Source organism: Ovis aries, chromosome 15 (genome assembly GCF_016772045.2).
Source record: "Ovis aries strain OAR_USU_Benz2616 breed Rambouillet chromosome 15, ARS-UI_Ramb_v3.0, whole genome shotgun sequence".
In the NCBI taxonomy this organism is placed as follows: Eukaryota; Metazoa; Chordata; class Mammalia; order Artiodactyla; family Bovidae; genus Ovis; species Ovis aries.
Genome location: NC_056068.1, coordinates 76153671 through 76210844, shown reverse-complemented (window position 1 = coordinate 76210844; position 57174 = coordinate 76153671). Strand labels below are relative to the sequence as shown.

The 57174-nt window shown below is 54.4% G+C and overlaps 3 protein-coding genes across 11 annotated transcripts; 2 read left to right on the top strand and 1 right to left on the bottom strand.

Annotated features, from left to right (window-relative positions):
* The first annotated feature begins 8288 nt into the window (after positions 1-8288).
* On the top strand, positions 8289-24576 carry RAPSN (receptor associated protein of the synapse). 6 transcript variants are annotated; one of them, XM_027979757.3, is made up of 8 exons: positions 8289-8624; positions 9193-9531; positions 16484-16642; positions 17118-17216; positions 17294-17416; positions 17980-18033; positions 19333-19532; positions 21343-24576. In XM_027979757.3, exons 1-8 carry the CDS (start codon positions 8433-8435, stop codon positions 21371-21373), a joined length of 1197 nt encoding a protein of 398 aa, XP_027835558.2. In that variant the 5' UTR covers positions 8289-8432; the 3' UTR covers positions 21374-24576. The 6 variants fall into 6 exon arrangements, with proteins under 6 accessions (XP_027835558.2, XP_027835555.2, XP_027835557.2 ...); XM_027979754.2 differs by lacking the exon at positions 21343-24576 and adding an exon at positions 19997-20232; XM_027979756.2 differs by lacking the exon at positions 21343-24576 and adding an exon at positions 19916-20232.
* Positions 24577-27389: 2813 nt separating this feature from the next.
* PSMC3 (proteasome 26S subunit, ATPase 3) lies at positions 27390-33346 on the top strand. The gene is made up of 12 exons (XM_004016454.6): positions 27390-27662; positions 27918-28001; positions 28627-28752; positions 29298-29402; positions 29508-29570; positions 29811-29948; positions 30335-30478; positions 30599-30747; positions 31609-31705; positions 31910-32055; positions 32823-32904; positions 33187-33346. Exons 1-12 carry the CDS (start codon positions 27585-27587, stop codon positions 33295-33297), a joined length of 1323 nt encoding a protein of 440 aa, XP_004016503.2. The 5' UTR covers positions 27390-27584; the 3' UTR covers positions 33298-33346.
* A 1967-nt stretch (positions 33347-35313) lies between these two features.
* Positions 35314-43624, bottom strand: SLC39A13 (solute carrier family 39 member 13). 4 transcript variants are annotated; one of them, XM_027978976.3, is made up of 10 exons: positions 43571-43624; positions 41678-41986; positions 39405-39518; positions 39053-39177; positions 38298-38402; positions 38098-38187; positions 37355-37405; positions 36906-37038; positions 36630-36729; positions 35314-36537 (listed from the first exon to the last, which is right to left on the bottom strand). In XM_027978976.3, exons 2-10 carry the CDS (start codon positions 41976-41978, stop codon positions 36462-36464), a joined length of 1095 nt encoding a protein of 364 aa, XP_027834777.1. In that variant the 5' UTR covers positions 41979-41986; positions 43571-43624; the 3' UTR covers positions 35314-36461.
* Positions 43625-57174: the final 13550 nt, after the last annotated feature.

Below are 57174 nucleotides of genomic sequence, written 5' to 3'. Positions count from 1 at the left end.
GAAACCCTGTACTCCTAAGCCATCAGTCACCTTCCACCCCACCCCCACCCCCCATTCCCATTTCCAGCCCCTCAGTCCAGTTCAGTTCTGTTCTGCTCAGTCGCTCAGTCATGTCTGACTCTTTGCGACCCCATGGACTGCAGCACACCAGGCTTCCTGTCCATCACCAACTCCCAGAGTCCACTCCAACTCATGTCCATTGAGTTGGTGATGCCATCCAACCATCTCATCCTCTGTCATCCCCTTCTCCTCCCGCCTTCAGTCTTTCCCAGCATCCGGCTCTTCTCCAATGAGTTGGTTCTTCTCATCAGGTGGCCAAAGTATTGGGAGTTTGAGCTTCAGCATCAGACCTCCCAATGAATATTCAGAACTGATTTCCTTTTGGATGGACTGGTTGGATCTCCTTCTGGATTTGTCATATAAATGCAGTCCCGCGGCACATGCCTTTCCTGTTTGGCCTTCACTCTGCCTACTTACTTCCTGAGGCATCTTTTCCTTTCCGCACTAGCCTGGGTCCGCCTGCTCCTGCTGTTTCTAGCCCTTCTGAGCTCGTCTCCTATTGTGTCTGTGGCGCCCGGTGCCTTCCACTTCTCCCAGCTCCTCCTGCCTGACCCAGAGTCTCTTAGACCTGCCCTGCCTGCATCGTCCACTATGATTACCTGTTAGCCAACAGAGCTACTAGTTAAGAATGAAGACTTCCTTTCTGGACTTCGCTGGCTAAGACTCCATGCTCCCAATGCAGGGGGCCCAGGTTTGCTCCCTGGTCAGGGTTCTAGATCCCCCATGCCACAACCAAGAGTGCTCACGCCGCAGCTAAAGAGTCCACACGCTGCAACTAAGGCGTGGCACAGCCAGGTAGAGACGTATCGTTTTAAAAATAAATTAATTCCACCTTTAGAATGGAGCTTCATGAAGGCAGGGACCGGGTGCAGTGGCGTTCTTCACTGGAGCCCTGTTGTATTGTCTGGTCGCTCAGTCGGGTCCGACTTGCGACCCCATGGACTGTAGCCCTGCCAGGCTCCTCTGTCCGTGGGGTTTCCGAGGCAAGAATACTGGAGTAGGTCGCCATTTCCTTCTCCAGGCCACCTTCTAGACCCAGGGATCAAACCCCGGCCTCCTATATTGCAGGCGGATTCTTTACCACTGAGCCACATGGGAAGTCTCACTGGAGCCCTAGGGGCTGGTAGATAATAAGCATCCAGGGGACATTTAATGGATAAGTAAATACATATCCAACATGAAGAAATAAATATCCAAAGGTGACGGTTGCTTCTGTCAAGAGCTTCCAGGTGTGCTTCTATATTACGTTAGATTTTTATTTAGACATCCATCCATTCCAGAAAAAAGGGAGGAACATTTCACACCCGCTTATAAGCCACTAGCTACCAGCTAGTACCCGAATTCTCTGCAGGTCCTCTAGAGACACTTGGCAGGAGTGCTGCTAATACAGCTTCCTGCTTCTTGAGGAGATTGGTGTACCACCTGTTCCCTGGGCCCCTCTGCTGCTGGAGCGCCCCTTTGGCAGCCAGGGAAGGCCCTTGGCAGTGGGGAACCTGTGTGTGGCCCACCAGCCCGGAGAGTGTCACCAGCCTAGTCATCCCTGCAGTGGAAAGAGCGCCCTGAGCCTGGGGCAAACATGACTGGCCTTTTTAAAGGTTATAAGGGTTGAGGGGTTTTTGTTGTGGTGGTTGTTTTAAATGCAAAATGTATATAGAAGAAGGTTTAGTGTGTGGTGGGAAAAGCTTATGTGTGTTTAGAAGCCTCTTCCACCAAATGAGATCCAAATCCCAGGTGGCGCCCGTGGTAAAGAACCTGCCTGCCAGTGCAGGAGACTTCAGACACATGAGATCAATCCCTGGGTGGGGGAGATCCCCTGGAGGAGGAAATGGCACCCCACTCCAGTATTCTCACCTGGAGAATCCCATGGACAGAGGAGCCTGGAGGCTACAGTCCATGGGGTTGCAGGGTCGGCCGCGACTGAGCATGCGCACATTGCTGTCCCGTAGCTCATTGATGACTGTCAAACAGATGGGGGAAGTACGCTTCCAGAATTTCTCTCTATACAAAGATGTGTGCATACGTAATTTTTGTTAATAAAAATGAGATCATGCCTTAATGTACAGAATGTTCTGCCGTCTGCATTTTTTTTTTCAGTTACTGTTCCATGGGCACCCTTCCATCTGGTATCTACAATTTTCACTTTTTAGAGGCTTCATAGCATTTCATGGTTTCTCAATGACTTTCCTATTGAATGCAGGTTATCTCTAAGTTGTTCACTATTGTAAACTGAAGAGCCAATTCAAGGGAAGTTCAGGGGGTCCTTTAGAGGGCTGTTTGTGCCACGTCTTGTTTTCAAAGCCAAGTTCTTCCTTTATCATCTTGTTTGGTTTTCACAGAAACCTTCCCATAAAGGTAAATCCCCATTCACAAACAGGAAAACGAAGTTTGTTGAGAGGGACAGACATCTCAAGGATACCAGTAACCATGGCAGAAGGGGCCTGGGACTGTCACCTCCAGTTACATTTGTGCAGGGGCTGTAAAGTCAGGGGCCTGCAGGGGCCAAGCCGGTGATTCAAGCCTGCAAGAGGAGGCCAGTCTAAGATGGTAAGTGATGCTTGGCTTCAGTGTCGAGGCATGAACAGCAGGAAGTGGGGGCTGCGGGTAAAGGGAACATTGTTGGTCTCTTGACTTTAGACACCGACCCCTTGAGCCCAGACACTGACCCTTTGACCGGTTGACTGTGGACTCACAAGCCCAGGGATCACTTGAGCTTCCAGTCTTCAGAAGAAACAGGAAGTGCAGATTCTTACATGAACTCTCCCAGGTAGCAAATGTAGCCACCTTATGTGGGAATCTTCAGCAGGCCAGATTGTGAGTCCCACTTCAGGCCCAAATTTCATTTTCTGCTTTCAATTATCAACCAGGGCACTAAAAGGTAGGCCATGTAGCTGGTACCCGACACAGCAGACACTGGAACAACAAACCCCCAGGCCCTTGCTGTCCCATCACCCTGTGAGGGCAAGTGGCCCAGACAGAGACTCATTTTGTGACTTGCTCTCCTGGATCAGCCTTTGTTGCTGGGCTTTGTGAGTAAGGCTTGATTCTGTTCACCTTCTCCTTAGCCTTTTTTTTTTTTTTTTAAGAGCAGTTTTTAAAAAAATACTTATTTTTTTATTTATTTGGCTGCTGGGTCTTAGTTGCTGAATGCAGGATCTTTGATATTCATTGTGGCATGGGGGATCTTCAGTTACGACATGTAGGATCTAGTTCTCAACCAGGGATTGAACTTGGTCCCCCTGCATTGCGAGCTCAGAGTCTTAGACCCTGGACCACCAGGAAGTCCCTCCTTAGCCTTGTTTGTATACATTTCTCCTGGCCAACCAGGTCAGAGCCTGGACAGGGTTCCCAGTGGGCTTGGTGTGTCTGGCGAAAATCACTAAGCTTCCTGAACATGGCTATCTACGTCCCCTTCACTTTTCTCCCTCTCTCCTGGAACAGTGTCATGGTCAAGAGTAAGACCCCTGGAGTCACACTGCTTGGGTTCCACTGCCTGCTCTGTCTTGAGGTCGAGGTGTGGCCTTGGGCAGGTCACTTCACCCTTGGGTGCCACCCAGTTATCTGTAAGCTGGAAGAAGTGCTCAGCTTGGGCAATGGAAGCCTCCTTTTGATCTCCTCTAACTTTGCCAGGGGCTGAGCGAATGCTAGTACAAAAACCACCCCCTTGCCCTAAAGGAGCTGCTGCTGCTGCTAAGTCCCTTCAGTCATGTCCGACTCTCTGCGACCCCATAGACAGCAGCCCACCAGGCTCCCCCGTCTCTGGGATTCTCCAGGTAAGAGCACTGGAGTGGGTTACCATTTCCTTCTCCAATGCATGAAAGTGAAAAGTGAAAGTGAAGTCGCTCAGTCGTGTCCGACTCTTCGCAACCCCATGAACTGCAGCCTACGAGGCTCCTCCGTCCATGGGATTTTCCAGGCAAGAGTGCTGGAGTGGGGTGCCATTGCCTTCTCTGAAAGGAGCATGACCCTGACCTAACTATGTTTGGAAGTCAGCAAATGGCTCACTTGGGAGCAGAGAAAACTTGGTCAGGTTTTTGAGTTTTGAGATCATTTGAGTTCCGAGGTACCTGGAAGGCTGTGGTTCCAGATTCCTCTGGGATACTGAGGCAGAGTGCCCATTTGCTTCCTGCCAAAGACTCAAGGCAGACTCGGGGCGCTGGACTGTATCTCAACCACAAGTGGGAGAGAACCTGCTGGCTCTTCAGCACTTTCCCTGTGGGTTCAGCTTCCTTCCCCTCTGGAGATCAACCCAGGACCCACCTGTCCCAAGACAGTACTCTGTGCCAGTGGCTCCCAGCTCTCCCCCTTTGCCCAGCATCCTGTGTGCCAGGTTCGAGAGCACGTCCCCCAGGACTTCCCTGGTGGTCCAGCAACTAAGAAGCCTCCCGCCAGGGCAGGGGACATCAGAGAAACTAAGCCCGTGCACCCAGAGCCCACGCTCTGCAACAAGAGAAGCCACAGCACGGAGAAGCCGGCCCACCGCGGTGGAGAGCAGCCCCCGCTGCGCCATAACTAGAGAAAGCCTGAGCACACCAACAAAGACCCACACGGCCCCAAATAGACTTGACTAATTCATTAGACGGGCTTCCCTGGTGGCTCAGACGGTAAAGACTCTGCCTGTAATGTGGGAGACCCAGCTTTGGTCCCTGGGTTGGGAAGGTCCCCACGAGAAGGGAATGGCTACCCCACTCCAGTATTCTTGCCTGGAGAATCCCATGGAAAGAGAAGCCTGGTGGGCTAAAGTCGGGGTCACAAGGATTCTGACCTGACTGACCAGTTAAATAAATTTGAAAATTGAATTTAAATTAAAAAAAAAAAAAGGCAGCACTTCCCCTGGGACAGCCCAATGTCTTTGTCTAGTCCCAAGGGCCTATTCCTCTATCCCCTTGACGTATGACCCTGGGGCATGGAACACCCACCCCCCCATGCCCAGACTGTCCCACTCTGGACCTGTTTTCCTTGCAGCAAACAGGAGGCAGTGATCTCTGCCTCTGCTCAGCTTCCCCAGGATGAAGGAAGCATGGCAGGTTAGCTGTAAGCCTGGAGCAGCTACTTTAAATTTCAAAATTAAGCTTTCATTCCTCCCTGTTTTTTCCCATTCATTCATTTAACATATGTATTGAGTGGCCACTGCATGCCAGGTTTTGCTCTGGAGACAGGTCAGTGAAAAATGAGATAAAGTTCCTGCCCACACATTTGAGAGGGGCAAACAGATACTAAGCCAATACCCTCATCAATGAATATAAAATTATAGAGATACATCTTGTATCAGAATGGAATTTAATTCTCTGTGAGTATCGTGAGCTGGTCCATCCCAAATGGGCCTTAACTGGGCAGTAGGGAGGAGAAAAGGGACCGTGAGGGGCAAAGGCCCTGGGGCACTCAGATTCCTTACAAGTTGAACACAGAGTTACCTATGACCCAGCAATTCCGCTCTTAGGTGTATACTCAAGAGATACGAAAACTTGTCCACATGAAAACTTGTACATGGATGTTTAAAGCATCATTATTCATAATCGGAAAGGGAAACAACCCAATGTCTATTAACTAATGAGTGGATAAGCGAAATGGCATAAATTCACAGTGAATACTGAAAGTGAAAGTCGCTCAGCCGTGTCCGACTCCGAGACCCCATAGACTATACATTCCATGGAATTCTCCAGGCCAGAAAACTGGAGTGGGAAGCCTTTCCCTTCTCCAGGGGATCTTCCCAAGCCAGGGATCGAACCCAGCTCTCCCACACTGCAGGCGGATTCTTCACCAGCTGAGCCATGAGGGAAGCCCCAGAATACCATTCAGCCAAGAAAAGGAATGAAGCACGACTCACGCTACAATATTGAAAACACTGGGCTGAAAGGAGCCAGTCATGAGGGGCCGCATGCTGTACGAGTCCATTTATATGAGATGTCCAGAACAGACGAGTCCGCAGCAAGTAGGTTGCGGTTGCAAGGTGTGTCCGTTTGCTCAGGCTCCCGTAACGCTGTGCCACAGACGGGGGTGGGGGGGGTGCTTAAACAACAGAAATGTATTGTCTCACAGATCTGGAGGCCAGAAGTCAGAGAGCAGGTGTCAAACCGGTTAGTTTCATTCCGAGGCCCCTCTCCTTGGCTTCTCAATGGTCCTCTTTCTCCCTCTCTGTGTGTCTATGTCCTAATCTCTTCTTACGACGCTAGTCATATGGGATCAGCGCCCTCTCTAGTGACCTTGTTTTACCTCTTTAAAGATGAATTCCTGGCAGCCCCGTGATTAGGACTCTGAGCTCTCACTCCTGAGGGCCCAGGATCAATCCTTGGTCAGGGAATTAAACTCCCACAAGCCAGGCAATATGGCCAAAAAGAGATGGTGTCTCCAAATAGGTCACATTCTGAAGTCTGCAGTCAATATCACATATGAGCAGGGTGACTGCTGATGAGCACAGGGCTTCTTTCCAGGGTGATGAAAATCTTCTGGTGTTAGTGCTAGATCAGTGTTCAACTTTGTGCATACAGGCACACCTCAGAGATACCGCGGGTCTGGTTCCAGACCACCACAATAAAGCGAACATCACCATAAAACGTCATACGAGTATTTACGTTTCCCGTTGCATACAAAAGTTATGTCTGTGCCATATTGCAGTCTATTAAGCATCATGTCTACAAAAACAATGTTCAGACCTAAACTGAAAAATACCTTATTGCCGAAAATGTAACCATCGATATCAAAGATCACTGATCACAGGACATCCCTGGTGGTCCAGTGGTTAAGACTCCATGCTCCTAATGCAGTGGGCTCAGCTTCAGTCTCCGGTCGGGGAACTAAGATCCCACATGTCCCACACACAATATGGCCAAAAGGCTAACAAAACAAAATGAAACCAAAAAAAAGATGTTAAGCCAAGAGCACTGATTACACGTCACCGTAAGAAACGTAATGAAAGAGCTCCAAATGCTATGGGAACTGCCAAAATGCAAACGCAGAGACGCGAAGTGAGCTTGTGCTCTTGGAAAAATGGTGCCAGTAGACTTGCTCGATGCTGAGTTGCCGCAAACCTCCCATTTGTAAAAGACAAGCATCTGGGAACTGCAAGAAAATGAGGGATGCTTGAATGCGAAAAGCCACTGTCCACTCTGAAAGGACGACTTTGCCCTGGGGCAGGAGGGAGCCTGGTTTGCAGATTGCAAAGAGAAGGATGCAGTGAGACGAGCTGTTAATTTTGGCAGAGCCCTCTCTCAACCCCGGGAGACTTCACGGGTCTGCCTGCTCCCTCTATAAGGCCTTGCCCTTCTCCACGGTGTCTGGCATTCAAGCTCATTATAAGGCACTCTTTCAAACTGGGATTGGAATTTTGTATTTTTTGTTTGTTTTTGTTTTTTTTTTAGGTGAAGTAGAAAAGAATAGCTTTATTGCTTCGCCAGGCAAAGAGAGCCATGGAGGACTAAAGCTCAGAACTGTGCGTCCCTGGAACTGGATATTTTTTTAAACCTTCAAAAACCAATTTCTACTCCTTGTAGACAATTTGCCATGGAGCAGACGAATGCTGCTTGAGATAACCTCTTGCTTATTGTCACGTGGTGCTTCCCATGTGTCAGGCACTGTTCCAAGTCCCAGCCAGCTACTAAGGCGTATAGTTCCAACAGTCCAGTGAAGTGGGAACCAGTGCTCTCCTCCCCAAAGGCATGCTGCCCATAGAACTAATAAACGGCAAAGGCAGCATTCGAAAGTTGGCAGCCTGGTCCAGGGCCCACGCTGTTACCCATCATAGGTGAGGGTTTATTAGCTTATGACAGTTCCATTTTACAGATGAGGAAACTGAGGCCGAGAGGTAAGCAACTTGTTGGCTGGGCTGAGCTGTGGGTGAGGACTCATTGGGATAGGGTGGGCCTGTGTGCAGCTATGTGGCTTCCATGGCCAGTCCCTCTCAGAAGCAGAGCTGGGGAGGGTGGCTCTGGGGATGGTGGTGAGGCGGCAGAGGAGGGCTCAGAGCTGGGCATCCACTCCAGCCTCCTGGCCGCCCGTGTGCCCAGCTTCATCCCTGCTTACTCCAACTCTCAGGCTGCAGGGAGAGCCTGCCCTGCCAGGGGGGCTCATGGGGCTGGGGTCAGAGGTGCTAAAGAGATGCCCGAGGGGGTGCCTTGGGCAGGAGGGGGCGGGCACCTTCCTCCCAGCTCTGCAACGGCCCGCGTGACCTTGTGGCTGACATTCCTTGGCGGCCACGTGGCCCCAACTGGCAGGGACAGCTGCGCACAGGGGCCAGACAGGCTTTGTTCCCAGGGTGGCGTCTGCTCTCCATTCGGGCCCCGCGCCTGTTCGGGGCTGGGTGGGCAGTGGGCACCAGGAGTAGGGGGGTGGTCCCATGAGAGCCTAGAGGCTCAGGGCCACCGGGTGTCTCTGGGAGGATGGGGCAGGACCAGACGAAGCAGCAGATCGAGAAGGGGCTCCAGCTGTACCAGTCTAACCAGACGGAGAAGGCGCTGCAGTTGTGGATGAAGGTTCTGGAGAAGAGCTCAGACCTCGTGGGGCGCTTCCGCGTGCTCGGCTGCCTCGTCACGGCCCACTCGGAGATGGGCCGCTACAAGGAGATGCTCAAGGTGGGAGCGCGCGGCCAGGCTGGGCAGGTGGGGCCCGGCGGGGCTTCTCCCAGGCTTCCTGGCCCCCTCCCGCCTCCTCAGACTCGCCCGTATCCCCCAGGCTGGCGGCCAGGGCCTAAGGCCCCGAATCCTCCGCATCTCAGGCCCTGGGTCTTGGATGCTCCGTCTTGGCTTTGGATTTGGGCCCGTGGCCTTGAGCTTTGGTGTCTGAGGTTCTCAGCCTCGCGGTTTGAGGCACTCAAGGCCAGGTCTCAGACTCGAGGCTCCAGTCCTCTCCTGTGGGGTTCTGAGTCTAAGCCTGCGGAGGGGGGCACTGGCTCCAGGTTTGAGGCTGGGGGGCTGGGCGGGTGGTGGAGACTGCAGACCAGTTCCGGGATGAAGTTGAAAGTGGGGGGGGTCTGGGTTTGGGAGGTGAAGGCTACCGGGTTGCAGCTTCCAGTCTGGCTGGGGAGCCTAGCCCATATCTGAGGCTTGGGGTGGGTGCTCCGGGTCTGAGGCTCCGGGCTGGGGGTGGGGGGGCTTGGAGGGGCACAGGCTGAGCGCCCCAGCCCACCCCCGCGGCGGGCAGTTTGCTGTGGTCCAGATTGACACCGCCCGGGAGCTGGAGGACGCCAACTTCCTCCTGGAGAGCTACCTGAACCTGGCGCGCAGCAACGAGAAGCTGTGTGAGTTCCACAAGACCATCTCCTACTGCAAGACCTGCCTCGGCCTGCCTGGCACCAGGGCGGCTGCCCAGCTCGGAGGCCAGGTCAGCCTGAGCATGGGCAATGCCTTCCTGGGCCTCAGTCTCTTCCAGAAGGCCCTGGAGAGCTTCGAGAAGGCCCTGCGGTATGCCCACAACAACGATGACGCCATGCTCGAGTGCCGCGTCTGCTGCAGCCTGGGCAGCTTTTACGCTCAGGTCAAGGTGCGCCCCGGGGCCCCCGAGGGAGGGCGGTGGAGGCCCCGGCTCCCAGAGAGCCTCCTAGGAGCCGTGCTCCCTGTTGCCTCACCGTGTTCAGTCCTCCCATATAAGTAGGGACAAGGCAGATGGGAGTCTGAGAAGAGAAAGACTTAGCCAGGAGGAACAGAGATGGCCAGGCTTCCCAGGTGGCGCTAGTGGTAAAGAACCCACCTGTCAATGCAGGAGACATAAGAGATGCAGGTTCGATCCCTGGGTCAGGAAGATCCCCCTGGAGGAGGGCATGGCAACCCACTCCAGTCTTCTTGCCTGGAGAATCCCAGGGACAGAGGAGGCTGATGAGCCACAGTCCACTGGGTCGCAGAGTCAGACACAAGTGAGGTGACCTAGCGTGCAGAGATGTGGCCAGGCAGGGCAGAGTCAAAATTCCAGCTTCAATCTGTCTGACTTCCTGGGGGAGTGGGAAGCTCCCATGTGAGGACAGGCCTCAAATCTGTACTACTGTGTGTTTGCTGTGTGATCTTAGGCAAGTCGCTTCTCTCCAAGCCCATGAAATGAGGGCAAATGGAACCCGCTTTATAACATGGTTTTAAGGATCATTCTTCAAACACATATTGAGCATCTATTGTACCCCAGGCACTGTTGGTCAGGATACAGCAGGGAAAATAACAGCCAAGTGCCTGGGCTCATGAAGCTTGCTTTCTAGCTGGGGGAGGAAGCTGAATAAATATAATCAGCAAAGCCAAGTATACAGCGTGGTGGAAAGTGCTTAGGAAAAAGGGGGGCAGGGAAAGGGGGTCGGAAGTGCTGAGGAGGGGGCGTTGCAAGTTCAAACAGGGTGGTAGGGGTGATGTCTGATGACTTGGAGAAGAGAGGGTGGGCCATGCAGAAATCTGGCAAAAGAATGAAAAAGGGAGTGGTGAAAGCATAGCTCTGCTCTGGGGGGAGCTTACCTTGCCTACTCCAGGAAGGGTGGAGGCCAGCGTGGCTGTCGCAGGTGTGTGAGAAAAGGTGGGTGGTGGTGGGGTCCTGGGGGTTAGGGGAAAGGGAGATAGCAGAGAGAAGAAACTGATAGAGCCAACCACCTCAGGCTTCAGGCCCTGAGCCTTTGCTCTCCTTCCTGCAGACATCCAGGCTGCGCTCGGCCCTTGGGGCATGTCAGCGCCTGGCACAAAATAATGCCTAGTAAACCTTGCGAAAGTCAAAGTGTGAAAGTGTGGGTCGCTCAGTCGTGTCTGACTCTTTGAGACCCCATGGACTGTAGCCCACCAGGCTCCTCTGTCCATGGAATTCTCCAGGCAAGAATCCTGGAGTGGGTTGCCATTCTCTTCCCCAGGGGATCTTCCCAACCCAGGGTTCGAACCCACATCTCTTAAGTTTTCTGCATGGGTAGGCGGGTTCTTTACCACTAGCTCCACCTGGGAAAGCAGTTGGGTGTGAGGAAATAAGAGTCGTCCATGGATTGATGGATCATCCTTCATCTGAGGATTTTGTTTGCAGCAATAAGACATCTGGAGAAGCCATTCTGTGAGATCAAACAGGGTTGGAGAGACATACGTGTTTTAAAACCTTTTTTTTATTATGAAAAAAATTAACCATACAGGAATGCATAGAGGATGGTATAATGAATCACCATATACTGGCTACTTATATTTAACAATTAATATTTTTCCATGTTTGATTTACATATTTTTCACTGAAGTGTTGTGATATAAAATTATCTCACATTATATCCCGTACATTATGGGACTTCCTTGGTGGTCCAGTGGCTAAGACTCTACGCTCCCAGTGCAGGGAGCTGGGGTTCGATCCCTGGTCAGGGAACTGGATCCCGTAGGCTGCAACTAAGAGTTTGCATGCTGCAACTAAAGATCTGGAGCAGCCAGATAAATAATTTTTTTTAATTATAGACATCACAAAATTTTACCCCGAAGTAGTTCAGTAAGCATTTCTGAGGAATAAGAAGACTATTTTCTGATATAAGGACACTTTATTATATAACCACAGTGCTATTCTGACACATACCATGGTGAACAATTATCTCTTAAATTTCTCTGTTTATCCTGAAAATACGCCTTAACTCTCAGCTTGTTTGAACTGGAACACAAGCAAGAACCACACACTGCAGTGATTACTATGTCACTTTCAATAGAAAGTTAATACACTACTCTTTATTCTCCATGATTTACTGAAGAAGCCAAATTAATTAATATTCCATCTCATTGTCTCATTGCTTCCTCAAGGAGTCACATAAGCTGTTTCTTTGTCTCCCTTACTCCCTATGAACGAGAATTTTAAAAATGACTTGGTAAGATCTAGGTCACGCATTTTTTAATTTTTTTTTTTTTTTTTTTTTACTGTGGAGCCTTTATTGAATTCATTACAATATTGTTTATGTCTTGGGTTTTTGGCCACAAAGCATGTGGGATCTTAGCTGCCCAACCAAGGGTTGAACCTGCACCCCCTGCTTTGGAAGGGGAAGTCTTAACTGCTGGACCGCCAGGGAAGTCCTGAGGGTCATGCATTTCTGGTGAGAACCTGTACAAGCAGGACTGCGTGCTTCATAAGACACCATATTGAAGTCTGAGCAAGTGACCACCTGATCCCACCGTTTTCAGCTTTGCCTTCTTCCTTGCAGGACCAGCAGCTTAATTTGTGGGGTGACACTTTGTGAATATTCAGTTCAGCAACAGTATTTTCCATAATGGTTTGAGCATTTTTTGATGTCTGTTGCCTGAATCAATTCTGTCAACTCTCATGAAATGGTGACTTCCAAGTTCTATGATGCCTTCTACAATTATTAGCTGGGATTTTCCTATAAGGAAGAACTTTCCCTCATCAATTAGAGCTAGCTGATTACTCTGAAAAACAGTTCCTAAAGGAAAGGTAGATAAATCCTTTGTCCCTCTCCTTTAATTGCCATGTTTCAGGATAACGAGTTGATGTGATAGTTGACTCCAGCGATCACACTTGTTTTGCTTCCTCTTTTTGGTATTTCATCATGAAATCTTGGACTTAAAAAAATATTCAGTAGTCTACAGTCAGTTGCAGTCATTGTTCCTTTTGATCCTCATGTTATCTTAATTTTAGTCAGTGGAATTCTCTTCAGCATGACCCCTATGTCCTTTTGACGAGACTTCCTTTAGACTTTGAAAGAAAGCATTCTTGTTTTCTGGCACAACAATCTGTCCCATGGTATTGTGGAGAGTCGGCCCTTGGTATTCTCAGGGGATTTGTTCCAGGATCCCCGAGGACACCAAAATCAAGGAATGCTCAAGTCTCTTATATAATATGGTGTAGTATTTGCATTGGAGAAGGCAATGGCGACCCACTCCAGTACTCTTGCCTGGAAAATCCCATGGACGGAGGAGCCTGGTAGCTGCAGTCCATGGGGTCGCTAGGAGTCGGATGCGACTGAGCAACTTCCCTTTCACTTTCCACTTTCATGCACTGGAGAAGGAAATGGCAACCCATTCCAGTGTTCTTGCCTGGAGAATCCCAGGGACAGAGGAGCCTGGTGGGCTGCCATCTATGGAGTCGCACAGAGTCGGACACGACTGACGTGACTTAGCAGCAGCAGCAGTAGCAGTATTTGCGTAGAACCTGCATATATGGCTGCAGTGGGTCTTAGCTGTGGCATGTGGGATCTAGCTCCCTGCCTAGGGAGTCTAGAGTCTTACCCACTGGACCACCAGGGAAGTCCCCCCTCCTATATCCTTTAAATCATCTCTTGTTGTTTTAGTTGCCAAGTCGACAGGCCCACGGACTGTAGCCTGCCAGGCTCCTCTGTCCGTGGAATTCTCCAGGCAAGAATACAGGAGTGGGTTGCCATTTCCTTCTCCAGGGGATCTTCCCCAGCCAGGGATCGAACCTGCGTCATTGGCAGGCAGATTCTTTTCCACTGAGCCACCAAGGAAGCCCAGATTATTTATAAAACCTAATACACTGTAAATGCTAGGTTAATAGTCATGTGCCTGGCAACTGCAAGCTTTGCTTTTTTGGAACTTTCTGGATATTTTTCCCCCAATATTTTCAAGCTTTGGATGTGGAACCCTTGGGTACTGAGGCCCACTGTATTTCCTGCTCCAGACCAGTAAAGACCGGATGTGGGCTCTCAGGATGCTCATTGCCACTGGCTTGTTATTGCTACTAAATCTCCATGGTTTCGAGGACAATTGGACTTTATACTGAAATCTTCAACTCAAGCCTAATGTTTCAGGATTTCCTTTATTTCAAACTTGATTCTTTTTTTCTCTTAGGCTGAAAATCTTGGTTTCTAACAACATAATTAAATATTTACTTTATCTTACAAAGTACACAAAATAATTTCAAGACAGTATACCACTATTGCTGAAAAAAAGTGACAAATGAGGTTTAAGACTTCTCTGCTCTTCTTTTGTCTTTATAATATATCCCACTATGGTTGAACTGTTCAAGTGTATGTTTTAAGGTCATTTGAAATAACACTTGTTCTGTATGGTTATATTAATAACAGCGTATATAATATATTATGGCAATTATGAAATCATCATAATATATTATACCTTAATTATAATTATATTATAATTATAAATTATATTATAATTATCTAATAATTATATTATAATAATATTATAATTATATTCTGTAGAATATATAATATATATAATATATAATATAAATATTTATAAATATAGATATATAAATATACAATACAATTAATACATATAATATATTTACTATATAATTAATATGTTATAATTATAATTCTTATATTACTATAATATAATAAATTGTTATAATATATGATATGATATGATATAATTATATATAATAAAATTATATATAATTGTGTTATAGTTATATTGTATAAAATTATATTCATATAATTATATATTTAATTATGTATTATAATTATAATTACATTATAATATATTATATAATGTTATATTTATATTATATTACATTATAATTATATTTATATAATCTTATATTATATTCATATTATTATATTATATATATTATGATAATTATATTATGCAGTTCAGTTCGGTTGTTCAGTCGTGTCTGACTCTTTAGCAACCCCATGAATCGCAGCAAGCCAGGCCTCCCTGTCCATCCCCAACTCCCGGAGTTCACTCAAACTCATGTCCATTGAGTCGGTGATGCCATCCAGACGTCTCATCCTCTGTCGTCCCCTTCTCCTCCTGCCCCCAATCCCTCCCAGCATCAGAGTCTTTTCCAATGAGTCAACTCTTCTCATGAGGTGGCCAAAGTATTGGAGTTTCAGCTTTAGCATCAACCCTTCCAATGAACACCCAGGACTGATCTCCTTTAGAATGGGCTTATTGGATCTCCTTGTAGTCCAAGGGGCTCTCAGAGTCTTCTCCAACACCACATTTCAAAAGCATCAATTCTTCGGCGCTCAGCTTTCTTCACAGTCCAACTCTCACATTCATACTATATTATTATAAGAGTAATATATTATATTTATATTATAATTATATAATATATTTATATTATAATCATCATATTTAATTATATTATAATTGTATTATAATTACAGTCATATTATAATTAAGTTATATTTATATTGTAATATAATATAGTTGTATTACATTTATTTATAATTATAGTTATATTACATTATAATTATATAATATAATTATAATATTATATAGTTAATTACATATAATCAATATATAAGTATATAGTATAATTAAAATTATATTATATAATTATATAATATACAATATACTATATAAATATATTATATGTAATATATTAATATAATACATATAATATATTTAATATATAATTAATATAATTTAAAATATATAATATATTACAGGTATAATGATATTATTAATTATATATTAATTATAATTAAAATAATTGTAATTTTATATAATAATATACAGTTAAGGTTATTTGTTTCCATTTTCTAATCTTAGGTTTTTTAAAATTAAATTTCCTATTTTTAAGTCTGTAAAACATTTACATGGCTTCGAATTTAAAAGTACATAGTACATATTAAGTTTATTAGAAACAGGTCTATATTGGGGTTGCCGAGAGTTCTCTTTGGGTCATATTAGCTTGTTTGATATCAAATGAAAATTCCAGTCGCTTTTCTACAAAAAAGAACAGGGAATCGGGGTTGTAGTTGAATGGGACGTGAAGTCAAAGGTGGCTGTTTGATTTTTAGTTTTGTTTTTCACGTGAGGTAAGACATGCCAGACTGTGTTTTTACGGAGATGGGATGACTCAGTAGAGAGATGGGGAGGGTTCCAGAGCCTCCCGGAGGCGGTTTATTTGCTTTGAGGGAGCAGGGAGGGGCAGGAGCCGGGCAGTGTGGAGACAGGGCCGGTGGGCTTGACCGAGCAGGCGGGTGAGGGAGCGCGTCCCGACTTCCCTCTGTTTCCTGACGGAGTGTGTGGTGAGGTCATGTGCTCATAACTGGCAGGCTGAGAAGACGTCCGGAGTCTGAGGAGAAGGGAAGCGGGAGAGGATGATTTCTTTGCCCCAGGGAGTCTGTCCCATGTTCTCGGAGCTGACTCTGCTGGCAATCCAGCCTTCAGTGATGACCGGCCGCCAGCGGGAGGTCAGGGTGGGCGCGGACGGCCCGCCGCCACACTTCTGTGCATCTCTGCAGGCCAGGGGCCCAACCGGGACTGGCTGAGAGGAGAAGCCAGTTGCCTTTCTTGCTTCTCATTCTCATTCATTCATTCAGCAAATACTTTCTGAGCCAGGAACTGTGCTAGGCTCTTGGCATACGTCGGAAAACCAGATGAAAATTGTTACATTCATGAGCCCAGCCCTTTGCACGGCTGTTCCTCCTGCGTGGATCACGGTTTTCCTGGGCACCAGGATAAGTGAATGAATCAATGAGCGAGCACGCGGTGGAGCGCCCCACTCAGGGGCAGCTCCCGCCACTCAGCATGCGCCCTCCCAGCCCGGCCCCTCCCTTTGTTCCCTGCAGGACTACGAGAAAGCCCTGTTCTTCCCCTGCAAGGCTGCGGAGCTCGTCAGCGACTACGGCAAAGGCTGGAGCCTCAAGTACCGGGCCATGAGCCAGTATCACATGGCTGTAGCGTATCGCCTGCTGGGCCACCTGGGCAGCGCCATGGAGTGCTGTGAGGTGGGGCGCGGGCGGAGGAGGGCGGGGCCCGGGCCCGGGGCTTCCTCCTGCCTGCCCAGCCCGCTGAGGCCCCCCAAGGCTGGCTCCTAGCCTCCCTTTCTACTGCTGAGCCCCTGGAGGATGTGCTTGCTCCCCTTACCCAGTCTGCCCCAAATCTCATTCCCTTATAGGCTGTTCCCAGCGGAGGGGGCTTTCCTTTGCCCCCCGCCCAATACCCACTCTGTGGGACACTTTTAAGTTGGAAGCCAGCCAGTCTGGAGTTCCACCGACCTATCCCGCTTAATAACCTGGGGACCTCGGTCAAGCCACTTCCGCTCTCAGAGACTCAGTCTCCAGGGCTGTCTGTCCTCAGTGGTTCAGTACACGGGGACTCTGCACCAGGAAAGGGGTACCGGGCTCAGAGGGGCCCACGGGGCGAGGATACCTGTAGGGTGGGGGGCAGACGCGCAGGCCTGAGGGACCGGCTCCATCACAGGAGTCTATGAAGATCGCGCTGCAGCACGGGGACCGTCCGCTGCAGGCTCTCTGCCTGCTCTGCTTTGCTGACATTCACCGGAGCCGTGGGGACCTGCAGGTGAGGTCATCGGGACGCCGGGGACGGCGGTGCGGGCCAGGCCGGGCCTGATCCCACCCCCCAACCCGGCTGCGCAGACAGCCTTCCCCAGGTACGACTCTGCCATGAGCATCATGACCGAGATCGGGAACCGCCTGGGGCAGGTGCAGGTGTTGCTGGGCGTGGCCAAGTGCTGGGTGGCCAGGAAGGCGCTGGACAAGGTGAGGGGACTCCTGTCCTGCGGCCCCCAGCTCTCCCCAGCGCCTCCACACGTCAGCCAAGGGTGTGTGGATCTGCTTCCCGACTGGGCTTTTTCAGACCCCTTGTCCAGTATCAGCCTCACCCCAGGTCTGTGAGGCCAGGGCATCCCAGGTCAGTTTCCAGGCTCAGAACAGGGTGTGACTTGCCCAATCATCCAGCTCCTAAAGGGCCAGACCTGGGGTTGGAACTCGAGATACTTGAACTGCCTCCTATGATTTCACATGGAGTGGAAACCCAGGGCAGTATTCTTGCCTGGAAAATTTCACGGGCAGAGGAGTCTGGCAGGCAACAAGCGGTTGCAAAGGGTTGGACACGACTGAGCAACGGAGCCTGATTTCATAACCCCATCGTGAGATAGGAGTGTTCTTCCCATTCTGTATCCAAGTAAACTGAGGCAGCTCAGGCCAGTGTACCCCAGCCTCTTCCTCTCCCCAGCCCCGCCCCTCCCTGCCCTTCCTTCCCTACAAGCCGAGGCCTCCATCCGATGGCCCTGCCTGCAGCCCTGGTCTGTCTCCCCTTCCAGGCCCTGGGTGCCATTGAGAGAGCCCAAGACCTGGCCGAGGAGGTGGGGAACAAGGTCAGACCTGATTCCATCTGCTGGGTCTGGAGTCAAGAGCCCAAGGTGGGATCTAGGGTGGCTGGGTGGCTGGGTGGGGAGACCCCCCCCACCAGCCTGCTCGTGCCTGAGTCCTTCCCGATCTCCAGGAGGTGCCCCAGTCACCCCCTGACCCTGGCTGTTTCTCCTCCACTCAGAGCGCAATTGGAGGGTCGGGCAGGGTGAGAGTTCCGTAGCTCGGGGGACATCAGAATTCCTCAGAGGATTCTTTCTCTCTTTTTGGAAAGCTTCTTGCTTTCTGGCTGTGCTGGGTCTTCGTTTCTGCTTGGGCTCTTCTCTGGTTGTGGCTCACAGGCTTCTCCCCGCCAAAGTGGCTTCCCTTGTTGTGGAGCACAGGCTCCAGGGCCCCTGGGCTTCAGAAGGTTTGGCCACCCGGGCTCTGGAGCACGTGCTCAGTACGTGTGGTGCACAGGCTTAGCTGCTCCATGGCACGAGGGATCTTCCCGGATCAGGGATCAAACCTGCACTCCCTGCACTGGCAAGCCAATTCTTCACCACTGTGCCACCAGGGAAGCCTCCCTCAGAGGTTTCTTGATGGTCATTAAGACTCTGCCACTGATAGGGAGGTGGGCACCCCAGGGCTCTTCTAGCTGTGGGTTCCAGGACTCACTGGCTTCCTGCAAGGTGGGTAGAGCAAGCCCCCTTTTACAGATGAGGAAAGTGAGGCTCAGAGAGGTGCTCAAGGTCCCACACCTGGTAACTGACCTGTGTTAACTCCACAGCCTGTGTTCTTCCCACAGTCTATGCAGCCTCTTCAAATTTCATCATCCTATCCAAACCTTTTGAAAATAGCCTCAGAGTCTTCTAGAAGATGCACCTTTCTCAGAGGTCAGGGCATAGTCTTGTTAAAATGCCAAATATACCTGCCTTGGCTGGACAACAGCTGCTCTGGCTTACCCAAATATCATCAGAAATGCTGATGAGCTGCTGTGGGTATGCAATGAACAGAAACAGGAAAGCAAATTAATGAGTAGGGCGTCGAGACAGCAGATCTGGTCAATAAAAATCCTTCAGAAACATGAGGTCCCCAGTCACTTCTAGGAGTAAGGATCACTGATTTCACCGACCCCCTCATTCTGCATGAAGGGAAGCTAAGGCCCGGAGAGGGCCAGACATTTTTCCTAGGGCCCTCAGCAAGGCAGGAGCGTGGCAGGACAGGGACCCCGTGTACTGAGCGCCCTGTAGTCCCGGGAGGACAGATGGCGTCTTGGGACAGCTGCTCACCGGCACTGACCTGGTCTCGTCCGCCCCCCACTGCAGCTGGCCCAGCTGAAGCTGCACTGCCTGAGCGAGAGCATCTACCGCAGCAAAGGGCTGCAGCGGGAGCTGCGCGCCCACGTCGTGCGTTTCCACGAGTGCGTGGAGGAGACCGAGCTCTACTGCGGCCTGTGCGGCGAGTCCATCGGCGAGAAGAACAGCCGTCTGCAGGCCCTGCCCTGCTCCCATATCTTCCACCTCAGGTGAGTGCCCTGCCGGCGGGCCCTCGGGGGCTCCCTGGGGCCTAATCACACTTAGGCGGTGCTTTTGGGGCCTCCCGGGTGCCTGCTCCAAGAGTTTCCTGTCTAATCACTCATCAAACCCTCCCAGCGGCCCTGTTTTTCTCCCCAAAGAGACCACAGAGAGAGAATTCTCGAAGGTCATGGGAGAGCGGCGCCCAGGGCCAGAGGTGCCCCCGTCACCCATGCCTGACCCCTGGCCCAGGCTCTGGCCTGCTGGCCTCCCCAGGCACAGGGCCAGCAGGGCTGCCTGCCGCGGGGAGGGAAAGAGGGAGCCAGGTCCAGGGTGGGTGGCCAGGCCTGCCGAGCGGACTGCGCCCTTTGCACCAACCTCCCACCCACCCAAGGTGCCTGCAGAACAACAGGACACAAAGCTGCCCCAACTGCCGCCGCTCGTCCATGAAGCCTGGCTTCGTGTGACCCCACAGGTCGTGGACCTCACCTCGCCTCCCCTGCTCCTTCTCTGCCCTCACGCTGGAGGGCCCTGACCAGCTGAGCCCCTGCCATGCCTGTTTACTCCTGGGGCAGGGGCTGGGGGGGCGCCTCCTGCGGCCTCGGTCAAGGCCCAGGGCCTGCCCACCGCAGTTCTGCCAGCCCCAGCTGCCCTCCCCCCTGCCTCTCTGGACTTTGCTCTTTCTAGAAAAATAAAACCGTTTGTACCTCGTCCCAGTGATTCGGATGTTCCCTGCCCACGGACTGCCCAAGGGTGGGGGAGAACAGCGGGCTTCCTCAGACACCCCCATCTCTCTGCACACATGGACGAGCGCCTCCACTGCCCTCCCGGCTTCTCGGGCTGCCGTGGGAGCTGGAGGCAAGATCCTGCTGGTGAGCAGCACCTTTAAGTGCTGACATGCGGGGCTGGGCAACAGGATGTGGCACAGAGTAAACACAGCAAACCAGTCACATAGAAAGTCTGCCAGAGGACTCCCCTGGGGGCCCAGTGGATAAGAATCTGCCTGCCAATGCAGGGGACATGGGTTCCATTTCTGGTCCGGGGAGATTCCACATGCCACAGGGCAACTAGGTCGGTTCATCAAAACTGCTGGGCCTGCGCTCTACAAGAGAGTACAGGAGAGTACCCCCAGTCGCTGCAACTGGAGAAAGCCCGCACGCAGCAATGAAGGGCCAGGGCAGCCAATAAATGGACAGAATAAATGTTTATTTTTAATTGAAGGATAATTGCTTTACAATATTGTGTTGGTTTCTGCCATACACAACACGAATCAGCCATAGGTATGCATACATCCCCTCTCTAAAACACAAGACTTCTAGTCAGCTCAGGCTGCCATAACACAATACCACACACCGGGTGGCTAAAATCATCGGAATGTATTTCCTTGCAGTTTTGGAGATTGGAAGTGCAAAATCAAGGAGCCAGCAGGGTTGGTCCCTGGTGAGGCCCCTCTTCCTGGCCTGCAGATAGCCCTTTCTCAGTGTCCTTGCATGGCGTGTTCTTTGTGCTTATATGTAGAGAGGAGAGAGTGAGATTTCCCTCTCTTTAATCCCATCATGAGGGTCCCACTCTCATGATCTAATCGAACGCTAATTACTTCCCAAGTGTCCCATCTCCCAATCCGTCACACTGAGGGTTAGAGCTTCAACGTATGAATTTGGAGGCAGGGATACAAAATTCAGTGCATAGTAATGATTAATTAAACCAAAATCCATACTGATGTTAATAAATAAGTGAACAAATTAAAATCTTAATAAAAAAAGAATGAGATATTTGCATAGTTTCAAAGTGCTTCCTCACAAAATACTTGTTAATTTCAAGGGGGAAACCTCACCGTGGAGAAGGTTTGTAGAACCAGATTAATCACTGAGAGAGATCGACATCTCCAGTAATGAAACAAAACGAAATCAGCTGCTACCTGCATGAACGGAGTGAGAAACTCAGTGTCTCTTCTGTGATGCCCCAGCAAAGATGAATCACGTGAATGTAATCATGAGGACACACCAGGTAAATGCAAATGTAGAAATACTCTGCAGGACTTCCTTTGCAGTCCAGTGGAGAAGAACCCACCTGCCAATGCAGGGGACATGGATTCGATCCCTGGACTGGAAGATTCCACATCCTGTGGAGCAACTAAAGGCCCCCCCGCATATAGGACTGCTGAGCCCACAAGCTGCAACTACTGAAGCCTGGGAGCTCTGGAGCCTGTTCCCTGCAGCAAGAGGCTGCAGTGAGAAGCCATGCACCGCAACTAGAGAGGAGCCCCCGCCCACTGCAACCAGAGAAAGCCCGTGAGTGACAGTGAAGACCTGCCACGACTAAAGAACAAACACATTAATTAATTTCTTAAAAGACTGTTAACGTCAGTGAACCGTGAACTTCCTGATGTTCAAGCTGGTTTTAGAAAAGGCGGAGGAACCAGCGATCAAATTGCCAAGATCCACTGGATCATGGAAAAAGCAAGAGAGTGCCAGAGAAACATCTATTTCTGCTTTATTGACTATGCCAAAGCCTTTAACTGTGTGGATCACAATAAACTGTGGAAAATTCTGAGAGAGATGGGAATACCAGACCACCTGACCTGCCTCTTGAGAAACCTATATCAGGTCAGGAAGCAACAGTTAGAACTGGACAACCTGACCTGCCTCTTGAGAAACCTATATCAGGTCAGGAAGCAACAGTTAGAACTGGACATGGAACAACAGACTGGTTCCAAATAGGAAAAGGAGTACATCAAGGCTATATATTGTCACCCTGCTTATTGAACTTCTATGCAGAGTACATCATGAGAAACGCTGGGCTGGAAGAAACACAAGCTGGAATCAAGATTGCCGGGAGAAATATCAATCACCTCAGATATGGAGATGACACCACCCTTATGGCAGAAAGTGAAGAGGAGCTAAAAAGCCTCTTGATGAAAGTGAAAGAGGAGAGCGAAAAAGTTGGCCTAAAGCTCAACATTCAGAAAACGAAGATCATGGCATCTGGTCCCATCACTTCATGGGAAATAGATGGGGAAACAGTGGAAACAGTGTCAGACTTCATTTCTGGGGGCTCCAAAATCACTGCAGATGGTGACTGCAGCCGTGAAATTCAAAGATGCTTACTCCTTGGAAGAAAAGTTATGACCAACCTAGATAGTATATTAAAAAGCAGAGACATTACTTTGCCTAAAAAGGTCCATCTAGTCAAGGCTATGGTTTTCCATTGGTCATGTATGGATGTGAGAGTTGGACTGTGAAGAAGGCTGAGCACAGAAGAATTGATGCCTTTGAACTGTGGTGTTGGAGAAGATTCTTGAGAGTCCCTTGGACTGTAAGGAGATCCAACCAGTCCATTCTGAAGGAGATCAGCCCTGGGAATTCTTTGGAAGGAATGATGCTAAAGCTGAAACTCCAATACTTTGGCCACCTCATGCGAAGAGTTGACTCATTGGAAAAGACGTTGATGCTGGGAGGGATTGGGAGCAGGAGGAGAAGGGGACGACTGAGGATGAGATGGCTGGATGGCATCACTGACTCGATGGATGTGAGTCTGAGTGAACTCGGAGTTGGTGATGAACAGGGAGGCCTGGCGTGCTGCGATTCATGGGGTTGCAAAGAGTTGGACACGACTGAGCAACTGAACTGAACGCCAGATTTTTTTTATTTTTGGAAAGAAATATTCTAAAAAGTAACTGTAATCTTCTAAAGTGTCAAGGTCATGAAGCAAGGGAAAGACTGAGAAACAATCCCAGATTGAAAGAAACTAAAGCCCTACAACTAAATACAATGCCTGATTCTGATCTTGATTCTGGACTGAATCCAAGTCTGAATGCAGTCTGTCCTTTAATGCTGTGAAGAACATTATTGGGACAAGTGATGAAATTTGAATGGAGTCTAAGGGTTAGATGGTAGAAACATATCAAGGTTAACCTACTGGTACTGAAGTTGTATTGTGATTAAGTAGGAAAATGTCCTTGTTTGTAAATTCCCACCAAAGTATATGAGGTGATGTGGTATTTAATCAATAATATTCTCTCAAAAGATGCAAGAAAAAAATTATTTACACTGTATTTGCAACTTTTCTTTAGGTTTTAGATTTTCAAAATAAAAATATATAATTAAAAAAAAAAAGACTAGGACAGGGTAAGCGGTTGAGGAGCATGGGAGCAGAAAAAGCCCAGGAGGTGCAGGCTGAAACATTAAAAGGCTGTGAGAGTGGGTCTGGGTGAGAAGGAGGCATTTAAGCAAAGACTTGAAGGAGCAAAGGTAAGGGAGTGAAGCAAGAAAATATCCTGGAAAGAACATTTCAGGACAGCAGAACAGAGTCCAAGGTAGGAATTGGCCCGGCCTGATCTCGAAGCCACAAGGAGCCATGTAACTGTGAGCAGGGGGAAAGGAGTGGGAGGCGAGGTCCTGGAGAAAATCGTGGGGGAGGAAAAAAGTGGTGCCAGTGGTAAACGACCCGCCTGCCAAGACAGGAGATGTAAGAGATGTGGGTTCCATCCCTGGGTCGGGAAGGTCCCCTGGAGGACAGCGTGGCACCCACTCCATCATTCTTGCCTGGAGAGTCCTGTGGGCAGAGGCGCCTGGCGGGCCACAGTTCATAGGGTTGCACAGAGTTTGGACACAACTGAAGCGACTTAGCACGCAAGCACGAAAACCCCCGCAGGAGCTGGGAGGCTGTTTCAGGGAGCTTGGCTTTTACTCCCAAGTCTCGCAGCTGCTGCAGGGTTTTGAGCAGAGGAGTGACATGATCTAACGAGGCTTTAAAATAATTCCTTTGGTTGCTGTGTTGAGAACAGAGGACACAAGACAACTGGCCAGGATGCTTCAAAAATGTTGATGTCATGAAAGACCAAAAAAGATTGGGAGGTTGTTCTAAACAGAAGGAGACTGTAGGGACCTGACAAATGACTGCCACGTGTGACTTTTAACTTGATATTGGATTTTTTTTTTAAAGGCTCTAAGGCATGTTTTGGAGATAATTGAAGAAATTGTATGGACTGTATATTAGATTTTATTGCCTCAATATTAAATTCTTTAGGTATGACAATATACTATGCGAAATGTATTGGAGTTCCATTATTAAAATGTCTTTACTCTTAGGAGACACAAGTTGAAATATTAGAGGTGAAGTAACATGATGTCTGCAATGTACTTTGAAATGGTTCAGAGAAACACACAGACGGCAAAAGAAAATACAAATCAATTAGTGAATCTAGGTGAAAGGTACATAGGTATTCATTGAGCTCCAAATGAAATATTCTTTCATTTTTTAAATATATTTCACAGTTTTCAAACTAACAGATTTTAAGAAGTATTTTAGTAGGGGTCCCCAGAGGGACAGATCCAACAGGAGACATACATGTATGTAAAGAGATTTATTATACGGAGATCAGCTCATACAATTACAGAGGTGGGAAACCTCCATGGTGGGTAGGGTAAACTGGCAAACTGGAAACCCAGGAATGTTGCTGGTTTGGTTTCAGTCTTAATCAGAAGGCCTGAGATCCCATGGAGCTGCTGGCATACATTTTAGTCTGAAAGCCAACAGGCACAAGACCCTGTTCAGTTCAGTTCAGTTGCTCAGTCGTGTCTGACTCTTTGCAACCCCATGGACTGCAGCATGCCAGGTCTCCCTGTCCATCACCAATTCCCGGAGTTTACCCAAACTCATGTCCATTGAGTAGGTGGTGCTATTCAACCATCTCACCCTTCTCCTCCTGCCTTCAATCTTTCCCAGCATCAGGGTCTTTTCAAATGAGTCAGTTCTTTGAATCACGTGGCCAAAGTATTGGAGCTTCCGCCTCAGCATCAGTCCTTCCAACAAATATTCAGAACTGATTTCCATTAGGATGGACTGGGTGGATCTCCTTGCAGTCCAAGGGACTCTCAAGAGTCTCCTCCAACACCACAGTTCAAAAGCATCAATTCTTCAGCGCTCAGCTTTCTTTATAGTCCAACTCTCACATCCATACATGACTACTGGAAAAACCATAGCTTTGACTAGACAGACCTTTGTTGGCAAAGTAATGTCTCTGCTTTTTAATAAGCTGTCTAGGCTGGATCATCAAAAAAGCAAGAGAGTTCCAGAAAAACATCTATTTCTGCTTTATTGACTATGCCAAAGCCTTTGACTGTGTGGATCACAATAAACTGTGGAAAATTCTGAAAGAGATGGGAATACCAGACCACCTGACCTGCCTCTTGAGAAACCTATATCAGGTCAGGAAGCAACAGTTAGAACTGGACATGGAACAACAGACTGGTTCCAAACAGGAAAAGGAGTACATCAAGGCTGTATATTGTCACCCTGCTTATTGAACTTCTATGCAAAGTACATCATGAGAAACGCTGGGCTGGAAGAAACACAAGCTGGAATCAAGATTGCCGGGAGAAATATCAATCACCTCAGATATGCAGATGACACCACCCTTATGGCAGAAAGTGAAGAGGAGCTAAAAGCCTCTTGATGAAAGTGAAAGAGGAGAGCGAAAAAGTTGGCCTAAAGCTCAACATTCAGAAAACGAAGATCATGGCATCTGGTCCCATCACTTCATGGGAAATAGATGGGAAACAGTGGAAACAGTGTCAGACTTTATTTTTGGGGGCTCCAAAATCACTGCAGATGGTGACTGCAGCCATGAAATTAAAAGACACTTACTCCTTGGAAGAAAAGTTATGACCAACCTAGACAGCATATTAAAAAGCAGAGACATTACTTTGCCTAAAAAGGTCCGTCTAGTTAAGGCTATTGTTTTTCCAGTGGTCATGTATGGATGTGGGAGTTGGGCTGTGAAGAAAGCTGAGCACCAAAGTATTGATGCTTTTGAACTGTGGTGTTGGAGAAGACTCTTGAGAGTCCCTTGGACTGCAAGGAGATCCAACCAGTCCATTCTGACGGAGACAAGTCCTGGGTATTCATTGGAGGGACTGATGCTGAGGCTGAAACTCCAATACTTTGGCCACCTCATGTGAAGTGTTGACTCATTGGAAAAGACCCTGATGCTGGGAGGGATTAGGGGTAGGAGAAGGGGACAACAGAGGATGAGATGGCTGGATGGCATCACCAACTCGATGCACATGAGTTTGGGTGAACTCTGGGAGTTGGTGATGGACAGGGAGGCCTGACGTGCTGTGATGATTCATGGGGTTGCAAAGGGTCAGACACGACTGAGCAACTGAACTGAGGTTGGTCATAACTTTTCTTCTAAGGAGCAAGGTTAAGAACTGATATTGCAGTGTAAGTCCCAAGCCTGGATCCCTATTCTTGGGTTTCCCTTGTGGCTCTGTCAGTAAAGAATCCGCCTGCTGGGTGGGTAGACCTGGGCTTGATCCCTGGGTTGGGAAGATCCCCTGGAGGAGGAAATGGCAACTCACTCCAGTATTCTTGCCTGGAGAATCCCCATGGACGGAGGAGCCTGGCGGGCTGCAGTGCACGGTGTCATAAAGAGTCGGACATGATTGAGCGACTAAGCACAGCACCCAAGCCTGGAAGAAACCCAGCTCAAGACAGTCAGGAAGAAGGAGTTCCCTCTATCTCTGAGGGTATTCAGCCTTTTGGACCTATTCAGGCCTTGAACTGATTGGATGAGGCCCACTTATTTTGGGGAATCCCCTAATTCCTAACTAGGCCAATTCTGCAGTTGAAAGACCTACCCCCTCCACCCCGCCTCCTTCAAAAGCGCCCTATGACCCGCCTGATTAGGACTACATTTCCCAAGGGCCCCGGGGACACCGGGTCGTGTCTCCCTCCCCTTTCTGTTTCTTCTCCCCGCCAGGTCCCGCCCCTCTGGGCGTGCCAGCCAATGGCGCATCCTCCTCTCGGGGCGGCACTAACAGGACGAGGGCGGGAACGTTTCAGCAGCCGCGGGGGCGGGCCCTGTGGCCTGCGCTTCATCTTTTGAATCCGGGCAGCAGATTCGCCGCCGCAACGCGGCCCAAGCTAACTTTTTTCACGAGTCAGGACTCGTTGACGGAGTCTCACTAGTCAAGAGCAGACGTAAAGAGAGGCAATATTGTCATATTAATCTCTCCCCGCGGCTGCCGCGCGGTGCAGTCTTCAGGCTGCTCTCGCAGATGGTGAATCTGCTGCCGAAACTCGAGAGGCCGGTGACTCGGCAGGAGAAGATGGCGACCGTGTGGGACGAGGCTGAGGTGCGCGCTGGGGAAGCTGGCGGTTCTGGAGCCCGGGCCACGGGGAGACCCCGCTGGCGGGAGGGGAGGCGGTGGCTGCGGGGGTCAAGGTCGAGCCCGGTCCCGGGATTGGGGCCGCTTGGTATGCAGTCGCGACTCCGTTCTGGTTTTTTTTTTTTTGCGGATAGTGGGTTAATTGAGGCAAAGAGTTGGCTAACTCACAGTGCTGAGTTAACTGCCTTGAATTTAAGAAAAAAAATTTTATTTTTTTCACAGCAAGATGGAATCGGGGAGGAAGTTCTCAAGATGTCCACAGAAGAGATCATCCAGCGCACACGGCTGCTGGACAGTGAAATCAAGGTGGGCAGTGAAGCCCCTCTCCCTGCCCGCGTCCCCCCGCACACGGCAGGCCCTGGTGCTCTCACGTCGTCCCCAGCCTCCCTCCGAGAGTGTGGGGACCGCGGTTTCCTCCTCAGACCAGAAAAAGAGAAAACTAAGTTTTAAAAGGGAGGGGGAGAGGGCCGGGGTGGGAGAGCAGGCCTGAGAGAAGGAATTGGCTGACTGCTGTTCCCAGCTTGGTCTTTCCAGTATTCCTCTTGAGAGTCTGTCTTTTAAGAAACCCCCACTTTACAGATGAGCAAACTGAGGCTAAAAGAGGTGTTTTTGTTGTTGTTGTTTTGTGTTTTACTGTGGTGAGATATGGAGCCTGTAATGAAAGGCAGAACCTGAAGCCCGTGTGTGCTCAACTCAAAGTCTGGCTTTTTCCCTTTAGTACAACTGCTTACCCTGGAGGTTTCCCGACGGGCCTCCTGTTTCGACCTTTGCTGGTTGTGGACAGTCAGGCTGAGCATTCAGAGAGCCTTTGAGCTGAGTGAAGGGGTGCAGGAGGGTTCCTCTGGCCGCCTGGATAAGGTGCTCCAATTAAGTGGCCCTCAGATAAGCTGAGGTAAGGCTGAATATTTCCTTCCATTCACCCTCATCCCAGATCATGAAGAGTGAAGTGTTGCGAGTCACCCACGAACTCCAGGCCATGAAGGACAAGATCAAAGAGAACAGCGAGAAGATCAAAGTGAACAAGACCCTGCCGTACCTGGTCTCCAACGTCATCGAGGTGTGTGTGTATGTGGAGGGGAAGAGGGGTCAGTGGGGCTTGGAGGCAGCCTGCCATTGGGGAAAGGGTGGGTGGGCCTCTTGAGGCCTAAATTGCATGTAGGATCTAAACCTCTTAGGTTCTCCTCCCCACTGTAAGTTTTCAGGGGAATATACAGGCCTGAAAAGGCATTGGAAGCTTTGTGTTTCTTTTTCTACTGGGTATTTTTCCTCGGGGGATAGATGAGCTCTGTGCAGGGAAGCAGCACCTGAGCAGAGATCACACTAATCTTCCGATTTATTAACCGTACCTTTGCTGGGCTCGGGGCTAGGCTGAGGAGTGAGGTAGGGATGGTGAGCCCTGGGAGTGTTGAGGTTGTCTAGGCCCCAGAAGTGCTGGGCTCTGCAGAGTACAGGGGGGGCTGGGCTCAGGGCTAGGCTGAGGAGTGAGGTAGGGATGGTGAGCCCTGGGAGTGTTGAGGTTGTCTAGGCCCCAGAAGTGCTGGGCTCTGCAGAGTACAGGGGGGCTGAGCAAGGCCTCTCGATCTGAGCGTCTTCCTCTCCCAGCTCCTAGATGTTGATCCCAACGACCAAGAGGAAGATGGTGCAAACATCGATCTAGACTCCCAGAGGAAGGGCAAGTGTGCGGTCATCAAAACCTCCACACGGCAGGTGGGGCTGGCTCAAGAGGGGAGTGCCGAGGCTTGGGGGGTGGGACAGGACTCGGGGACCTGCCTGAGGGCAGCGACTGAGGCTGCACCTGGAATCCTTCTGCAGACCTATTTCCTGCCTGTGATTGGCTTGGTGGATGCCGAAAAGCTGAAGCCGGGAGACTTGGTGGTGAGTGGTGTCCCTGAGCCCAGGCGGGCCTTTTCCAGCCAGGTTTCTCCCACTGCTGAGCCGAGCCCCTGGCCCCGGCTTAGGTCACTGTGGGTCCTGAACGTTTGCAGAGCTGCCTGCCCTTTGACTCTTGTGTTGCCCAGTCCTGTGGCTCTCCTTTCACTCTGGACACCTGTCCCCCAGTCACTTAGGTAGGCCTTGCGCTGGGACAGAGCTGAGGCTTTCATGCTGTGTCCCCAGGGTGTGAACAAAGACTCCTATCTGATCCTGGAGACCCTGCCCACCGAGTACGACTCGCGGGTGAAGGCCATGGAGGTGGACGAGAGACCCACGGAGCAGTACAGTGACATCGGGGGCCTGGATAAGCAGATCCAGGAGGTGAGGGAGTCCCGGCGCCTCGGTGGCCCAGCGCTGCTCCTCCCGTGCCTCTTACCCTCGTAGCCTCTAGGGAGGCAGGGAAGTGGCCATGCAACAGTTTGGAAGACTGAGCTCTGGAGGGTTTGAACAACTTGCTCAGGATCTCAGACGGTTAGGGCCAGAGCCAGGACCGGAGCTCAGGCTCCGGTTCTTAGACCGTCCTTCTGCCCCGTCCTGCTGTTCTGGGAGTCCACCGCCAACCTTGGTGGGAGTGAGCGTTCTGTGTCCTCTGGATGTGGGGCAAGGAGACGGCCGTGTCCCTGAGTTGAGTGGGAGGGCTACAGATAGGGTTAGGCGGTGGGAGCCCACAGGGTTCCCTGTCCTCACCCAGGTCTTCTTCCTGGCAGCTAGTGGAGGCCATTGTCCTGCCAATGAACCACAAGGAGAAGTTTGAGAACTTAGGGATCCAGCCCCCAAAGGGCGTGCTGATGTACGGGCCCCCAGGTACGGGGAAGACCCTGCTGGCCCGGGCCTGTGCTGCACAGACCAAGGTGAGTGCCTTGGGAAGGATGAGGGGAGATGGGCAGGAGCTGAAACTCAGCCGGGTGGGCTTGAGTTGAAGGGGCCTCTTGTCGCGCCTTTGGCCTGATTCTGTCACCCCCCCACCCCAGGCCACCTTCCTGAAGCTGGCTGGCCCCCAGCTGGTGCAGATGTTCATCGGGGACGGTGCCAAGCTCGTCCGGGACGCCTTTGCGCTGGCCAAGGAGAAAGCGCCGTCCATCATCTTCATTGATGAGCTGGACGCCATCGGCACCAAGCGGTGAGGGGTGCGGGGTCCCACCAGTTTGGGTCTGGATTCCCGCTCTCGCACTCTGCTTGCCCCGGGATGCTGGCAGCTCTGTCCGTGTGCTTGGACTTCCTAATGCTCTTCTGACTAGCCTCCCTGCTTCGTTTCTTTTCCCCCACCATCCTTTCTCCTCACAGGTGCCAGCAGGTTTCCCTCAGAGCTTCACTCACCGGCTCCCCCAGCCCCTCACGCAAGCAGAGCCTGCTTTCCCCTGCCAGGCCTCCCTGCTGCTCCATGGCATAATCGCTGGGCTTGCCACGGCCTGCAGGGCCCCTGTGTTGGTGCCCCGGCTCCCCTCCAGCCTCACCCTGTCCCTGCCCTCACCTCCCCGCCGCCCCTGGCTTCCTCCAGGCGGCCCCCGTTTGCAGGCCCACTCGTTGGCAGAGATTCGCCACCTGCTCTTTTCTCTCTGGAATGTGCTTTTCCTTTTTCCCTGATCTCCACTGGTCGGTTGCCCAGTGATGTGTTTTCAGCCTTCAGATCTCAGCCTGAGAGACATTTCCTCAGGGACAGCTGCCTGGGCCCCCTGTTGTACGCCAAGTCTGGGCCAGATCCTGTATTCCTTCTGAATTTTAGCTCAGTTTGTGATGGCACCTTCATTAGGGGTGCAGGCCAGGCAGCGGGTTTTGCTCACTGCTCTGTCCTCAGTTTGGCACCTGAGCCCAGGAGCTCTCACCTCTGACACCATTTCTGTGCTGGTCCCTGGGCTGGGGACCCCCAGGCTGAGCGGGACTCCTCTCAGCCCCGGGATGGGTTGGGTTGGGCTTCCGGTGGTGGAACAGGGGAGGGTGCCCCCCGAGCTGTGGCCTCACCAGTGTCTCCTTTGGGGCCCAGCTTCGACAGTGAGAAGGCCGGGGACCGGGAGGTGCAGAGGACCATGCTGGAGCTGCTGAACCAGCTGGACGGCTTCCAGCCCAACACCCAAGTGAAGGTGAGTGTTGTCTTCACAGGGGAAGGAGGGGCGCTGAGGTCCGGGATCTCCTGTCGTTTCACTGGCGCGGCTCAAGTTAGAGGCGGTCTTGAGTATCCGGTGCCGTCTCACCTGACCCAGGCCGCCTCCTTGCCTGTCGGGGCCGTGCCTGTCGCCAGTCTCTGAAGCTCCCTCTTGATTCAAGCGGCCACGTCTCCTCCTCAGGTCATCGCGGCCACCAACAGAGTGGACATCTTGGATCCCGCCCTGCTCCGCTCAGGCCGCCTGGACCGCAAGATCGAGTTCCCCATGCCCAACGAGGAGGCCCGGGCCAGAATCATGCAGATCCACTCCCGGAAGATGAACGTCAGGTGGGAAAAGTCCCGAGCGAGGCGCTGAGACCTCAGGGGTGGCAGAGCCGTCCCAGTCCTCTTCGTACTGAGCCTCCCCAGGCTTCCCCTCTCCCTCCACCTCCCGTTCACACAGCGCCGTCCCCACGGCGCCCTCCGTTTCTCCCAGGTGCCTGACCTGACACACAGCCTTACTGGGGCCCGGGATCCTTAGCGTTCACCTGCACACACACCCCTGCCCCCGGGATCGGAAGGCGAGCTGGCCCAGGCCGTTTCCTGGCCTCCCCCGCTGCCAGGGGCCAGGCAGACCTGGGTTCAGATCTGTGTGACCGTCCGCAGGTGGCATAAGCCTTGGTTTTCTTCCTGGGACTTGGGGGTGAGAGCTGAAATCTCCTGAGGTTGTGATAATGTCAGGTGCAGTGCTTGGCTCAGGAGGGGAGTCGGTGCAGTGCTGCGCTGGTGCAGGCCCCGTGCCGCCTGAGAGACAGTCGGATGGCTGTCTTCTGTCTCCACGACCTTCTGCTCCCCCCAGACTGGATCCTGGGGTCCAGGTGCATGTCGAAGGCTGGAGACACGAGAAATGACTTGGTCTAACCTACTCTGACCTCCCTCCCTCATGCCTCCCCGCTGCCCTGTGCAGAGGGACGGAGGGACGAGGCCCAGTGGGGAAGGGACTCGCCTGTGATCCGGGCGTGTCGACCTCGCTGCCTGAGGGAGCGTGTAGGGGACAGCTGCTCTTCCTGCCCCCCTCCCCGTAAGTCACTGAGTCTCGCCCCACCTCCCCACAGTCCTGATGTGAACTACGAGGAACTGGCCCGCTGTACGGATGACTTCAATGGGGCCCAGTGCAAGGCAGTGTGTGTGGAGGCGGTGAGTGTGGGCCGCGGAGGGTGGGCGCTTCATACCACCTCCCTGCTTAGGCTGGTGGAGGCGGCCGAGGGTGGGGCTGAGAAGGTGGAGGCCTCCGGGAGCTGGGCTGGGGCGTGGGGAGGGGCCCAAGAGCCTGTCTGTTCTGGGGCGTGGGGAGGGGCCCAGAGCCTGTCTGTCTGTCTGGGGGCTGGGGCGTGGGGAGGGACCCGAGAGCCTGTGTGTCTGTCCTGGGGGCTGGGGCATGGGAAGGGACCCAGAGCCTGTCCGTCTGTCTGGGCGCAGGGCATGATTGCGCTGCGCAGAGGCGCCACGGAGCTCACCCACGAGGACTACATGGAGGGCATCCTGGAAGTGCAGGCCAAGAAGAAGGCCAACCTGCAGTACTACGCCTAGGGGCCTCCTGCTGGCAAACCTGCGCAATAAAGGATGCTTCTGTTCCTGCTGCCTGTCTGTCTCGCCTTCCCTGGGCCTTGGGTAGAGGAGTAGGGTTGTATGCTGGAGGCCCTTCCCTGGGTGCTGCTGCTGGAAACCTGAGCGAGCCATGGGCCTCAGACCAGTTGTCAGGGCAGGGCCCCCTGGCAGGGATGGGTGTGCGCCCCAGCTGCTCCCTGGGGTCTCCTGGCCTCCAGACCCCTCTGACTGCACACTCCCCACCCCACCTCTCAGTCTGAGCTTCTGAAAATTCTTGTTAACTTGCAGCTCACCTGAGGGGCCCACATAGAAGCCAAACTAGTGTTTCCCTTCCTTTTGAATCTTGGTGCTCTGGCCCTCGACCTTGCTTCCTGGTAAAGCCAGGCCCTGGGCCTTGGCTCCCTGGTTCCTGGCTGCCAAGCCTTCTGTTTGTCTCCACGTCCTGGTTCGCTGTTGGCCCATTTCCTCCCGCTGAAAAATGAGCTTCAAGCAGACCCACTGAGAGCCCTTCTAGGCCTAACCCCGCTCACGCTGTGTCCTCTCCCTCCCCTGGTCCTGCCCCCAGCCCCGTCCCTGTGACGCCCCACGTCCTGTCAGAGCCCTTTACCATCTTGCTGGTCATCTGCCTGCCACCCTTCCAGCTCTGCCGCCTGAAACCTAACTGGGTGGTTCACCGCTGGCTGAGGGCTCGGCCTGGGCCACATGCTTTGCGGATCTTATGCATAATTGTATCTAGTTAATTTCAGCCACCAGTAGGGCAGCCCTATTTTATGGATGCATCTGAGCAGCGGGGCCAAGACCACACAACTCTTAGATGGCATAGCCAGGATTCAAACCTAGGAGTGAGCACAAAGCCTACTGTGTTGTCGTTAGCAGGTTTGACTCCCTCCCGCCCCCTCAAACAGCCTGTTAAAACAGCAACCCTTCGAGAACACCCCTTCGGCTCTCACTTGCCCCCTGGCAAGAGCCCCTTACCCTCTTTTTCCATCCCCTCTGAGAGGCCGTGTCCACAATCCCAGAACTGCTGCCAGTCCGGAGGCCCCTCCCTCTCCCACTGCCGCCAGCCTGAGTCAGGGGGCACCCCCGCTGCGCGCTCCTTGGTGATCGGTCCCACTGACTTCCACCCCCCCACACACCATTCCAGAGCAGCCCCAGCACAGCCTCATGGGGCTCTGTCCCTCTCCTGGGCGTCCCCACCTGAGCGAGGCCTCAGGCTTCTCACCCCTGACCGCGGAGCCCCCATCTGTAAATGGTACCTGGCTGCCTCCCTCAGCGGGCTGAGTGCACTGACATCCCGCGCCTGCTGAGGGCTGGTGGGGGCCCTCCATTCATCAGGCCTGGGCCCACCAGGCCCTGGCTGTCTCGAACAGGTAGACCAGGTCCCTTTTCACTGAAGATGGTGAGTCAGAGCCAGGCCTTCCCCGCCACGGAGCCAGCCGACCTGGGCGTCACACCCTGAACCAGACTCTCTGCTCCCCCCACCACCTGCAAAAGGTGGGAGAGGAAGCGGGCTCCCCATCCGCCTTCTCCCAGGAAGCAGCTCCTGATGCTGGCTTTACTCAGCCTGTTCACTGGAGGGGAGGGTGTGGTTTAGAATAAAGATCTCATTTTTTTCTTTTTAACAAAAAATAATTTCATGGAGGCCAAACCTGGAGACGACTTTGTGGGTGGAGCTCCCTCCCGTGGTGAAGTTGCTTAGGCCAGGCTGGGAAGAAGCCCTTGGTTCGCAGGTCTGCGAGAACACCAGCCTTGGGGGTGACGTGGGCTACAATAGCCTAGAACCAGGCTTGTTTTATTGACATAAGCTAACAACAGAACAAGCCAGAGAAATGTGGAATGTTTATACCCTGTTCGGAGAAGCAGCTCAAGAGAGTGCAAAGATGAGCAGAAGGGCTGAAGGTGGGGATGACAGGCTGGGCAACCTGCAGGAGCCGTGCGCAGAGCAGCCAACCTGGCGGGGACACGAGGTGCCCGGCTTTCGTGTGCAGAACAGAGGCAGCCAGTTCGTGTATATTTATTTGCATCTCATCTATACAACAAGTTATTTACAGATACAAACGGAACCACAGCAAAACTGCTATAAAACCGATCAGCCCCTCCTGACGGCAACTCCTCCCGACGCCCACGGCCAAGCGGCGGGGCTGGAGCCTGGCTGTGGAGCAGGCCAGCTGAGTACCTGGGCCTCGGCCAAGGGAAATAGCTGGGGATTATGGCTTCAGCATTCTCCCGGAGCACATTCCTGAGTGCTGACAACGTGGAGCCCTCACCGCCCCCACCCAGCCCCACCCGCGGTGGCTGGGGAAGGGGGCCTGTGTCAGGGGCGGGCAGCCACCGTTCCCTGTCTTCCTGTCCCCAGAGTGTCTGCCAGACCCCAGGCTGGCAGGAGCACCCAAGTGGATGGGGAGGACACTGGCCTGGGGCTGCTTGCTGCCCTGCTGGCTGCTGTTTGGCAGCTGGAGGTGGCAAGAGCTGCTGGTGCTGCCAGGGAGCATTCGCAGCGGGGGAACAGGAGCCGGCCCAGGGCTGATGGGGAACAGGTCTTAGAAAGCATCTCCCAGCTCCGCGCTGGGTGGAGTAGGACCATCAGCGCTGAGTGGAGCTGGGGGCGAAGCAGCCGCCTCTCCTCTCTTTGGCCTCGGAGCTGGTGAAGGGAGGATAGGGCCACGGCCGAGAAAAGGTGCCCAGCCTTGGTCCCTGGCTGCTCGGAGCTGGGTGCATGCGCCCAGGGGCTTACCCCCAAGGCCCAGGGGCCCCGAGGCCTCAGCGGGGGACAGCCTTGGGGCTCGCTGCAGGCCTGGTTCCTGGGGCGGCTCGCTCCTCCCAGCATCCTGCGCAGACGCCTCTGCTTGGGATTGGCGCTCCCTGCCTCACTGCTGACTCCGGAGGTGCAAGCCCACGGGGTGGCAGGGGAGACGACCAGTGGGCGGGCCCCGGGCATCAGGGATCACAGTGTCGGCCTCGCACACACCTCTGGCCACATGTGCACGACACACACACACACACACCACCCTCGTGTTGGGTTGGCGGCGCACTCGCTCTCTGACACACGCATATTCGCTCACACACACACACACACACACACACACACGGTCACAGAGTGAATCCGAGTCTCTTATTGCTGTGCAGGGGTGGGGCGCCGGGGACAGTCACTCCACGAAGACCGAGAACAGCACCATTACCACGATGCCCGCACAGAGCAGAAGCACCTGCTGCAGGGAGTGCCTGCGGGCGAGAGGGCCGGGGCTCAGAGGGCCGCACGGGCCGACAGGCAGCGGGCAGGGGCCTGCCAACGGCAGTGCCGGTGGGCAGCTCACCATGGGTCGTCTTCCTCCAGGAGGTCGGGCAGCACGTTCACCAGGGCGATGTAGAGAAAGCCGCCGGAGGTGAAGGGCAGGATCCAGGCCACCGTCTCCTCTGCAGCAGGGGGAGGAGCCCTGACTGGCTGGGGGTGCTGGGCGGCCACGTGTACCGACCGACCCCCCTCCCGTGAGGTGGACCCGGGCAGAGCCGGGCTTGGATACCCGGGTCAGGGCAGCCGTGCCCTTCGGCCAGAGCCCCTCTGCAGACCGCCACCACCCCCACGCCCGTACCTACTCCCTTGGGGGACTGCGCACAGATGGCGAAGCAGGCGCCCAGCAGGCCCCCCAGTGCCGTCGAGAGCTGCAGCTTGGCTGCGCTCCATCGGTCAAAGCCGGCCCGGAGCAAGATGGCAAAGTCGCCCACCTGAGGGGAGGTCCAGATGATCACTCTGGGTCCCGGTGGGGCCAGACGCCCTGAGCATCTCAGGTGTGGATGGGTCCACCAAACCCCGAGCAGCAGCCCCATCGCTGGGACCCCCGGCCTACATCCCCTCTGCTGAGCCCCCAGTCCCGAGGCGGCTGGGGCGCGGCTGCAATGGTGGCTGTGGCCTGAGTAGACTAAGGGGCCCCAGGCCTCTGGTGCAGCCCCCCAAGCCAGCCATTGCTGGGCAGTCCCTCCCAAAGTACCCCCACCAGCTGCACACCCCCGTGGCTGATCACGGGGACCCTGCGGCACTCACCTCATGGGGGATCTCATGCAGCAGGATGGCCATGGTGGTCAGGAGCCCGATCTGGAGGGAAGGGAGTGGGGGGCGGGGTCTGTGTTGAGGGCACCCACCTGTCCACTCATCCTACCAGTATCTGCCCTGGGTGCCTTGGCCGGACACCGTTGGGCTACTAGAAATACAGAAGCGAATACAACAGACCAGGAATCCGCCCCCGAGAAGCTAACAGTCGGTGGGGGGAGAGGCAAGGGCTGAGTAAACACAGAAGGAGCCGTGTGACTACACACCGTGACAGGGGCCATGGGGACCGGATGGACTACGTGCCATGGGACACGAGGGGCCTGACAGACGAGGAGTCAGCAGAGGCCTCTTTGAGAAAGTGCTTTTGGAACAGAGGCCTGAAGGATGAGAGTGGGAGAAAGAACACTCCCAGCAGAGGCAGCAGGGAGGAAGGAGCCACCAGAGGGGGACAAGGTGGGCCAGTTCCAGGGTGCTGGACCTCGGGGCCCAAGCACAGAGCGCAGAAGGAGCAGGAGTGGGGAGAAGCGTCTAGAAGCAGGCAGAGGCCGAGTCTAGCAGCTTGGCTGAGGCCCGTGGTCCCAACGAGGAGTGTTTGCAGTAAGGAGGCTGGGATAAGGTGCTGGGTGCGGGGAGCGTGGAAGAGGCAGGTGGACTGGAGGCAGGGCCACCTGGTCAATGTGGGCCCCGCATGCCCATCGCGCTGGCCTGCGCCCCCGCCCCGCCCCAGCCCCACTCACCTTCTTGCTCACTAGGAAGCTGGCGGCCACAGCCAGCCCGTGGGTGAAGTTGTCTATGGTGTTGGCCAGCAGGTTGAGATAGCCGCTGACCTGGGTGAGGAGGGACAGGGTTGGGTTGAGCCGGGCAGGCAGGCCTGAGCCGGGCCGGCCACTCGGGGTGGGGCAGCTGTAGGAAGGGGGGCCCCGAGCGGGCCACTCACTTTGATGTTCCGGACCACGGCGCTCAGGCCGGGCTCTGCAGCCGGCTGGGCCAGATAGTGGCCTCCATTGAGCGCGGCAGCAGCTGCGGGGTCTTTGCTGGGGGCCTAGGGCCAGGAGAAGGGGGGAGAGGTGACATTAGATGCCCCCCACTTGGCCAGGGTAAACAAAGGGAGTGAGACAGGGGAGACCCCTTTTATCTGGCTAGACCTCACTGCTCAACCAGCGGAGTGACCCCAGACCCAACAGGCCCTCTGCCCTCCACACTGCTGTCACTATCGTCCATGGGGCAAGTCACAGCAGGGGCTGGGGCCAGGATCCTTCCAGACAAGCTGGCCCAGCCTCCTAGAGCTCCCAGCAAAGGGCCGAGAGACCGTCTTCTTTAGGGCTTGACTCAAAACCTGAATATTCATTGGAAGGGCTGATGCTGAAACTCCAATACTTTGGCCACCTAATGCGAATAACTGACTCACTGGAAAAGACCCTGACGCTGGGAAAGACTGAGGGTGAGAGGAGAAGGGGACGACAGAGGATGAGATGGTTGGATGGCATCACCAACTCGATGGACGTGGGTTTGAGTAAACTTCGGGAGTTGGTGATGGACAGGGAGGCCTGGTGTGCTGCAGTCCATGGGGTCACGAACAGTTGGACACGACTGAGGGACTGAACTGAACTGACTCAAAACCTGGGCCTCCAGGTCCTAGCACCACCACAGAACGAAGGCTGACCTGTGTAGGCTCTGGAGTTTGGGGCTCACCTGGCTGTTCTCCTCCTTCCCTTTGCTGTCCAAGAACAACTTCTCCAACACCAGGAAGGTCAGGAAGCCAGCAATGACCCACAGTCCCAGCTGCTGTTGCTGCTGCAGGCTCCGCCCCTCACCACCTGCAGGGGGCAGCACTGACAAGCCAGGCCAAGCCAGGGCCACAGATCCCGGGTGGGGGCGTCGCCATTGGAACCGGGGCACTGGGATCGTGATAGAGGTCCAGGAACCCCTTTCCCAGTCATTCTGCAGAGTGGGCAGGGCCTAGGCCATTCCTGGGCCTGGACACCAGCTCCCACCCACTGCCCACCACCCTCCTGGCCTCCCCCCAGCCTGTGGCCTCACTCACCAGAGCTGGCACTGTTCGTGTAGGCCCACGCCTCGGGGAGCAGGTGGAGAAACACATTGCCCAGAAGTCCCCCCAAGGCAAAGCTGAGCAGCTGTTTCAGGCGCCGTGCCCCAGCTACAAGGCAGAGATGCGGGACCTGGGAACCGAGGCCAAAGTCCCTGGCCTGACCCCTTCCCCACCCAGCTTACTGGGCTCCTAGTGTGATCCCAACCAGACTGCACCTCTCTAGAAGGCTGGACGTGGGCTGCTGGCCTCCCCGGGCCCCCAGCCTCCAGCCCCAGTAGGGGCTGGTGTTCAGCAGGAATTCACCGCGTCCTGCAGGGCGCCTGTGGAGCCACTATTGCTCCAGGGCTAAGAGAGCGGACAGGCCCCAGCTCCCCAAGCCAACAGCTGCTAAGTCTGGGCAGATTACTTCCAGGACTCAGTCTTATCATCTGTAAACTGGGGACAATTATATCTATCTGACAGTGAGTGATCTTGAGAAAATTAAATGACAACATGTACGGGAAATGCTTATTAAAGTGTTTTTCTCTTCTCAGCCACTGATACTCTCAGCGAAGTGGCAGAGATCTGACAACTTGTGCAGACTTAGAATACCCAGAGTTGGAAGTGCCCTAAAGGGGCCGTCTCAAAACCCTTGGTTCAGTAGACAAACTGAGGCCCAGAGGGAAAAGGTGGCTTGGTGGTGGGGGTATGATCCCAGGGTAGCTACTGCTTCCAGGCTGTGTGACCTTGGGCTCCTCGAAGAACTTCTCTGTGCCCGTGCGTCCCCATCTGTAACACGGAGCTAACAATCCAAGTCCTCCCTAGGCTGACCCCAAAGGGACGCCATGAGAGGGGCAGGAGCGCCGGGCCTGAAGAGGGCTGTGCTCACAGCTGCAGTGCCAGCCCTCAGCCCAGTGCCCGGCACGGCTGCATGCATGTCCATCTGCTCAATGAACGGTTCCTAAGCCTGGCAGGCAGCACAAGTTCCTGGGGGACCCTCGCTTCCAAGGTTCCCAGGGCTGGTCCAGAACTTCCACGACATTGTCCTGGCTGGGGGCGACAGGCACCTGCATCTTTAGGGCCCCCCATCTGGTCCTGTTTCTCTTTCATCACAGAATGTCACTGTGGACATGCGCACATGGTAGGAAGGGGAAGCCAAGGAAAGCCCTCTGCCACGCCTGCGCCCACCTCCCAGGTGCCCTCCCTAGAGGAGGTGGGCTGCCAGCCTCTCGGTGTTCCAGGGAAGGCTGCCCTGGGGGCTCTGGGTCTGAGCACCCTTTTGCACACTGAATGGGGGCTGGAGTGAGAGGCGGCGCTTTTTACAGGGCACTGGCTGGTGAACATGGAGCCCCTTCCCAGCGCTGGGCAGTCTTTTTTTTTTTTTTCCATGTTAACTGCTTAATTTATGTGTTGGGCCCACCACCCCTACCCTTGCAGGGGTCACCGTGGCACCACGTGCCACACGAAGCCAGCCTCGCTGTGGTCGGAGCCCGAGACGTAAGCCTGCACACTCCACGCCTAAGCATGGTTGAGACAGCAAGGAACTCTGGCCAGAGGTGACACCTAGTCCCACTGCTCATCAGGTCTGTGTACAGCGTTTCATGTATCACCCCAGAGGTATAACATCAGGATGGACTGAATAGCAACCATCTTCTCCTGCATCATCCCACCCGCTCCCCCAGTACCACTACCTCACGTCTCAGTAAGACCCCAAACCCACTCCTCACTCGCTAAATATGGTACAAGGTGACACTCGGGAGGCAGGCCCACTTGTGTTCAAGAACGCCCCCCTCCCAGGTCCGGAAGCCAGGGTGGACGATGCCCCCCAGGCTTTTCAGTGGCTGGGCAGTCTTCCAATCGCTTTACTGATATTAGCTCATTTAATCGTCACAACAATACCTATGAAGTTTATACTGTTATTATCCCCTTTTTTAAGGTTGGGACCTTGAGGCAGAGCCAAGTTAAGGAACTCATGCAATACTACCCAGAGTGGCAGAGCCAGGCTTTGAACCCCAGGCAGCCTGGCGTCCTATTTCCAGCCTTGCCTCTTGCTTCGCAGTGAACGTTCGCTGACGTTCATCTTTCAGAATAAACAGGTGCACAGATGGATGAACAAAGAAGCACGGCGCAGCCTGGCTCACAGGACCGCGGGGAAGAGCTGTACTCAGTCCAGCCCTCTGCCTCAGACACGCTGCCGCCTGGGACGAGACCCGGCTCTCCCAGGAAGGGCAGCGGCATGGTTCCCCAGTCACCTGCTGCCCCTGGGTGCCAGAGGGGGGATCACTCACCTTCTGAGCGCAACGTGGTCCCCATCTCCAAGGGAATGACAAGCAGAGGGAAGACCCCGCTGAGCCCCACCATGAGCGAGCCCAGGAGGGAGCAGATCCACGTCTCCAGCCTCTCTCCACTCAGCAGGGCCCCCCAGGACTCACTCTCCTTATTGTCCAGGCGACAGGCTGCTGCCACCCCCCGGCTCCGGAGGGCCTGCTGGGAGCCCCCAGCCCCTCCCAGGAGCTCCAGGGCAAGAGCCACGAGGAAGAGGAGCCTCTGTCCCGCCATGCCGATGCCGGGGCAGGGACATCCAGGCATGCCACGTGCTGAAAAAACACACAAAGGCCGCTTGCATGAGCGGCCACCCTTGGCCGCGCACCTGCTTAGAAAACGTGGCACCTGGACCCTCCCTGTGCTCCCGGTGGCCACGGTGCTCACCCTCCTGCCTGCCTCCCCCAGGGCCTCCAAGGACCCCTGTGAGGGGTGCACGGAGCAATGGGGCTCTGCTCCTCCACACCCCACTTCCAAAGACCACACACTTTTTTTTTCCTTGGGAGCCAGTTCCAGACTTTGTGTCAGCCTGTCCGCCTAGGGCTAAACTTTCCTTAATGACAGGGTGAGGCGCTGGCTGGGTTCCCTTCAGCCACCGGCAGGCCCGCTCCATCAGGGTGTCTGGCTGCCAGGGGAGAAAGCTTGGCTGCCAGGATGCGCCCCAATGAGGACACCCCCAGGGGCGGCAGCCGGCGGCACTGTCTAACTTGACGGGACGAGCTTAGGAAACGCAGGTGGCGGAAGCCAAGCAGCTGGGCTAGGTCAAGACCATCAGGGCTTCTTCCTAGGAAATGAGTCTAATATCCCGGGGCCCGGAGACAGACAAGAGGCGAGGTGAGACAGAAGAGAGAGGCTCCTTCAGTAACGAGTAGCCTCCCAGATGCACAGGGCACGGCATCCAAGACCCACCCTTAGCTCTGCGCTCCACGCTTAAAGCTGCTGGGCTTGCCGCGCTGTGTGCTCAATCGCTTAGCCCTGTCGACTCTTTGCGACCCCGAGGACTGCAGCCCGCCAGGCTCCTCTGTCCATGGGGATTCTCCAGGCAAGAATACTGGAGTGGGCTGCCGTGCCCACCTCGCCTGACTGTGGACAAGTCCCTAAAGCTCTTCTCTGAGCCCTTAGTCTCCTCCTCCTCCGAGGGAGATCAGTATGGCCTCCCTCACTTGGTCGTGATGGTGAGATGAGTCTGCCCATCCGGTGAGCCTGCCTGGCATTGTGAAGGTACAGAGAGCCCTCCTCACGTTAAGGGGCAGCCCGAGTATACCCAGCGGGCAGATCACAGGATCTGGATGTGAGTCAACCAAGAGGGAAGTTCAACCTGGAAACTCAGGCATGAGGTTTAAATGTGGTCGGCCCAGCCTCAGGCCGGCTGTGACCTTGAGCCGGTGATGTCCTTGCCTCAGTTTCCTCATCTCCTGATGGAGGTGGGAGGGAGGGAAAGCAGCTGGAAGAGACGCTAGGGTCTGGGATCTCCAGGCCATAATGGGACCCTGATGAAACCCACTGGGCTCCACTGGGGACCAAAGGCGGGACTGCGGGCAGGAGGCCGGGCTTGGGAGGCAGAGGTGGGTCACGGTTAGAGGTGAGGGGGCCCCAAGTGTGGAACAGGAGATGGGGGGTACCGAGAGAGTCAGAGAGGAAGAGAGAAGGGGGGAAGCAAGAGCGGCAGAGTGAAGAGGGGGAGAGCCAAAAACAGATGCGGAGCGGGGAGAGATGGGGACGACGCGTGGGAGACAGAGGAGAAGAGCCCAAGGAAGTTTTACGTCCCGCGCGAGAGGCCCAGGTCTGACCTGGACAAGGGGATCGGCAGAGTCCGTCCCGTCCGGGGCTCCGGCCCCGGGCGTCGGGCGGTCACTCACCGTGCGGCGGCGGCGGCGCTCCGGGCGGCCCCGGCCATCCAGCTGCTGCGCCGCGCCCCGCCCCGGCTCTGCCCCGCCCGGCCCGGCGCCCCCCTCCGCCCGGGCCCGGAGCCGCCCCCAGCGCGCGGCCACGTCACACGGGACCTGTCCGGAACCCGGCGCGCCGCGCGCCGCGGGGTCGCGGGGGGAGCGGCGGCAAAGGGGCGCGCTTCCGCCTCGAGGCTATGGGGGACCCAGGAGGCTGGCGCACTTCCGCTCGGGCCGGACCGGGGACGGCGGCGGGGAGCGTCGGGCGGAAGTGGGAGCCCCGTGGGCACCCGGCTCGGCCTGGCTGCGCGAGGGCGGAGGCAGCGGCCCCCGCAGGGACCGCGAGCGGCCGGGGGACTTGGGCTTGCGGGGCCCGGCCGCCGCTTCCTCTCTCGGGCGGCGGTGCCGGCCGCGGCCGCACGGGGGCGCGCTCGGCCGCTGGACGGCGCCGCCCCGGGCCGGGGTCCGGGTGTGCGGGGCGGGGGACAGCTGCCGTGCTCCCGCTCTGAGTCAGCCGGGCCTGGCTCCTCCATGAGCCAGGGAAAGGAGAAGTGCCTGCCACAGGGAGGGGCCTAGCCCCGGGAACCTCAGAAGAGGGAATTTTATTCTTACTCATCGAATTATTTTTATGCTTTGGTTTTTCACTGGGAACCTCAAGCCTTTTGTCTCCAGGGCTTGTAACCCTTTGGAGTCCAATGCACGGTGGCCCGACGTTGCTGCCCGGTAAACTCCAAACCTTGGGGAGCAGAGACTCTGTGCTTCCGTCACTTTAGACGAGGGCAGCAAACAGTAGCATCGTTATTATTGCAGTTTAATTGAACGTCTATGACGTGCCATTCACTCTGATCATACTGTCTTCACTGAATCCTCGGGTCTGTCCCATTAAGGCGGGGACTGTTAGCTCAGGGTCGCACGGATGGCAGAAGCCCGATTCAAACCTGGGTGTCCCTGGACCCAGAGTATGTGAGAGCACCTCTCACTTGCAGGATCGTGGAAATCTGGTTTGGCATTTCCACTTTTGCATTCTTGGGGAATCAGCCAGGACCATATAATACTAGGAAAGGGGCACTTGGGTGCCCCCTTGGGTAGAGATTGTGTCGGGGGTGGGAGTCTCCGAGCCTCTGACCCTCATCTGCTCCTGCGGTGGGTCCATGTGTCACTGTTACCGGGGGCTCCGACAGCACAGGGCTGTCACGTGCTACACCAGTTGCCCTGTTCTACTGCACTCGCCCACGTTTGCCCTTCCTAGACCCCCAACTACACAGCAGATCAATTTTCCTCTGAAAGTCCTGTCTGCCTCATCAGCCAGGCCCTTAGGTCTGCTGGGGCGCCCTCCTGTTCCGCTTCCTGAGTTCTGAAGTGGAAGCCCCAACTTACTTACTTTGTAAAGGGAGGAAGACACTCAGGGATGCTGCTCTGGGATCTCCAAGATGCCCTCCCTACCTATGCAAATCACTCCATCACATGCAAAGCACTTCACAATATACAAATGATTTCACAATAACATAGTCAGCATTCCCGCCACTAGGAGCTGAGGACTGCTGGCCGCCAGTAAGGGGATGGGCAAGACCCTGCTAGAAACACCACATGCTGCCTTCTCTCTGCCCTTTCCTCTCACTCGGGTCAGAATTTCCATCATTAGACTCCTTAATGTACTGGGGGTTGGGATGACACTGGAAAATGGTCATGAGCCAGAAGAGCCCATCTAGAGTTTGGTGGGGGAACCAGAGAGAGTGTGGCTGTTAAAAATGGTGAGTTCCATCTGCCAGGGGTTTCCGGATGTAGACAAGTAAGAAAAGAGAAATGTAGAAATATCTTTAAATATATCCGCTAGTTTAAACTCATGACAAGGAGGATGATTAGAGGTATTGAGAGATGTATATATATATATGCCCATGTATAATTGTGAGTAAATAAAAACTAGAGAAAATCAAGTCTTCCCAGGCGGTCCAGTGGGTTGAGTCACACGCTTCCAATGCAGGGGTATGGGTTTAATCCCTGGTCAGGGAACTAAGATCGCACAGGCCGCAGCTAAGAGTTCGCATGCCACAACTAAAGATCCTGCATGCTGGGGCTTCCCTGGTGGTTCAGTGGTAAAGAATCTACCTGTCCATGCGGGAGAGACAGGTTCGATCCCTGATCCAGAAAGATTCCACATGCGGTGGAGCAGCTAAGCCCCGGTGCCTGTACTGTAGAGTCCAGGATCCACAACTACCGAGCCCACACCCCACAAACACTGAAGCCCGTGGGCGCCTTGAGCCTGCTCCACAAGAAGAGACGCCACGACAATGCACTGCAGCTAGAGAGTAGCCCCCGCTGGCCTCAACTAGAGAAAAGCCCCACGCAGCAACAAAGGCCCAGGACAGCCAATAAGTAAATAAATAAAAGTATTTTTTAAAAAGAATCCTGCATGCCACAATGAAGATCAAAAATCCTGTGTGCTGCAATTAAGATGCTGCTGCTGCTAAGTCGCTTCAGTTGTGTCCGACTCTGTGCGACCCCATAGACGGCAGCCCACCAGGCTCCCCAATCCCTGGGATTCTCTAGGCAAGAATACTGGAGTGGGTTGCCATTTCCTTCTCCAATGCATGAAAGGGAAAAGTCAAAGTGAAGTCTCTCAGTCGTGTCCGACTCTTCAAGACCCCATGGACTGCAGCCCACCAGGCTCCTCTGTCCATGGGATTTTCCAGGCAAGAGTACTGGAGTGGGGTGCCATTGCCTTCTCCCGCAAGTAAGATGAGGCACAGCCAAATTCATGAAATTTTAAAAAGAGAAAAATTTAAAAACATACGTATGTAAAAAAGAAGGTGTTATAGTGATGAACAGAGGATGGCAAGGGGGGCCACGCCCTCCTCTCCTTGCCGAGCACAGACGATCGGCTTCCAACACATTCAGCAGTCGGTTTGGAGGCTTCAGGGACTGCCTGGGTCACGGCACTGGGCCGGCACACTCCAGCAGGGCAAGGTGAGCCTGGACACTGCCTTGCTTGTGGTTGGGAGGCATCTGGCACCCAGGGTGGGGCTGGGGGGTGGCACAGACCAATTTCTCTGCTTTCACTGAGTTGCCTAGGGTCTGACTGTAACACGTTGTTCCTGGCTCTGGTACCTTTACCGGGGAGGCCTTTCTCAGCAGCCTCAGCCCCCTTACTTCTGGAAAGTGGGACTGCTCCTCACCGGGTGGGCGATGGCCGGCACTGCCCAGGCCCTGCCAAACCCTCTCCTCCTCTGTCGGTCCAGGCTGGAGGCCCGGGCCTGGGCGCCTTCCTCCTGCTTCCAGAGCGTGGCCTCTGTGAGAAAGCTGGCCTTCTCTGGGCTTTCCATGGGGGCCTTCAGGGAGGCAGCAGTTGCTTGGAGAAGGGCGTCTGAGGCTCAGGGGGACCAGGGTGGGTGAGGCGGAGCCCGGGGCTCACCCAGGGCCCCGCTGCTCTTACCGTGGCCTCCGGCTCGGTCTCTCCACACTGGATATGCCCTCTGGAACCCGCGACTCTAACTCTGTCTCCACCTGCTCTTCCCAGAGCAGCCTTACCTCCCCGGGAGTTCCTGGGGAGCTATCCCCTCTGAATCTCCAAGCCTGGCTGGCAGTGCCCCAGTGACTCCACCCAGGGGGTCCCTGTGGCCAGGCTCCCTCCCGCCCTGCCTCACTCCTTTCCTGTGGCCTCCCTGCCTTTACTGAGCCCATGTGACTCCCATCCCACCCTGGCAGGCCCGGCCTGGCCTTCCCCTTCCACCATCTGTCGATTGGAATCCAGCCTGTTTACAAGGCCGCCTCCTCTCTGAAGCCTTCTGGGTCTGTCCAGGCCCTCAGTGGTCGTGTCTTTGGAGCCTGGAGCCCTGTCCCCTGAATACACAGGGCTTCTCCACCCCCGACCCTCCTCAGCCTCACCCCACTGTGGGCTTCTGGAAAGAAAGACAAGCTCTTGCCAATAACCCTGAGGAGAAGTCTGTCCAAATCAATTTAATGTCTCCTTTTCCCTCTCTCCTGCCTCAGGAGCACAGAATGGGATAAAATTCCTGTGTGCTACACACTGTGTTCTGAGACTTTGCAGGGCTCTCTTTTATTTAATTTATGTATTTTTAAATATATATATATATATATATATAATCTTTCTTTATTTGGCGGTGCCAAGTCTTAGTTGCAGCAAGCAGGACCTTAGTTAAGGCATACAGGATCTTAGTTTCCCGACCAGGGATTGAAGGAGTCTCAACTCCTGAATCACCCCATTTAATTCACATTTATTCATAGATTTTCTTACGTGTTACCCTGTTCAAATCCCATATCTCTGCTTCCTTCTTGGGAGAACCTGAGTTTTAACAATTCTTTTTTTATTTTTAATAAACATGAAAAAAAAAGAAAAAGTAAACACGACAGGCAATATTCTGTCCAATCTGGCTTTTTTTTTTTTTTTAATAAAGAGCTGTTTTCTTTTACATTATTCAGATTTTTTTTTTTTACAATTGTTCTCATATAGGTCCTGCCTAACTCTTAATAAACTTCAGTTCAGTTCAGTCGCTCAGTCGTGTCCAACTCTTTGCAATCCCACGGACTGCAGCACGCTGTCCATCACCATCTCCCGGAGCTTGCCCAAACTCATGTCCCTCAAGTTGGTGATGCCATGCAACCATCTCATCCTGTGTTATCCCCTTCTCCTCCTGCTTTAATAAGCTTACTTTTAAATACTTTACATTTTGCAGGTAGTTAAAAGAATGTATTTCATGTTACATGTTAGATGTAGTGCACAGGAAAGCAAATGATTTTTATGCACTCCTTTGATACCTGGTAAGCCAACTACATTTTCTTATTGGTTCTCGTCAATTCTCAGTATTACTCTTGAGTCTTTGGGTGGGTAATCACATCATCTCCTAATAATAAAAGTAGCAGAAGGAAGGGACGCACATCATCTGTTGTAGAGATATGGTTTGGCTTGGTTTTGAACTTCGTAGGAAGTGTTTGGGGACTGGCTTTTTCCCTCAGCGATATGGGTACTAAGGGCTTCCCGGGTGGCTCAGACAGTAAAGAATATGCCTGCAATGCAGAAGATCCGGCTTCATTCCCTGGGTTGGGAAGATCCCCTGGAGAAGGGAATGGCTACCTACTCTAGTATTGTTGCCTGGAGAATCCCAGGGACAGAGGAGCCTGGCGGGCTATGGGGTCACAAAGAATCGGACAGGACTGAGTGACTAACCCTTTCATGGGAATAAGACTGATCCAAAATATTGGGAGAAGCTAGCTTGCTTGCACTGCTGAGCCACTGGGTGAATGAGTCCTCTGTAATGTGCCCGCTCTCTTTGTCAATGGGCATTTGGGACATTTCCTAGGTTTTTGCTATTCAGGACAGTGCAGCTTTGAATGATCCCTGTCTCTTGGAGCACATGCCAAAGTTTCTCTTGATTTTAGCCTGGAGGGGGATCTGCTGGGCTTTACAAGATAAGGCCAGATTGTTTTCCCCAGAGGTTGTCTGGAGTTGCACTCTGACTAATGCACTGGAGATCCCTTGGCCCCACCTCTTCTCCAACGTTTGGTGCTGTCAGTCTCGTTCATTTTTGCCCTTCACATGGTGTAAAATAGCATCTTATTGTGGTCTTTATTTGCATTTCTCTCATTGCCAATGAGCTTGAGCATGCCTTAGATGTTGACTGGACAAACGTGTTTCTTTTGTAAAAGGGCCAGTTCATGTCTTATATCTGTTTTTCTGTTGCATGACGAGGGTTGTTTTTTTGTTGTTTTAGTTTTTTCTCTGTGGATTTGCAACAGTCCTTTATGTATTTTTGATGTTTATCCTTCATGAGTTGGACCTGGCAGACAGGCAGACGTCTCCTCCAGTTTGTGGCTTGCATTTCACTTTCTCTAAGGTGTCTCCACGTCTCTTCCCTCCCACACCTGTGCCAGGGATGCGAGTGTGCGTGCGTGCGTGTGTGCACGCGAGCGCGTGTGTGGTGTGTGTGTGGTGGGCTCCTGTCCCTCAGAACACCTTGCAGACCAACGCCACTGCCTCTCCTGCTCCCTGGGGCGTTAAGGGACCCCGGTAGCCCTCCCGTATTTGGTCGAGGGAGCCGGGATGGGGCGCCCCCGTCGGGGTTGGGGTGGACATGCTGCGGCAGGGAGGGCCTCCTCGCGATGGTGCCCCCTCCCAGGAGTTGTTTATCACTTCCGGCTGCTCACCTGGGGCCCGGGCCCCTCTCTGCTCCGCTGGGCAGCAGCCCGGGCGCTCCCTGGGGGCGGGCGGCCGCGGGGGAGGGGCGCCCCGGGCCGGGCCCTCGGGAGGCGGAGGCGCGGGCCAGGCCTGCGGCGGGGGCTGGGCGGGGGGCGGAAGCTGCCCGAGCAGATAAGGGCCGAGGTCGGTCCTGCGGTGAGACAGTGCGGGACGCCGCCTCCTCCCCCCAGCCTCCGCCCAGCCCGCCCCCGCACCCTGCAGTCCCAACTCCCCGGAGCCACTTTCAGCCCCGGCGGCCCCCTCCCTCCAACCCCGAGGGTTGATCCTCTGCAGTCGTGGGGGATGGGGCTCCAGCCTGCACGTTTCGTTCCAAACTTCAGTCATCTCCGTTGGAAAATGGGGGTGGGAGCTCCAGTTACCCACCCCCAGGGCCGTTGGGGATGGGACAGGCGCAGGCTGGTGAAATCCCTTTGTAGATCTGGGCCCTTTTGTCAAGAAGGGGTATCCTGAGTTCCTCGCATGGCCCCTGCCTGTTCTTGCTGACTCTCCAGGCTTGATCCCCACTGTGTAGATGAGGATTTGGGGGGCCTGCCCTAAGTCACAGAGCAGGCCATCAGGAAACAAGTGGGGAGTGGAATGGAGCTCTTTGTATTGCCCCCAACCCCAGGAACAAAGCTAGGTTTGGGTATGCTTGTACACTCTAGGGGCCCTCTTTAAGAAAAAGATTACAAAATCACAAATACAAATTTGCTGAGGCCTCTCCCTGGGCCTTGAAAGGGGTCCAAGCAAGCCAGAAGGGCAAGTCCAGCTTCTTGGTTTCCTGGCCCCACCCTGCAGGCCACCCCTCCCCCGCCCCCCGACCCGGGAAGGGCTTATACCCCTCCTATAAGAGCGGGTCGGACACCAATATAGTTGCAGGGTTGGCCCAAAGCAGGACAGCTGGGGCCTAGAGGAGTCCCCACTGCAGCTGGGCGCACCCCCTTGCATGCTTAGGCAGCCCTCCGCCAGCCCAGCCCAGCCCAAGAGCGAGAGCAGTCAGGCATTTGGGGACTGCACCACAGCTGGGCAGGGCCCAGCCCTTCAGTCCCAACCAGCCACTCAGGGCCTCTGACTTGTGGGCTGGCAGTGGTAGGGAAAATTCCTAGGAAAAAAAGGAAGGGGGGACCTGTCTGGGGCAGGGCAAGTGCATCTGACTTGGAGTCACATGAGCCTGAGGTTCAGGTCTCTGCAGGACCATGTGACCTTGGGAAGACTCCTTCACTTTGGTTTCTTCATCTGTAAAATGGGAGTAATAATAGTACCTACTCGTCAGAGCTGTAACAAGGCTTAAATGAGGCCATGCATGAAGAAGGGCTGAGCCTTTGGCCTTTAGAAGCAAATTTCCCTTCTGTGAAATCTCCAGGTCAGGAGAGGCATCTTTCTCTCCATATTAGAGTTGTCACTTATGCACTGGGGGGTGGACTGGTATGTCTCTGGTTGCAAAATTGAGATTTAGACCCCATGAATATCTGGCAGCAAGGCCCTGGTTCTAACCACCAGGGAACACTGCCCCCTTGGGCCTGTCTCCATCCACTACTAGGTGTGCGTACACAGGGCAGGGAGCCAGGGGGAGCATTTGATTCAGGAGGCTGCTCACCTTTCTGGATTTTATAATCTCTGATCTTATGGTCACCTGAGGCTGGAATTTTTCTAACTCCAGCATACTGCAGCCTGAACCAGGAGAAGCAGGAGACTCTGGGGATGGAGACAGAGCCGGGGAACTGGGAATAGGTCATGACTGTGAACCAAGAACCTGCCTGCCAGTGCAGGAGATGTAAGAGACATGGGTTCTTTCCTTGGGTCTGGAAAATCTCCTGGAGAAAGGCATGGCAACCCACTCCAGTACTCTTGCCTGGAGAATCCCATGGACAGAGGAGCCTGGTGGGCTATATACAGTCCATGGGGTTGCAAAGAGTTGGACACAACTGAAGCTACTAGATAGGGAAGCCTGGTGTGCTACAGTTCATGGGGTGGCAGAGTCGGACACGATTGAATAACTGAACTGAACTGAAGCTACTTCGCATGCATGCACACGTGAGCCTGGACAACAGTGACATCCCAAAGGACTCAGATTCTTCCAAACAAAGAGGTACTGCTTCGCCTCACGGTTTGCTTAGGATTTCTCCTGGGTTAATAGACGAGAGAACTGAGTTCTCAGCTCAGAGCTGCCCCTCTGTAGCCAGCTGACCTCACACCAATCCCTCTTCCTCTCTGAGCCTCAGTTTCCTCATCTGTGAAATGGGGATAAGAATACTTCCAACTGCAAGGATTATAAGATATGGAGTGCACAGAGTGCCTGGTCAACACTACCTGTTGGTCAAACCGTGTGGCTGTCTGGGGATGAAAGCGGGTGTCTTGGGAGGGCAGGAAGTATGTGAGTAGAAGTGGGGAGTCCTGCCAGGGCAAGAGTTGAGCCTCCAAGGACCTTGCCTCACAGATGGAGTGCCTTGGGGTAGGGCTGGGAACCCCAGCTCTGGTACTCTCCCAGATCAGGACAGGTCAGAGGGAGGTCAGGGGCCCTGGGCGTGCAGAGAAGAGCAGGGAGCAGAGGTTCTCAGGCAGGTGAAAGGGAAAGGAGGGAGGAAGTGGGGGCTTCTGGGAGGAGACAGTGTACGTTGCTGGCCACACGGTCACTGTGAGGCCCCAGACCATGACCTCCTTTGTCCTACATTACCGGCTTTCAAGTGAGGCCTTTCCCCAGTGGGGAAACCGAGGCTCCAAGGGGCGAGATCACTTTCCCAGGGTCACACACTGCAGGCTCCCCAATCTGTCTGGCTCTGCAGCCTGGACTCCCCAACAGTCACAGCCACTTTCTTATCTTATCTGCCTGATGAAGTTGAGTGAAGCAGCGTGATCTCAGAGGTGCAGAGGGATCCTGGGCCCTGCTGCTGTCTCCTAGGACCCCGAGCTCTAGGCTGCCAGCTGTTCAGGAGACACTGCCGGGATAGCCTGGGGGCTGGGAGCCCAGGTGGGGCCCAAAGCATTTGCTCTGAGAGCAGAGACCCCTGGAGTAAAGGGGAGTGAGCCTGCCATCTCAGGAGGGTTCCAGTAAAGACACCCCAACAGCGGGGGAAGCTGGAGGCGTTGCTCACAAGGCCCAAACTAGCCAACCTATTTCTGAAATTCCTTCTTCTTGTCTTAAAAATTCATATAGATTTGTATTCTGTTAAAGAGGTGGGATCCCCCACCCCACACACACTTAAAAAAAATCAGTTTCTACTCAGTTTCCACCTGCGCGGACACTCCAGGAAGACGTGATGTCTTCAGTGACTGCGTGTATCTGGGGCCTGCCCTGTGGACCCCAGGCCCTGGGCCCCTGGTCTGGTTTGAGAAAGTGCAGGGACAGAGTTGAGGTCACCATCCTGCCTGTTCTCACAGTCTAGGGCTCTCCCCACCTCCACTCCATGCTCCTGACTCTTGCTTCGGCTCTCCCGTCTCCTTTTACAGACGTTTGTCCAGCCCAGCCCACTTGGGACTTCTCAGATGCTTCACTCCCCCCTCTTCATGCCCTGAGGGTCCTTGTCCAGAGGGGCCCTGCCCATCTTCAGCTGTATGTGTAGGGCAGTCTAAGCCCTTGCCTCCCCAGATGAACAAACAGCCTTGTTGAATCTCCCCATGCCCATTTGGAGGAAACTGAGGCCCATCGCTGAGAGAGGCTGGGCCTCCAGGGTTCCCAGGGGACCTCCGGATGGGTGGGGTACCTCAGCCTAGGAGAAGGCACCCGATCCGGGGGGGCCCCCCTGCCAGGGATGCAGGGAGGAGGAGGGAAAGCCATGGGGTGCCGGGGGCTGCAGCCTGGCAGGTCCCTGTGCCCAGGGTAGGGAAGTTTCTTATTTCTCCTGCTCCGACTTCCCCCTTTGATTTATTATAGCCATGAAATGCTCTGCTCTCTTCTCTTTTCCTTGCTGTCCGCGGGGCTGGAGCAGTGCAGGCCCTGTGGGACTCCCCTCTCCTTCCAAAGGGCGAGCCGGTCGCGGAGAGGTGAGTCGGGGCAGGCAGGTAGGGCGGCCGAGGGGGGGCCCGACTCCCACCCCCGTCGCGGCGCCCCCAAGGCTGGCCCGGGGGCAGGACCCCAGGGGCGGGCACAGTCTCGGTCGGGAAGGGCTGGGGCCGGGCCGAGAGGGTGTGGCAGGTGTGGGCTTGACGGCAGACAGCTCCCAGGGGCTGTGGGGGTGGCGGGCTCTGAGGCTGCGGCCTCAGGAGGCTGGCGGATGGAGCCCGGTCAGGTCGAAGGCCGTCAAAGAGTCCTCCCGTGCTAACCCTTAGGCGGGAGAGGCGGCTTCTCTGTGACCCCTGACCCCATGTTCTGATTTCTCGACGGCCAGGGGGGCCTGGTTCAGCCGCCTCTGGGGCATGGGGCTGAGCACCCAGAGGAAGGCGGGAGGCCCGCAGCCCAGGCCTCGGGCTCCTCGAGGCCGCGCCCCTGCGCCCGTTGGACATCGGCTCGAGGCCGGGGCCAGGCAGCTGAGGGCTGAAGTCCGACGGCCCGGCCCCCGGGGCGGACCTGGCGGCCCGAGCGTCCCGGGCCGCCGCGGTGTGGTGCCTGTGGTAACGGGGCTGTTGGCGTTTTGCAATGGCCCGGGGGCGGGGAGGCTGCGCACCCACGCTTCCTGTGGTGACTGGGTGCTTCCTGTTTTCTCAGGCGCCGGACTTGCTGCTGCCGATGTGGAAACAGGGGCAGCTGCAGCCGGGGTGGCTCCAGGCAGGGCGGCCCGCCGACTCTGCCCAGAGGGGCCTGAGTGGGCCCGCACCCCAGGCCCCGACCCCGGCAGTAGACAGCCCGAGTTACCCCCCAACCCCAGGGGCCCCATGCCTCCCATCTCCAGCAGCTTCCGCCAAGAGGAAGGGGCCAGGCAGGGCTGCCGCCCAAGGCTGAGCAGGTGGTCCAGAGGGTCCGAGGTCCAGGGATGGGAGCTCTGGTCTCAGCTCTGTCCTTTGTTCTCTGAGTGCCTCTGGCCATCCCTGACCCACCCCAGGCCTTGGTTTTCCTTTTTCACGTGAGGTGATCATGGTACTCAGAGTCTAAAATCCCTCACCCATTTCAGCCCCAATTCTGACCTTCCTTGATTTTTTCCATCCCAAGAGCCTCAGCTTTGAGGTCAAGATGGGCCCTGAGCCTGGGACCATCCGAGGTGGGGCTTGGCATAGGCCTCAACAGAGAGGGGTTTGGAGAGACTAGGGAGAGCACAGCCGCTGGGGAAACTAGACTTCCAACTGAGGTATGGAGGCCGGGAAAGGCCAGGACCAGGTTAGGGAGACAGGCTGTGGATGGGACAGACGGAGAATGGTGGCTGACAAGGTTGACTCGGAAGGGTTCAGAGCAGGAGAAAGATCTCTGGATCCTCTGTATTCCTACAAATGTTAGGAAAGGGTCTGGTACGCCCTCACATTCTCTCTCAGGAGAAAGATGAGTAGGGCTAGGGGCAGGGCCAGCCCTTCCCGTCTGTCCGGCAAGGAGGTGGGTGCCTGTGAGGCATGACACGTGGGCCTCAGGAGGGCCCGGAGCCTTCTCCAGGAGTCAGGTGCCTGGAGGTTCCACCACCAGGGCCAGGCCTTGGGAACTTGGCATTGCCTTTTCCCCGAATGTGTTTTGTTTTGTTTTCAAGCTGCTCTTGCAAGAAGGGGAGGGCAGATGACTTGGCTGCTTGTGGAGATTGCTGACAGCATCTGACGTCTGGAGGAAGAATTTCTTTGCAGGAAGGCCGAGGCCTGGGAGCCCCTGGGGGAACTGACCGGTCCACTGACTGAGTTCAGCCACCCCGCTCGGCCCAGGAGGTTCTGAGGGGCCCACTTCTTAAGTGGCTTCTCCTCAGTCTCAAGGCCTGTCCATCGCGGATGGCCAAGGACTGGTTCCAGCCAGAGAGGCCTCCAGAGTCCCAAGACCCTGGTGCTCAGCCTGAGGGGCCAGGAGGCCTGCCTGGCCTCTGCCATCCCGTCCCCTGCCTTGGTGCCTGGGCTCAGCCCAAGTGCTGAGTTGGCGGCTCCGCAGCTGCTCTTCTGCCCACGGAGGCCCAGTTATAAATAAGCCCAGTGTTGGCCAAGTCATCAAGTTCTACCCCAGCTGTATTACCTCAGTGACCACAGGTTGGGGCTGCCCAGAACTGGGCCCGCCAGAACCTGCCCATCAAGGCCAAAGGCCAGGCCAGCCTCGATTCCCACAGTGGGGGTCCTCAAACCCAGGGCGGGAGTCTGTGCAGCTCGCTGCTCAGACCTGGACCTGCCTGGACACAGGCCACAGAAGGGGCAGGGCCCATCCCGCCCGCACGGAGCCAGCAGCTATTTACAAACCGAAACCGGGAGAAGCGAAGTGGCTGCGGCCAGAGTGGCTCCAGGCCCCCCGGCCCCCACTCCATCCCCCGCGGCCCCCTCCCCCGCTCCGCATGGCTTCCTCTTTCCTTCCCCACACAGCTCCCCAGCCTCCCACTGCCCCGGCCAGCTCTCTCTGGACAACCTGCCAGGACCTCGCAGTGACCCCCCCCCCCGCCCTGTCCCCAGCCCCTCAGCCACTTGCTTGGAGGTGGGGGGGTCCCCTTCAACTCCTCACCCCCCAGGACCCCATGAGCCTGGGCTCCTTGGAGCAGCCCCCTCCCAGCGGGGCCCGGCCCATTCTGGCCTGCCCGAAGCACATTCCCACAGTTCTCAGTTCCCCTTCGTGAGTGGAAGAGCTCCAGCCCCAATGGCCGCCATGACGCTGCTCGGCCCTGCCCGACGGTAGCCGATCCAGCGGCTCCTTGACCTTTCCCGGGGTGGGGATGCTGGGGGCAAGGAATCTGGGGTGCTGCGGTGGGCCTGGGGGCACCCGGGGCCTTCCAGGGGGCTTGTTTCTGGGCGGGAGGCCCCAGCCATCTACTGTCTTTGAGCTGGGTTTCAGCCCCCTCGTCCGGCTGGTGTAGGTCACAGGCCCTCTTGCGGGGCAGAGTTGAGCTGGGACAGACGGACGCTGGGCCTGAGACCACGGCTCTTGCTGCTTGGGAACCGCAGGCAGGACTGGCGCTGCAGCAGAGGATTGTTCTAGGAAGAGACAGAAGACAGCGCATGGGACACCCGTTTCAAATCATGAACAAGCTGTCTCACGATGGGTGCAGAGCGGGTTGGTTCTTTTCGTCCCCAGATAGAGACTGTCCCACCGTCTCCATCAGAAATGGATGCTGGGGCGCAGAGGGCAAGGCGCGTGTCCCAGGCTACTCAGCGGGCAAGTGTCTGGACCGGGAGTCAGGGTTTCCCGACACCCAGTCCCCTTGTCTGTCCATCTGACTGGCTCTGGCTCCATCTCATCCACCTGTCTCCTTCCCAGGGAGGACACAAGTTTCCCAGCCCCAGGGACAAGGCAGGAAGCCAGGCTGGCATGAAGCTTTAGGGGGACGCAGGCCTTGGACCCCAGAGCTGC

What these genes read in the sequence shown, in the direction of transcription:
- PSMC3 (XM_004016454.6), top strand. Translation starts at nt 27,585, where the DNA reads ATGGTGAATCTGCTGCCGAAACTCGAGAGGCCGGTGACTCGGCAGGAG. An exon ending in TGAAGCCGGGAGACTTGGTG is followed by an intron (nt 29,571 to 29,810) that starts GTGAGTGGTGTC and finishes CTGTGTCCCCAG; the next exon opens with GGTGTGAACAAAGACTCCTA. An exon ending in TCCCGGAAGATGAACGTCAG is followed by an intron (nt 32,056 to 32,822) that starts GTGGGAAAAGTC and finishes ACCTCCCCACAG; the next exon opens with TCCTGATGTGAACTACGAGG.
- RAPSN (XM_027979754.2), top strand. Translation starts at nt 8,433, where the DNA reads ATGGGGCAGGACCAGACGAAGCAGCAGATCGAGAAGGGGCTCCAGCTG. An exon ending in GCGCCATGGAGTGCTGTGAG is followed by an intron (nt 16,643 to 17,117) that starts GTGGGGCGCGGG and finishes GCTCCATCACAG; the next exon opens with GAGTCTATGAAGATCGCGCT. An exon ending in TCCCATATCTTCCACCTCAG is followed by an intron (nt 19,533 to 19,996) that starts GTGAGTGCCCTG and finishes GTGACCCCACAG; the next exon opens with GTCGTGGACCTCACCTCGCC.
- SLC39A13 (XM_027978976.3), bottom strand. Translation starts at nt 41,978, where the DNA reads ATGCCTGGATGTCCCTGCCCCGGCATCGGCATGGCGGGACAGAGGCTC. An exon ending in GACCACGTTGCGCTCAGAAG is followed by an intron (nt 39,519 to 41,677) that starts GTGAGTGATCCC and finishes TCTGCCTTGTAG; the next exon opens with CTGGGGCACGGCGCCTGAAA. An exon ending in CACGAACAGTGCCAGCTCTG is followed by an intron (nt 39,178 to 39,404) that starts GTGAGTGAGGCC and finishes TGCCCCCTGCAG; the next exon opens with GTGGTGAGGGGCGGAGCCTG.